Raw genomic sequence first — 72,089 nt, forward strand, 5'->3', positions numbered from 1 at the left:
AAATGTGCATAGCGATTAGCGGCCGATTGGAGTAGCGAGTTGAGGTGAGGATTTAGGCGATGGAGTCCAACGAGCGACCAACCTTCAAATGCCGGAGAGAGATGGAGTTCAGGAGCTCTGGATTATGACTCATACTTTTAATCTTAATGATATGAATTAGTAAATGAATTGAAAATTATTGGTGTGACAACATAAATGAGCTGATAAATAAAAATATGAAAATTACTTTATAAAACTATTTATTTGTAAAATAGAGAGAGATGGAGAAAGAGAAATTAAATCGTCTCAAAATAACGAGTTGATAAAAGAAAAGTATGAAAATGTCTTCATGGCTTGGTGACATAAAAAAAAAAGAAGAAAGTGCAAACTGATAAAAGAAAATATGCAAACATTAAAGTTTAGGGATCACAAATGTTATTTTTAAAGTTTAGGGACCGCATACAAAAAATTTTTTGAAAATAAAAGAGCTTTTTTTGTTTTAATAATTATTTATAGAAAAAATGCATACTCCTTTTTATGTGACTGCATTTTGCAATAAATAAACCAATTATTATGCTCTATCTTAATTTCATCAGTAGACCATGTGAAATTTGGAGTGTGTAATAAGGAGTATTAAATTATGGCGAGTATGTTTTACTACCTCAGTTTATAAAATTAGACTAGTTTTATCATTATGGACTGTCTATCAAAACTAGACTTATTTTGAAAATAGAAATTGTTAAACCAATATTAATTAACCCTACATATCATTCTAAGTGTGGTCTCAAATCACTAACACTACTTTCGTCATATTTTTCCTCCCACTCTCTTGTATTATCAATCTGCACATTAAAACTCGTATCATTTATGACTTTATTTAATTTTTATGGACGGATGAAAGTCATTATTTTTGAAGTAGATGCGACACGTTTGCTTTTTTACCATTGAGTGTTAATTTTTGCCTATTATTATACAATGTATTCTCTTTTAAAAAAATACAAAAAGTTAGTAGAAAAATAATGAAAAATTGGTAATGTTTGTATACATTAATTTTATAAGTAATAAAATATTCATGATATGAATTAATAAAATATAAAATTATTTATAGAAAAAGCATTTTTCAAAATAAAAATACAGTGAAATATTAATAGAGGCGTTGACCAAAACTCCGACTACACGTAAGAGAGTCCATGAATCCGCGTAGCAGGCGATTAATCCCCTATGATCGGTTCTGTTCCGTATAAATTCCAAAGGCTCATAAAACAAGGCAGCAATCAAATTCCCACGCTTCACAGATCTCACCAAGAGCAAGAGCTTCACACCGGAAAATGTGGCATTGATTCACCCTCGCCACAGGGTTTAAGTCGGTGCACGGATTCTGAATTGGTACCGGCGATTCTAGATGGACGTGGAGAGATCGTCGCTCTGCAATTGCGTAGTCAATTTCCTGCTTGAAGAGAATTACTTGCTGTCGGCGTTCGAGCTTCTCCACGAGCTCCTCGAGGATGGACGCGACAATCACGCTATTCGCCTCAAGGAATTCTTCTCCGATCCCGCTCACTTTCCGCCCGATCAGATCTCCCGCTTCAACACTCTACGAGGTTCGCTCAATCATCGCGCTGGCTAATCCTTTTTCTGAATTGCTTTCTGCATTTTGTCTTCGTGAGTTGGTGGAGTTGTGGTAGAGCTTCCGTACCGCAGTTTAAAACTTATGTCGATTGCAATTGCAATTAAGATTGATTGCAACTCTTTCTGTCCTTTTCTTAGTAGTTATTTAGTCTGGTTTAGAATTCTGCACTGAACATTGGGTGTTATTGTGGCATAGTTCGCCTATTTTGTAGCCAACTTATTGTTTAAGGAAATTATCCAACTCATTCCACTTATCAATAATATTAAATTTGGAAAACATTAATCTCATGCTGTTCTGTTAATCATCATGTGTTGGAAATTCAAAGCTTTTTTTATCAGCTGTGCACTTGGAGATATGACAATCCACAGAACATGCAGTGCGGATGATAGTTGAAAAATTACTACTATTTCTTTATTGAAGATTAATATTTTTGTTGAGAACAACGAAGAAAAGTTATTATCTCCCGTACTCTTTGTTACTAACTACTGTTATGTTAAAATTTACTGTTTATGTGTTGTTTTTTCTGTCAATGCTCTGAAGTACATAAGATTAGATGATAGTAAGCTATATTGCCAGTCAAGTTTGGAGGGTTGTTAAAAATGGTAAAACTTTGTTTGCCACTGATATTAGAAAACCTGATATTTGTTCGAGTCTTGAGAATTATCCATATTTCATCATAATGGCACTAAAATAGCTTGACAATGCAAGTACACAACTTTAAGGTGTTAATTGAATGCTTCAAAACACTGAAAGGCGGTTGGTTACACAGTGCATATATTTGGTCAGTATAGCTGGAGAGGAACCAGAGAATTTGTGAGAAGGAGGAATTCAATGGCTTTATGGGCCCAAAGCAAAAATAAAATTATCATCTGATTCCCTTGGGGATTTAAGCTTAAATTTCAGTATATTGCTCTCTTCTTGGAGTGGATGTTTTCCCTGGTGGTTGTACTCAAATTTTTCTTGATTACAGTGTTATGCTTTATTTCATGAAGTTATCTGGGGTATTCTCTGCAGCATGCTAGTGGTTATTATCCTTGTTGTTCTTGGAACCAAGAGCAAATTTCCACGAAAATAGGAATTGAAGAGATGACAACGTAAACGTTTCCATCAAACCTAGTGGAAACTTTCTGAATACTCATTTCTTCAGGTTTCTGTCACTTTTGGATGAATAATATAAACAATTCATATGAATCAATTTTAAAATCCAAGCATACTACTAAAAACTGGAAAAAGGGCCTCCATAGATATAGCTGCTTATTGGTTTAAGATGTGCTGATAGAGCTGGTTCCAAATAATTTGACCTCATCAATTAGATTATTATACATAGTAAGAGGAAACTGTAAAAAATGAAATGGTCTGCAGATCACTTGTTACGACTTCAATGTAATTTATTGATACTGGAACTGTTCATATACGGAGTATAATGTTTCACTTCCTTATTGACTTCACTTTGATGTCTGGTTTTAGTTATAAGTAAAAGGGTCCCTTTAGAGGATGTCAAATAATTCCGTTTTTCTTCTTTTTGTTGTGAAACAGTGGCAGATCCCCAGAGCCTATTTGAAGAGAAGGAATCATTGGAAGAAAAGTTGGCTGTCCGGGAATATGAACCGTCTAGCTCAAGAAGACATTGTTAACCTCAAAACTGAGTTGCTCAAGAAAGCTGAAACAACCTTGGATGAATCAAGAGGTAAAGCTACAACTATACTCTCCACCAGCATAGCTAATGGTTATGTTCACTGTGCATAGAAATTAGAAAGTGATTGCCACCTTACTTGTAAGTTGCGGGAAAATTCACACACATGCATAATGCATCCTTAATTGTGTTTGATAATGTGATAGTAAGGTTCCTTAGTTTTAGCAACTGCTGTATGTGTATCTGTAGTAGTTTTGCTCTCTCAAGATAAGAAAAAGTACTTGTGTGTTATTTTCTTGTTGACCTATGTGTCTAAATGTATTTTCAGATCCGAATGTTAACAATACTACAGCAAATAATGGACCGGTTTCAGAATTCTTGTTGACCTATGTGTCTAAATGTATTTTCAGATCCGAATGTTAACAATACTACAGCAAATAATGGACCGGTTTCCGAACTGATAAAAAGGGACACCTCTTCATCAGATTTGGGTCCTTTGAAGGATAATGAACGATTGGATATCAATTGTGCAGTGAAGGAGTATCTATTATTGGCAGGATACCGTTTAACTGCAATGACATTTTACGAGGAGGTATATCGATCAATGACTTTTTAGTTCCTTATGTGGTTTTTTATCCTTCCTAGATAGCAAACGGCCCTTACATTGTGTGCAATCTACTAATGAATTTCTGAATTAATGTTTAATTTGGTAATTCCTGTTGTTAGGTAAAAGTTTCTTAAAGATATATGAGCTCAATTATAACCAATGTTGTCAATCCTGTATGGTGGCTTATGGCGGTTCGCTGAAAAACCACCACAAAGAAATTGCGTATCAGTATGGCGGGATATGGCAGTCTATAATTAAATGAATAAAATAATACCTATATATTTATATATAATTCAAAAATTAGAAAATAATAAAATATAACATCTAAAACTCTTAAAACAATTAATAAAGCATAAAATACAACTCTAGCCACCATGTTTCTTGCATAATGCCCCATCCCTAAATGCACTACACAATGACTATGTTGTCAAATAGCAGATATGGCGATTCCATCACCGAACGCCACGCCATAGCGCCATGGCGCCGCCATATCCACTATATGACAACATTTATAACTCTGATCTGTAGTATTTGAATCTGGTTATCAAGAAGTAAAAAGGAAAACACGTGTTTGATGGATTTTTATGTTTTGTTATCAAGTATGAGTCTCACTATTATAGAGAAAATTGCTCAGTACTGCTCCTAGTTTCTAGTTGTCACTTTTTAATATAATAGCACCAGCTATTGATTAAATGATGATCATGTAGGTAAGAAAAATGTCCTGGTTCAGTCATAGAATGTGATTAGAAAAAAGTTTACATGAAATATGGTCTAATGTATATTTTTCGTTTGACTGTTGGGTCGTTGTTGTGTATAAACAGGTATTTAATGTTATATGTATTTTATATTTGCAACAGGTCACTGACCAAAATTTGGATGTTTGGCAAAACTCGTCTGCATGCGTACCAGATGCATTGCGACACTATTATTACCAGTATCTTTCTTCAGCTAGAAATGCTGCTGAGGTACATCTTAGAAATGCATGTGTAACCTGAAAAATAGATGAAGTAAATATAAGTTAAGGTCAGCATCTACTAGATCCAAATGATCGAAACCATAAGCCCATCCTCATTTCTTCAATGTATGGTCGACTTACTAGCATGTGATGCGCCAATGCCATCAACATAGCCACATAGGTTTTTGTAAATAATACAGTGAAAAAATCACCTCCATTAGTCACATTTCAGAACCCCCCACCCACACACAGACACACAAAAAAGAATCAATAAAAATAAAAATTATCACTTGAATTCTCTTTGTTTTTCTGTTTATCCTGGAGAAAGAATACTCCCTCACTAAGTGTGGTCCAACTTACTGAATCAAGATCACTTATATTTCAAATGTGTTTGACATATTTTTGTAGGATTATTTTTTTTGTTCAATTTCCCATGCTCGTAGTATTCTTTTTGCTGCAGGAGAAAATGGTGATCCTTCAAGAAAATGAATCGTTGCTCAAAGAAAATGAAAGGCTACAAAGTGATATGCAATCGTTGTTGAAAGAAAAAGAAACGCCAGATGCTCAAGTCATGTCATTGACAAATTCTTTGGAATTGCTCCAAAAAGATATAAAGGAAAAAACAAATACAGTAACTTTCTCAACAGATATCTCTGTGTTATTCATTTTTGGTTTTATTTTATAATGCTTAACAGTTTAAATGCCTGTCAGGTCCAAGCTCTGAAGAAAACTTTGAAAAGTCAGAAAAAAGAACTAGATGATTGTAGAGCTGAAATAACTTCACTGAAAATGCTTATTGAAAGAGCTCGATCTGGAAACATTCTGTTGCAAGCAGACTCTGAACCTGCTCATTCTGCAAGGAGCAATAACGATGATATGAGACCTCTTCCAAATGAAGTAGATATGTCAAAATCCAACACTTCTTTGAATACGGGCCTTGAGTCATTGAGGACAGATGTAGGGATAATGGGGGAAGTGGACATTGTTAAAGAGGCACAAGTCAATGATAAGGAAACATCTGCAGATGGTTCATTGGCTGTTTTAACTGTTGCAGATACTGACATGACAGGGAAACAGAAATCTGATGATGCAATTAGCATAACTGATACAATTCCAGAAGACTTATTAACTCCTCAATGTGAAAGTGGATTTGTTGGAACACCTTCCCTAGGAAAAGATAAACTTGTGATAATGTCTCCCAAACTTGATGCTGAATTACATACTGAAAAGATGGTAAAACTCGTGTAGTATATTCCTTCATTTGATTTTCTTGTTCCAGAGAAATTATCTTCCTTCAGGATGAAATCTAACTTATGTTTACTTGTCAGGGAGTGGGAACCATACAGATATTATCAAATGCTTTGCCTAAAATCGTGCCTTATGTTCTAATCAACCATCGAGAGGTTTGTTGATATATATGCATTTGTTATTCGAAGCATATGTACTAGACTAAAGGTTATTGGAGCAATTATATACAATATGTTCCTTGTCATAATTATTATCGGAGTTCATCCCTTTTAGGAGCTTCTTCCTCTGATTATGTGTGCAATCGAGCGTCATCCGGATAGTGCAACACGAGACTCCTTGACTCACACGTTGTTTAATCTGATAAAGCGCCTGATGAGCAGCAGAGACGGATTATAATGGATGTAAGAATCTGATGGAAAAGCATCTGCAGTTAATTAAGATTATATAATTTGCACTTATGGATTTTATTTTGTGGCATCAGGCTTGTGTTACTCTTGCCAAGAATGTAGGGGAGTTGAGAACCGAAACAGAATTGCTGCCCCAGTGTTGGGAACAAGTATAACTATCTGAATTATATAGTGCTTTCTTTTTCCCATATGATTCAAATGGCCACAAACTTAATGCTGGCTTTGGCACTTGTAGATTAGTCACATGTACGAGAGCGTAGACTGCTTGTTGCTCAATCATGTGGTGAACTTGCAGAATTTGTAAGGCCTGAGATACGTGATTCACTCATCTTGTCCATAGTTCAACAGCTCATGGAGGATTCTGCTACAGTTGTCAGGGAGGCTGCAGCTCTTAACCTGGCTTTGTTGCTGGCACTCTTCCCAAATACAGACAAATATTTCAAGGTCAGCCTCACTAAATATGCTTCAAGGAAATCATGGAGAAGATATCGGACTTCACAGTTTCCTACACTGTAAGCTCCGTGATCTAGGAATGGAGCGTTTCCCCTGGTCATAACATGATGCCTTACAATAAAATTAAAATTTATGGAAACAAACAAAATAAAAAAATATTTTCAAACACTTATATCTTGATTTTGAATAGGTTGAGGAGATGATGTTTCAGTTGGTTTGTGATCCCTCTGGTATAGTTGTTGACACTACAAAAAGGTTTTGGTTCCGGCACTCATAAATTGGGGAAACAAGCTGGACCACATTCTACAAGTTTTGCACTCTCACATGTTGGGATCTGCTCAGGTATTATAATCAGCATAATTCCGTCATTAATCGATGCTAATGCTATTATTCTTATCTGAAATGTTTGCTTTTCAGCGTTGCCCTCCTCTTTCAGGGGTTGAGGGTTCCATTGAGTCACAACTTCATGTTTTAGGTGAAAGAGAACGTTGGCACATTGATGTTCTATTGAGGCTGCTTGCTGAACTACTTCCGTATGTGTACAAGAAAGTTGTTGAGACTTGTCCTTTCTCTTCAGATTCAGATTCTACAGGAATCTCTTTCACGCCATCTTTGCTCGAACAATATGCAGAGTAAGATTGCTACCCTTCTCTTATGTCCTGCTTACCACAAACATTGCACGATACTACTACTTTTTGTGGATCTAGAATGCCGTTTGATGGATTTACTACCCAATGCATTTGTAATTGATCAGGGGACAAGTGGAATGGCCAGCCTTTGATTGGTTGCTTACTGAGTGCTTTCCTAATTTGATTCAGTTGTGCTCATTATTGCCTCAGAAGGAAGATAATTTAAGAATCCATGTTACGAAGGTATGAATTTGAGTTTCATTTATTTTCTTCGAATTTTGATGATTGCTCATCAGGTCTTGTCGCTTTTCTTTTTCTTTTTTATATCCTTACCTTTTGAAGTTGTGGATGACCAAATACAGTTTTTGCGCAAGTGGTTGATCATTTTGGTGAACCTTATTTGACGCACATCCTGCTGCCATTGTTTTTAGTGGCTGTTGGAGATGATGCTGATTTTAAATCGTTCCCACCTAAGGCCAGGTCTAAAATTAGAGGTAATATACTCCATATTTTCCTGTTAGTCATGACTCATGAGAACTCGCTCCCATTTTCTTGGAAATAGATCTCATGATTTTTTTATTATCTAGTAGTACTATTGAAGTAAGAGAAAGGTGCCAAAACAACATCATCTTTTACCTGCAGGAGCAGATCCAATCCTAAACATTGTTTTGACACAAAATACACAAAATTGACTGATAAAAGGTGCAGTAACCCTTCACAATGTTTGAGGTTGGATCTGCTTGGGTATTTTTTTCAGACCTTTGCTTGAAGTAATGGCTCTTATTTGTATTAAAAGTATCAACTTTATTCCTTTCAGGTTTGACACCTAAATCTGCATTTGCTCAGAGACTTGCTACAATGTGCGTCCTACCGCTTCTCCTGGCAGGCATTCTAGGACAACCAAGCAAGCGTGCCAGCCTAACAGTGTACTTAAGGAATCTTCTGATTCAAAGATCTAGGGAGAATAGTCTGCCTGCAAATCACGAGATTATCAATTCAGTTCGTTTTCTTTGGTATGTTTTCCCACTGACTGTTGCATATTATTGAGCTATCTTTTACTGTTACCATGGGTTTTTTACTGGTGCAGTACCTTTGAAGAGAATCACAGTATAGTATTTAACATCTTATGGGAGATGATTGCAAGTTCTGATGAAATGTTGAAAATCAGTGCTGCCAATATTCTGAAAGTCATAGTAAGGGCTTAATTTTCTTTTTAAATTTCAGAAAAGATGCCATTTCATCCTATCTCCTGCAGTGCTTAGTATCATATATCTTTGTTTTTTCCCCTAGGTACCATATATTGACGAAAAGGTTGCCTCAGCTAATGTTTTGCCTGCCCTTGTGACTCTTGGTTCTGACCAAAATCTGAATGTAAAATATGCCAGCATTGATGCATTTGGTGCTGTAGCACAACATTTTAAGAGTGATGTGGTATGCAGATCCTTCCATCCTATGCTTGCTTTTCTGATGAAGATTATCATGCAATTGACTGTCTGGTTTTTCCTTAGATTGTCGACAAGATACGTATTCAGATGGATGCTTTTCTTGAAGATGGATCACATGAGGCTACCATTGCTGTGGTTCGTGCTCTTTTGGTAGCTGTGCCTCACACAACTGCTAGGCTCCGGGATTATATCCTTCACACTTTTTCTTTGGCTATTAAATTTCTTCCCTTCGGCTAATAATGATGTGTACTATATATATCCTGTTCTTTTCCGTATATAAAATCTGATTTAATTGTGTTTCTGTTCTTGTGGTCAATGTGCAAGCTCATTTTCTTTAACCTTTTGTACATCTAGTCTCCAAGATTTTTCAGTTCACATCATCACCATCCCTTTCAAGTGATGTAACGAAGCGCAGAGACAGAGCCAATGCCTGCTGTGAAGCAATTCGTGCTCTTGATGCAACAGGTTTGTGCTCAAGATTTCTTTAAATTACATATCAATATTAGTGTGGCTCTAAATGTGTTCTTGCGTCGGCATTTTCTGAAATTACTTTTGAATTGGTTAAACATCTTCGAGGATTTCAGGCTCAGCTTATACTTCCACTCTGTATAAAAACTCATTAAGTTGACATTACTGATCCATCGTTGACATAGCAAACGAACCTCATGTTCCATTAACACCATTTAAGCCTGCAATGGCGTACATTTTCAAATCCTATTTTAGACTAGTTGAAGACTATTACTTTTATATACTCCCTCAGTTGCATAGAAATAGGTCATTTAGGGTTAATACAAGTTTTAATGCGTAATTGGTAAAGTATGAGAGAAGGAGGAAAAGTAGGTGAAATTGTGAAGTAGATGGTTGGATCCATAAATAATAAAATAAAAGAGGAGAAAAAACTGACATAAATGAATATGGCCTATGTCTATGCCTCTATGGGATGGAGGAGTATACTAGTAATATATTTCAATCTATCAAAATATATAGTACAATTCTGGAAATACATTCTGCTCCCCTCTGGAATTCAGCTTGTTACACTGATCTATGTTCATATCTATTCGTACAGATCTTTCAGCATCGACTGTCAGGGATTTCCTACTCCCTGCAATTCAGAATCTACTGAAAGATATGGATGCGCTCGATCCAGCTCATAAGGAAGCTCTCGAGATCATATTCAAGGAAAGATCAGGTGGAACATTTGATGCTTTTAGCAAGGTGATGGGAGCTCATTTGGGCCTTTCTTCAGTGAGCAGTTTCTTCAGCGACAGTGGGCTACTGGGGAAAAAGGAAACCGGAGATTTGGGGACTCCGGTGCCGGTCACAATTGAGAAATGATGATAGGAAAAGAAGGGTATATGCGTCCATTCATTTGTAATTCTTTATTTTTTACATCACAACATAAAATTTATTAAGGGGGGACTTGTGTCTCTTCCGACTTAAGGTATCAAGAGTCTGCTTAGCAAAACATGATGAAATATCAAAATTCCACCCAATATGATACTTGTGAAACATCAAATTTCCTCCCAATATCAAACATATGGTTAAAACTTAAAAGTAACACACACTACCACCTGTTCTAAAATGGTTAATTAACATTTTAAATATAAGAGAACAAAATAAACATATATTGCTCAAATGCAATCCTTATTTTTTGAGGTACTACGCAGCCCAAAACCACCTCTATCTACGAATTTATTAAATCATACGTTTAAGTTAGTATTATCATAAAGGGGTAATATAACCATGAATATCATGAACTTAGGGAACTTATTGATTTTTCCACTTTGTAGCAAACTTCTAAATTTGTTGCTAAAAATCATAAACTTTGGTGGATCCTGTCATTTCCCCAATCCGACCTGACTCGCATTTTCCAGCGTAAACTTTGATGGATCGCATCTTCTCTAGATTATCGTCCATTTGTGGAAGCTTGCTTTGACACGGGTGAGAAAGATGAAGCACTTAAATGTATACCGAAACTATCAGTTCCAAGAGAGAGCTGAAGTAACTAAACTAACATGAAATTTTCACATAGCTTTGTGTCTTCTCTTTCACTAGCTGAATGTGCTGTAATTGGCAAACAGGCTTATGGTAAAATCGGGATGGCCAACGAAGCTGCAGATGCAGTATCTCAATCTAAGAATGGCAATTTAGACAGTCGTTTTCACAGCTTAGATGATTCATTATTTTATAGCTTGAGGAAATATAGATAGAATGTAAATCCACCATCAGAATGAAACAAGCACCATGTAAGAGAAAACCTAAAACCATCAACACCAGCCAACGAACCATGTAAGAGAAAACCTAAAACCATCAACACCAGCCAACGAACCATGTAAGAGAGAACCTAAAACCATCAACGCCAGCCAACGAATCATGGCAGCTTTCAGCAAGTAATGTAACATAACAAATTGAAGAAATAAGCTCTTCCAGGATGAAATGTTCTCTCTGATTGGCACATCAAAATAAAAAATAAAAAGAAACAGAGGAACAAATATTTGAATAAAATACAAACAAATGAACAAATTGTGTATAGTATTCAGTTAACTTTTACACCTTGAGTAGGTACATATCTCACCAGAAACAAACATTTTAATACAAAGAAAGAACTATTTTGTATGCTCTGTAAACAAAATCTTTGAATATCAACCATCCTCCATACAGGGGAAATTCATCCACAATAATCTTTAACTTCACGCTTAACAGGGTTGACAGAGGCAAAGGAACGAGCACCTGATACAGTATTCCTTTCATTCAGCAGTACTACTGAGGATGCAACACTGCCTATTACTTTGCATGCACCGAAGGCTCGGGAAATGTTGTTGTTCCCTTAGTCATTGTCTGGTAATGAGAGGGCAATATCGGCGCTGAAGGCTGAGTTTTGTATATTTGGTTGTATGCAATTTCTTCATCAAATTCACTGCCCCCAGTAGCAGAGACTACCGGCACAGGTATAGCCGATTCTGAGGGAATCTGGTGCTCTAGAGACCCTACAACTAGTTGGCCTTGATTAGAGGGGATATTAACTAGTTGTGCCGAAGCTGGGATACTGCAGTAAGTGGCTGACTCGGATGTTTGACCTCCAAATACTTCTTTATGGCCCACAGGTTGAGGAATAGCAGCAGTCTTTGGATGCAAGGGTGGTAGGCTCGGAGGAGTAACTGTATTTGCATCAATGGTGCTACATACCATTGGGATATTTTGGTATTGAGGTGGTCTCATGGGCACCAGATATATCGGGTATGGTTGATTTGGATGAGAAGATACATGCTGTGGGTGCATTGGCATTTGATATAAGGGATAGTAAGGAGAAATTGGCACTGGACCTGCATACTGAGGCATATACTGCACCCCTCCTTGAATTAAGGGTGTGTCGTGCTGTTGCTTCATACCCTCCTGCACCTGAGGTAAAGGATATCGAAGAACTTGAACTGGTTTTTGCCCTGCCATATCAATTAAAGGGTCGGAGACGGGAGCTTCTGATGATAATTCCGGACCAACCTGAATCAGCGGCTCTTGGGAGACTCCGGTCTTTTGAGGAGCAGCCGAACTTCCACCACTGTTATCACTGTGAAAACCATATGCTACTAATTCAGCAATAAGTACTTAATTCACAATACAAGAGTTTCTTGAGCTAATCCAGACTACATATGCACTCCTCAATTATACAACAACAGTATCACCTAATCTCTGATGTATTTAGTTCCTAGTCAAATTATAGATTCGATTAAGGTCTTCGCAACTTCAAAGAGATCACAAGAAATTTTCCTAAAACCAAGCATACTTACATATACATCATATCATTAAGCATAGTATGCACGAAAATAATCAAATAATTCTAAATAAACTGAAGTAATATGCAGTCAAAAATCGTATACAATCGCAAATTATCAAATAAATGTAGATAAACTGAAGTAATTTGCAATCAAAAATCGTAGAAGCACAATCGATGTACTCCATAAGAAACTGATATACCTTTCTAAAGAGGCTGAAGACGGCACTCTATTCTTCCGGTCAAGCGAATTCAAACCCTTTTCATCCGCAATCGCAATCGGCGGAGAATTCGATGTGGAAAAGGACGAACAAGTAGAGCCAAACGACGAATTCGTCTCCAAAACCAATGACTCCGCCCCCGCTTTACTCTCCCCTCCGCCGCCGCTATTGCTGAAACTCTCAACCGGAGCTTCCAAATCCGGTCCAACGCCGATCAGAAGGCCACAATCCGCCGATTGCCCCTTCTGCAAAACCCCCGTACTCCTGAGCGCGTCGCTGAACCACGTCTCCGACTTAGGGCCGAGCAGCGCGGAGCCGAGGGACTCCGGCTTGACGGCGAACAGAAACAGCCTGATGCGGGCAGGCGGAGAGATCCGATCGTGCTCCTCGAGCATGTTGGCGAGATCCTCGTCGGAGACGACGGAGATTAGGGAATCGAGGTCCTCGTCGGGGAGCTGGTACTTGAGGAGGAAGGGGCGGTTGCCGAAGAGCGTGCGGGAGAGGTGCGCGGAGAGCAGGGAGAGTGAGGAGGCGGTGGATCGGCGGTCGACGGCGACGATGCGGGTTTCGCCGGCGGCGTAGTGGAGTGATTTGTCGTGGGGGCGCGGGACTATGTGGCCGCCGTAGCTGCACATTAGGCGGATTTTGGGGGGCGAAAGAGGTGGCCGAGGAGAGGTGGCGGAGGAGGAGGGCGGCGGCGGAGGCTGGGGCTCCATCTAGAGAGAGAGAGAGAGAGGATTGTAGGGAGAGAGAGGGAAAGTTGAGATTTAATAATAGTGGAAGGAGCTGGCGCGATAATTACGCTGTGTATCTTTTTGGGGGCAATTATCAATTTTTCCAAACTTTCAAAACTATCGCACCAAAAACAGATACATACTCCTAGTTTATGATAAGTAAATACGAGGGTATAATTGGAAATATATTAAGATAAGTGATTATAAACATGAGGGTATAGTTGGAAAATAATTTATGATAAAGTGATTATCTTCAAGTAAACATGAGGGCATAATTGGAACATTTTCGTGGGGCAATTGATGTTACTTTTGCAAATATAATTATTACTTGTGTTTAGTTAAATGTTACTTCCTCCGTCCCGGATAATTTGTCCCAATTTTCCATTTCGGTTCGTCCCACATAATTTGTCCCATTTCACTTTTACCATTTTTGGTAGTGGGCCCTATATTCCACTAACTCATTTTTACTCACATTTTATTATAAAACTAATATATAAAGGTAGGACCCACATTTCACTAACTTTTTCAACCCATTTTTTATTACAATTCTTAAAACCCGTGCCCGGTCAAAGTGACCCAAATTATCTGGGACGGAGGGAGTATACACTTGCAACGCTGTAATGCACGTACAGGATAATATAAAAATACTAAAGTCATAGAAAAATGTGGTTTTAATTGTATAGTGGGAGTTGTATTTATTTGTATGGCATGTCATGCGAATGTATTCGTGGATAAATGATATTCAAAATCATATATGCGATTTTAGATAAAATTAATAAATTTAGTAGTACTAGAAAGAACAAAGTAATTGGATATTTTATAAGAAGGTAGAAGAGAAAACATTTACTCCTATTTCAAAAATAAAAAAGTGATTCTCTTGATTGAAATAAATCAAAAAAGAAAGGTAAGCAAGTTAATAAGACAAAATAATCATTATTTAATTTATATTTATAATTATCTTTAAAGTGGTTAGGATTTGACTGAATCTAAGTTTTTTGGTATTTATAATACTTTAACTATTTTTTCATATTATATAAGATGATAATTCAGCGTCTACCGATATTGATGTGTAAATTTATTTTTACGATATAGTTGTACATAATTGGTGGTATATTTTTTCTATTTTACTACTAAGTATATGTTAAAATTCAATGTATAAATCTAAGATGATAATTTAGCATATACCCATATTGCATGCGTAAAAATATGTTGACTATGTAGCTGTCCATAATTGCTTGAATATTGACTGGCTAATATCTATTGACTATATACTAAGAAGTTACTACGCCTTACATTATTTAATTTAATTTAGACTTAAAGATTTGTTTGATGGTTATTGTATCAAACTATTCGCTCAAATTAGTGGTACAAGAAGTTGTTAGTTTTTCTTAAATAGTCTATACAGTATATACCATCGATCTAAAAAATTATTGCAAAAATTATACGTTAAAATATTGTAATAATACTAGGAGTACAAGTATTTCCTATATTCATATTCAGATTTGCAAATTATCGGCATACTTCAAATTAGTTGCCTGATTTATACATTCGTCACTTCACTGCCAAATCATCACATTTGAGAAGATGATATTCATTGCAATTTAATTACTGCATTTTTCACTAGTGCTAGCATACATAACGTTAACAACGATAAATTTTGTTTATTATATTATTAAGAGATCATCTAGTGTTTGGGAGAATCAAATTCATTAAAAATGGTGAAAAGTGGGGTTAGTATCACTGGACAACTGTGAGACCAAAAATATTAATTAAAGTATAGTTTGTTTCAATGGTTAATACAATGTACACAATTAATTAATTAATTAACCAAATAACGCGGTAAAGTTGATTGACAGCAGAGCCCACCGTCCACGTAAACATGATGACGTGTCAACCTGATATCTTGGGACAAGAGCAAATCTAGTATACTTTGCTTCTTGGATTTTGGAGTTAGTCATATTGATGACTAATTAACACGCCTAATTGCATTATCTTATTAAACAAATTGTCCTTTTTTGTTTTTAATTTAGTATGGTCCAATGAGAGTTTCAGAGGGGATGCAACCAATAAATAAACGTACAATACAATATTACAGTTGGACTATTTGGTTGGTTTCATTTCATTGGCAAATTTATATATTTGCCCTTAGATTTTAACATTCTTAGTCAAATTGTCATTTTAATTTTATCTTAACAAGTTCTCACCTGGGCTAGAGTGCGTGAAGTAGATGACACTAGTAGATAATCTATACATATATAAAAGGCGAGTTTTGGCCGTAATTTGATATATTTAAAAGTTATGGGGTGAATTTAAATTATTATAAAATATATAACTCTCATGAATATTTATTTAAATATTTTAATGCTTTGACTAATCTTTAAATAGGATAATGAGCATTTAACAAATTTTGTAACCTCTATTCTCTTAATTTTATAATTTATGATGTTTTAATTTCATGATTTTTCATATTCTAATTTTGTGCCTATAAAAAGCATAGAGTTGTAGATGAATTACACATTCACCATTCTCTCTCAAGCTCTCAACATTTTATTGTATATTTTAGAGTATTGCTCAATTTTTGGAACTCCTTCAAGTTTATCGGTGCCAGCGGGTTTGAGAAGTTATACACGTTAGGAGGAAGACGTTTCATCTTTGGGGATAATACGTCAATTCGAAAGTACTAACCGTGATGTACTTTGTCGTGCGGAAAGACGGTTTTTCTCAACTAGACTTATAGTTCGGATTATTTTATAATTTTCGTTGTAATTTCCATTTCATTTTTTTTATTGCAATAGTTAGAGTACTGCGTGTATATGGTTCGAGAATTCTATGCTAATATTTTTTACAATTCTTAGAGATGGAAGAATTGTAACATCCTTAATTCAAACAAGCATAATGTTTATCTTCATCTTTACACAATTTATTATTTTATAGAGTTGATCAAACAATTAGTTGTTCAAACAAAATAAAATAGTTTACAACCAAATTTTGGTTTACTAATAATACTATTGTTGAAATTAGGATTTGGCACTTAATTATTCCGGGATACAACTGATTTTCTATAGAGATTCTAATTATCTTATATATAGAATATATACTTATATTAAATATATTTTACAAAAAGAAAATTTGCAGCTTTGAAAATTGTAAAGTAGCATAAAAAATAATATAGAATTTTCATATTCCAACAAGCCACGTTTAAAAGTACAATAAATAAAGGTAAACGTTCCAACATTCAAAAGGGCTATCATTATTTATTAATATAATAGTGTTAATTCAACCAATTAATGTACTATTTTTTGTATAGTTTATCATTTGAATTTTTTTATGTTCATAGTTTTGACATTTTGAATATTATGAGTTATCGATTTATTATTTTGTTAAAAGTGTGATATACATTAGTTTTAGTTGAGAAATATGAAGGATTGTTTTAGACACAAATGTGTCTAACACTTGATATAGTCTCTTCATCGTTGTCCAAATAATTGTGTTTACCTTGATTCCATTTCAAATATGTTTAATTTTATGTTTTTAAGTGTAAAATGCATCGAGGAGCATATATTTATTGAATTTTTATTATATGTATATTTTTCTATTTTTAAATTTTATATAATTATATTTTCATATTTTAATTAATCAATTAACAATTTTAAAATATGTGATAAAAAAAATATTTTATCGTGCATCGCACGGGGGGTGACACTAGTATACTTTAAAACTCCACTAGAGAACATTTCATCACTTCACCAATTAATGATACATTATTTTAACGTAGTAGTAAGAGTTTGGGATGTCTACAAATCTGTTTGTTTCTTATCAAATATTAACAATCTTTGTTGATGTGATAAGTTGTCAAAATTTAAATAAGAGGTGATATTAAACTTGTAAAATACTCCTAATATTCATGATTAAGAAAATCATGGTGGCATAAATAAATGTTAAACTTCTCTATAGTTATTCAAGTCATACACCAAAATATTTGGAATAAATACTTTTATAGGAACTAAGGGCATGGAGCTTAACTACGGGCAATGGGATGGCATCGCGTGGGGTCAGCTCGAGTGCACCGCCCGTTGCCAATGCAGCGCCTCACCAAGAGGGAGGTGGGAGGTGGGTTTAATTAAAATATCAAAATTACAGAATGAAAAATGAAAAATTATACTATAATTATGTAGATGGCTATTTAATAAATTGTTAGTAGCTTGAATTTAGTTAGTGGTATATATTATTATTTCATACTTACTATTATAATTAAGAAGACATACGCTGAAGTACTATTATTTCATACTACTATAGATGCTGAAATTTGTTGAATACTATTTTTAAATTATTCAAAGTTAAGTATCACAGTAGCCAAGAAGACAAACGCTGAACAATTTCACAGTAACTTTGTAATTTGGGCTGAAAATTTACCTTCATAGTATTAAATATACCTAATTTACAACTTATAATGCAAATAGGCCTTGGCATTGGTCTGGAAATTTGTATTGCTCATAAGTTTAGATCATCATGTGAGTAAAACATTAAAAAATTGGAACAGGAATTGGGATAGGGATAGAAACAGTGAGATCTTACTTTTATTATTATTAAATCAGTATTTTACCTAGGAATTGGGCTACAGATAATAAGTGGAAATAGCTCAAACCAAGGAAATGCACATGATATAACCTTTTTTCAGCGCATAATCAGCATATAAAACACATTTTATCAATCAATTAAATACAATAAAAATGTATAAGAAGCCGCAATAATATAGAAAACTTAAAATCAGATTAATGCAGGGCCAAATAACAAAAGTGTTAATATATGCAACTTATATCAATATAGTATCAAGTAATGGTCAAGATATAACACAAAAACAAAACAGTCTTTCCTTATGACAAACATGAGTAATCATTTAATTCCACTAAAAAGGCCTATATATTAAGATAAAAACTGTAGAGCCCATGAATGGCTGGTCCAATTTATGTTTATTAAGCCCAAATTAGGACTTGTAAGCTTGATTTGTATTTTACCAATATAAATTCTAGGAGTATTTAAACTAATGAGATGAGATTTGCTTTATGAATTGATCTTTTATGTGTAGGGAGGATGGTTAGTCCAATTCATAAATAGTACTCCATCATCCGGTCCAACTAAATTAAACTATATTCCTTTTTAGATATCCTAATCAAGTTGATTTATTTTCTTATTAAAAAAGGCAAAACATATACTATATCTAATCATCGACATTATTCTCTCTTTATTTTTTCTACTTTATTTCTCTCTCTTATTTTTCAACACAATTTTTGAATTTATGCGCTTAAAACTTTTAACTCAATTTAGTTGGGACGGAGAGAATACTTAATTGGTAAGTTCATGAATATAAGAAATACTAGTATTTCTAATCACCAACATTATTCTCTCTTTATTTTTTCTACTTTATTTCCCTCTCTTATTTTTCAATATAATTTTTGAATTTATGCTAAAAGTTTTTAACTCAATTTAGTTGGGACGGAGAGAATACTTAATTGGTAAGTTCATGAATGTAAGAAATACTAGTATTAATAAAATCTATAAGGAAATGGGAATTGGGAGAGAAAAAATTAATGTAAAAGGCCATAAATAGTTGGAAAATAGCAAAAAGGGAAAGAATTGGGATTAGAGCAAGACTATTAATAAAATCGACTGGAATTCTTTAATTGAGTTTTTTTATAAACAGAATTAACTGCGCCCCCGCCACCCACCGGCGCCCCCGAATCCCTCGCCCCGGCCACCATTGAGTGATTATGGTAATTAACTTTATTTCCTCTTGCAAATCAATAATTTTTTGTGTTTTTGCCTCTCCTAGATTGTATTCACCGCAAATTGGTGTTGTTGATAAAATATATACTCAGATTTTGATTCAGTTTACTGTTGGTTGGTGCAATTAGTGCAGATAAGTTAGTGATTGGTATGCTGATGGTTGGATTGGACCATAGAAGTTTCAGTTAGGGTTGGTTGATTCGGTTTGAATTTTTAACCAAGCTTGGAGTTCATATGACTATGCAATTCAATATTTGCTTTTTTTATTTATTTGATATATATTTTTGAAATAGCAAGATGCCCATCAGTGTTATCCCTGGGATTTATTTGATAAATGTTTGCTTGAATGCAGATAAGGTAATTAAGAGTGCTGTAGTCAGAAAAGGCCAACCAAGTAGAGATGGGGGTTTGTGCTGACAGGGACGAAAAGACCCCTAGAGAGTCATCTCGTGGTCAAGAAAAAGAGCACAATGGAGAGTATGGGAGAAAAAGAGGTAGATACGACAGGTCTACGAGAACACCTGGTATGTATTGATCTCTACTTTCACCATTTAATGCATTCATATATATTATAACTATTTGCTGAGACATCTGAATAAAATCTAGTTCACATCTTCAAATCCTTGCATCGAATTTAAAATGAACTATTAAAGACTATGTTTTTTCCAACATAATGTTATGCATATCATTGTAGGCATGTCTGATTGGGATGATGGAAGATGGGAGTGGGAAGAATCCCCACGCAGTGATGGTCACGATTCTAGTAGCAGACGTTGTCGGCCTTCTCCATCCCCAATGCTTGTTGGGGTCTCGCCTGATGTACAGCTTGTTTCTCCATGGTTGGGAGGGCGTACTCCTAATTCTTCAGGTAAGTCACATAAACCTCTCATAACTCATTGCTGAAATTTGGAATTATATTGTATAGTAACTTGAGTTAACCTTTACTGAATGCCCTGCAACAGCTGCGTCTCCTTGGGATAGCTATGCTCCTTCCCATACTCCAATTCGGGCACGTGGGAAGTCTTTTAGGTCTTCAAGCTCCCAATATGGTGGGAGCTCCAATCAGGCTGACTCGACGGTATAAAGGCTCTCCTTCTCTTCGAACTCTTTCCTCCCATCTCTCTGTTTTAGTTCTCCTGAACCCCCTCCTAACAGTTACAAATTATTGTTTGCTGTAACTTCTTATTCTTACATATTTCCATATTCTATGTATCTTTGCTTGTTTTAGAATGGAGAAAATGGTCCAGAAAGCACATCCGCAGACCAAAATCATGAGATAACAGAAAGAATGCGTTTAGAGATGGAATACAATTCTGATCGTGCTTGGTAATTTAATCTGTACATTTTTTTTCACATTTTTAGTCTGTCAATCGCTCTATGGGATTTTGTTGTTTTCAGTTTGCTTCATACATAATCTGAATGTTTCTCATTTCAAATGAATCGTGTCTGCAGGTATGATCGAGAAGAAGGCAGCACTGTTTATGACGCTGATGGCTGCTCCGCTTTTCTCGGTGACGAGGCATCTTTCCAGAAAAAAGAAGCAGAGTTGGCTAAGAGACTGGTATAGTTCCTAAGGCTTTAGCTTAGCATATTTCCTTGTTCAGGGTGGCCCAACTGATCCCACTTTATATTCTGACTATCTGTGACCCTTGACTTTTGTTCTGATCAATGGTGATAGTGGTTAAATCCAGAATTTCAGCTATGGCCTCTGATCCTAAAAATGTGAACAGTTTTTTGGCTTTTGCGGGTGTGTGTGTCTAATGTAATTCAATCCTTTTTGGCCTACGTTTTTGAAGGGCAATGAACTTGAAATCTAATTGCTTAAAATTGTACTATGTGCTCATGTAATGTGGAAAAGTTTAGAACTAGTATAAGTACTAATGCTGTTTTTTCTAATTTCTCATGCTTCTGTTAAATCCAACGGATTCTGCTTTGGATTGTAGGTGAGAAGAGATGGGACTAAGATGACTCTTGCACAGAGCAAAAAACTTTCGCAGCTCACTGCTGATAATGCTCAGTGGGAGGATAGACAACTTTTGAGATCAGGTGCTGTCAGAGGAACTGAGGTGCAGACTGAGTTTGATGAGGAGGAAGAACGAAAGGTTATTCTTCTTGTGCATGGTATGCCTGAGTCTTACACTTGGATGGTCTATGATGTCCTCATTTTTACTTTGAAGCAAAACTGTTTGTTATTAGATTCTAAATATTTTGTTTTACAGATACAAAACCCCCTTTTCTCGATGGGAGGATTGCTTTCACGAAGCAAGCTGAGCCAGTTATGCCATTGAAAGACCCTACGTCAGATATGGCTATAATATCACGGAAGGGCTCCAATCTGGTTAGGGAAATTCGTGAAAAACAAAGCATGAACAAGTCCAGACAACGATTTTGGGAGCTTGCTGGTTCTAATCTTGGCAATATTCTTGGTGTCGAGAAAACTGCAGATCAGGTATGCAACATTCAGAATTTAAATAATTTATTGCTAAGTCTTTTGCCATTAGTCATTGAAGCTCTGAACTCTTTTTGCATTGTTTACTAGATTGACGCAGATACTGCTGAAGTTGGCGATCAAGGTGAAATTGATTTCAAACAGGATGCAAAATTTGCACAACATTTGAAAAAAGGAGAGGGAGTCAGCAATTTTGCTAAATCAAAAACGTTAGCCCAACAGCGACAATATTTGCCCATCTTCTATACGACCTAATTACTGCATGTATGAGTTGTTTATTGAGCTCTTTCTTATACTTAATTGATTGATATAGAAACATTAAAGTATTCCCCTAATACATGAAGCTTTGAATGGAAATAAGATTGGTGTTCTGTTATTTTACTGGATTTTCAGTTTTGGCTCATAAACCATTTGTTCTATTGCAGCGATGGTAAATAGTTTTGACCTAAATTTACCCTAATTTCGTTTTGCTTGTTGTTGGGTCCTTCTATAAGAGTTGTGTATTTTACATTTTCTGGAGAAAATCATGTAACTATCATGCCATAAACATGTACTATATCTTAGGTTATCTTTCATTTGGTCTAATCTGATCTTCCGAGAATCCACATTTTGATAGTTTTTGGAGTATTTGTTATTTAATTTCATATTTTATAAAAACAGGTAATCCGCGAAAATCAAGTGATCGTAGTGGTTGGTGAAACTGGTTCAGGAAAGACAACACAATTAACACAGGTATGTTCAGAGTCGTATTTATAAAAATATTTGTCTGGTTTTTGTCTGTATATCCTGAAACATTGTTTCAACCATAAAAGTATTTCTTCTGCACAGTATCTTCACGAAGATGGGTACACAAACAATGGCATTGCAGCTGGTTGCACACAACCAAGGCGTGTGGCTGCCATGAGTGTTGCAAAAAGAGTGAGCGAAGAGATGGAAACTGAACTTGGTGATAAAGTTGGATATGCCACGTTTTGAAGATGTCACCGGGCCTAACACTGTTATTACAGTGGGACTTCTTGTCCCATCCTCATTTGTACTCAATTTTATACTTTTATTGCTTTTCTTGTCTAGTAGTATTTGTTTGATGTGAGAGCATATTTTCTATGCAGTTCCACTGCTCACTTATGAACATTCATGTGCACTATGCACAAACTGCTGCAACTGGTGGTGCATATGAGTGGATTGTTCACATCTATTGGCTTGATCTGCGAGTACATTTGTCTAGAAACTGAATACTCAGTTCAAGTCTCTAATTCTTCAGTTAACAGTTCTCAAACAAGCTATACATTCTCTTGCAGTACATGACTGATGGTGTGTTGCTGAGGGAGACGAAAAAGATTCAGACCTGAAAATAATATTGTATGCATTTCGTGAATATAAGATTGTTTTGAGCAGTGTTATAAAATAGCTGTGTTAACTCTTTTATCTGCCATGTAGCATCATTGTGATGGATGAAGTACACGAGCTGTCCCCAAGCACAGATGTACTTTTGACCCTCAAGAAAGTCGGCTGTGACGTCGTGATTTCAAGCTCATTGTGACTTCTGCTACTCTTGAATGCTCAAAAGTTTTCAGATTTTTTTGAAACGTATCTATATTTCACATCCCTTGGAGACATTCTGTTCAGACATTGTACAGTAAGACACCTGTGAAGATTACGCGGAAAGTAGCAAAGCAGGCGATGGCGACATTCACATCACTATGCTCCTATTATCCTCATCTTCATGACCGGTCAAGATGAGATTGAGGCGACATGTTATGCTCTTCAAGAACGCATGGAACAACTTGCTTCCAAAGGAAGCTCCAAAGCTGCTAATCCTTCCTAATGTACTCCCAGCTTCCTGCTGACTTGCAAGCAAAGATTTTTCTTGAGAATGCTGAAGACTTGAGCCTCGCAGTAAGTGTATTGTTGCTACAAATAGCTGCTGAGACATCGCTTGACTGTTGATGGGATCTTATATGTCATTGACACGGGTTATGGTAAGATAAAAGTCTATAACCCCCGTATGGGTATGGATGCTCTCCAAGTCTTTCCTGTTAGTCAAGCACTCTGATCAGCTGTGCTGGACGAGCTGGAAGAACTGGGCCGGGGACTTGCTACCGGGGCTTTATACAGAGAGCGCTTATCTCCTGAACGAAATGCTACCCAGTCCAGTCCCAGAAATCCAGAGAAGCAACTCTGGGGAACGTGGTTTTGCTGCTCAAGAGTTTAAAATCGACAACCTATTAGATTTTGACTTCATGGATCCTCCTCCACAAGAAAAACATCCTCAACTCCATGTACCAGCTGTGGGTGTTGGGTGCTCTGAACAACGCTTCGGGATCTGACAGGATATAGGTTGGAAGATGGTTGAGTTTCCCTTTGGATCCTCCATTGGCCAAGATGCTCCCAATGGGTGAGCAGCCCGGATGCATCAACGAGGTTCTAACAATCGTGTCAATGCTTTCGGTGCTCTCGCTTTCTTCTCGACCCAAGGACCGTGGAAGAGAGCGTCGCAAGGGAAAAATTCTCTGTCCCGGAATCCTACCTCCACCTCACACTCCTAACGTGTACAAGCAATGGGAATCTAACCATTGGCTGGGGGATTGGTGCAAACGGCACTACTTCCTGCACGTGAGTGCGTTTGTGCAAGGAGAGGTAAGATCCCAGCTGCCTCATATTCTTCAAGACACTAAGATCCCACTCACGTCGTGTGGGTTCGACTGGGATGTAGTGAGGATGGCCATATGCTCCCGCATAATAACTCGGTTCGCCTCAAGGGTGTCGGGAGTATGTCAACTGCAGAAATGGGATGCAAAAAGTCAAAAAGGGACCCACTTTCAACCAACTGTTTCATTTATTACACACCCCACCTTCACACTTCATTTATTGGCTAATGCATCAACTCTTTCTAAAACCTCGAGCCATAACTATAACCTAATTCCTAATACGACTAGAGATGATCCTGACACTAGTGTTCTTGTGGATGTCCGTACATGCAGCACATCCTAAAGTGATCGCGGATCACAGACGCCATCGGCGAGTATCACATTGACAATGCCAAGGACATCGGATCGATGCTTTATTCCCCATGTTGATCTTCCTCCCTTCAACAAGAGCGTAGGAGGGGCAAACTTGCTCCTATCTCAAGGAGACATTTAGGCCGTAGAGCTACTGTGTCGATGTACTGTACCCGCCCTGTTGTCAACATCGACTTCTTCAGTTGACCACGGCACCAGAGTCATCTTCATTCCGGCCTCTTTGGTCCATTTCTCAACGACGCTGGCTCACGGCTTCTTCTTCTTGCTGCGGCGCCTTTGGCAAAGTAGCCAATTTTGCCACACTTGTAGCACTCGCTCAAATTTCTTGCAAAAGCGCTTTGCCCTTCCGTTCTTCGCATTTCCGTGGGGCGTTTGTTGAGGTCCGCCCGCTCCAACAAGTCAAGCAGATCAAGTCACAAGCCCTAGCCTTTTGATCGATCTTGCGCACATCCGCCTGTAATGCGTAGCTTCACGATCAAGTCTTCAAGACTTATCTTCTTTCGCTTTGTGCTTGAGATAGTGCTTGAAGTCCTTCCAAATGAAGAGGAAGCTTTTCGATGAGTACGCACCGCACAAAGTTGTCGGCAAAATCATCCCTTCAGCCACGAGTCAAGTGGATGATCATTTGGAACTCTGAACTTGTTCCATGACCAGTCTAGAGTCTACCATTTTGTGTCCGTAAATTTGGATACTACAACATGTTCGCATCTCTGCCGCATTATCGATACTGCATTTCTTTTTCAGTTTTCCCACATTGATGTGGTTACAATGCAGAGTATACATTGTACAAACTATCATCTAAAGCACTTAGAATAAAATTTACAAAGATAATCTCCTTTTATGCTTTACAGTTTCATGATCTCGTCAAGATATCGAGCCTCATCTTCGATCACTCGCTGACTACCAAGCATTCACAGAGCTTATGCACGCCTAAAATGTTGTCAAATAGAAATAACATATTTGGTACCACCCTTGAAGTCGATCCTCCAAATTTAGGGCGGTTTCATGGTGGCATCATTCTAAGTGCCAAAGGTGCCGCACTTTCGTCCTGGAAGAACCATTCACGCTTCGCCTCCGGGCGAGCCAACAACATGGTCAGCATTAGGCCTCACCATTCATGCTGGACATAGAGCCCATCATGTCGCACCGGTCCCGATGCTCTGCAATACCCTATTAAACCAAGGTTCCAACACTCGCATTAGACCCAAAGGCCCCGTGTCGATGAGACTCGAACCTAAGATTCGTGCGGCACTCGGCGTCCCAACACTCATCCATTAAAGGATCCGAAGGAAACCATCAAAAGTGAACCAACCGACCCATCAAGGTGGATCTGAACAAGAACCCATGGGTATTAGTATACACCCAAGGGGTTGCTGATGAAGATGGATAGAGACTGAGTCAGCATCATCGCTTGTGGGACATAAGCATAATGATGGCGGGGCGTGGTGGTTTGAGTGGTATAAGAAGCAGTTGTTGGATTCATTGACATCTCCAAGCACAGGTGTTAAGTTTCTCGAAGTTTTAGTTTCAAGATGTCCAAATTCTTCAAAGGCAAGTTATATCTCATTTCACATTGTTGGTTTTAGGAATTACAAGATATAAGCCTGGGCGTAATACAACCCAAAAAAGAAAGGAATATAGATGAACTTCTCAACCTAAATGAAATTACAACGGTACCAACAAATAAACCATGAAAGGGAATAATAACAGAGTCTCTTCGCAAGACGAGAGCATGCTTCCTGGGTAGTGCTCTTGACATGCTTGGCCCCTAAAGATAAACGACTACTGTCGATGAAGAAGACTGCTTATCACAGAGCTCCGACGAACCTGGATGGAGGAGAGGCGCAGCTTCTTCTTGGAAAAAAACAATATGTTAAGAGAGAAATGCATTTACGCAAAGTGCTATGCGACTCTAAGTTTCTTAGATCTCGAATGCTGGGAATGACCGCCATTTATGCCTCATTCCACTCCAGGGTCAACACAGCCTTGATGGCCGCATCATGGTGAGGTCGTAACGGTCGAGCATTGCAGTCACATGAGCAGTACCGCTCGGGCGTTACAAGCTCAGAGCTAGAGAGGCTGAATCTAGACGCTTCTAGATTCGATCATGACGTGGACTATCACTTGTCACCCACGCTGCTTCCATGCACATACCGATGAGGTATCATCCAAATTGCTCACCGACGTAAACGTGGTGGTCTAAAAAGAATTAGACCCACTAGCCTTGGGTCGAGTCCAAGCACCAAGCCCACGACTGTGCCCAAAGACCACCTCCATAGACCAAATGCCAAGATCCGCACCACCCCAAAGACCAATTGCCAATTGCCAAGATCCAAGGACAAGGACAACAGTGACACGGCAACGACTCGAGGTTTGCGTTCGCGCGCGGGCGCGTTGAGTGCGTAGGTGTGCATAACCCATCATAGTCCACTATACTATTTCATGTAATAATCCTTCTTATTAAATACTAGTTTAATAAGGTTATAACTTCCAATCGCCAGGATAATAAACTTTTTTAATTATTACCTAAGCTTCTCTCATAGCTCTTTAAATTTGCAATTTCGCACAATTTTAATCCATTATTTCTCACTCCGAACGTACGTACGCTATATCATTTAATTTCACAGAATTAAATGTCTCGTTGGAAATACAATTGGTCAAAGTCCATTGACCGGTACAGATTCCAACACAGAAAATGCAAGGACGGGCAAGCAGGGTATGGGCGCTTCGGCGCGGGATCATGGCGAGCCATTGCACGCCGGAGAAAGCCACATGGTCAACACAATTCTTATTTTTTATTTTTTAATTTTAAAATTTTTTATCTATGTAAAAATATTTATTCCCAAATCATTTTTCACATTACATTTCATTCTAGCTAATTTTGTCCAATTAATTTTATTATAATCTAATTAAAATATACCAATAATTGATAAAATAATACCCTTCACTCCATAGTTATAGAGTCATTTTACCATTTTGTGATGCTCCATAAGAATAGCCATTTCTCTTTTTAAGAAATAACACATTTTTCCATACCTACTTTACTCTCTTACTCTTTTTCTCTCTGCTCACCTCTCTACCTTTTTTCATTTTCCATTTTATTCTTCTTTTACTTAACTCCACCAACACAATTTTTCTTAATCTCCGTATCGGGAAAGAAACGCCTCCATTATTAACTATAAGTATGATTTATAGCTATAGACAATTTTCTTTTTGAATTTTTTGTGATCGTGCATCGACATGTCCACGCCATACTGTGGACACTCTGAGTACTTCCAAATCAGCCGCTGCTGACTGATACCCCCTAGATCAACATAATTACGTATTAGTGATAAGATAGTTAAAGAAGTTCAAAATTAATTAACCATTAAAATAAATAAACATGTCTAGCGTTTAATTACATTACATATTCATATACAAATAAATACTCTCTCTACCTCCATAAAACATGACTCACTTTCTCTTTTTTAATTTATTTTAATCAAGATAATATATTATTAAAATAAAAATATTTTTATTATTTTTATTTTTAATTAATATAAAAACATAAAATTGTAACCCTTTTCTAGGAGATGTCTATTTTCTTTTTATTTTTGTTCAAAAAAATGTTACATTTCTCTTCAAAAAATTTTTTTTCACGTCAATTATAAAATTATATTTTTATCATTTAATATATAAAATAATATCTCTTAAATTTATGTGGTATCTTCCATGACAACTACTATGTGAGATGGAGATTACTGTAAAATGTTGTGGTAAAATGTGGGGGGAAAAAATAGTTTTTAAAAGACGGACCATTTATATATGGCAAAAAATTATTTCGGGTGTCAGAAGTCTAGTGGCATAAACATGTTGGAAAACATGATGTAGAAAATTTGAAGGCTGAAGTCAGAACCACGGCTGGAAAACATGTTTTAGAAAATTTCTGAAGTTGCGGTGATTGTGGAAAAATACCCCGGTAGGAAACTTTTTTTTTGGGTGTCAGGTTCAATTTTCCTTTCCAGTTTTTCTAAGATAATCACACTTTAGATATAAAAATAAATCTTTTTCTCATATTTTTATTAAAATATTTAATTATATTTTTCTGCTACTTATTCTATTTAACAATTCTTAAAAGAGACTTTCTCCCTTTATAGTCGCATTTAGTTATGACCAAATTTTAAAGAATTGATGGAGTGTATAACAATGAAGTGAGATGGTGGTGTGTGTAATAAATGAAGTGAGATGAAGGAGTGAGGCGGGAGTGTGTAATAAATGAAGTGAGATGATGGAGTGTGTAATAAATGAAGTGAGTTGGTTGAAGATGGGTCACTTTTTACTTTTGATTTTTTATTTTTGTTTTAGTTTATTTTTGTGTTGAAAATGGCATTTGGGTATAATTTTAATGAATAATGGGGTAAAATTTTATGTCCCAAAAATGAAAAATTCTAAATGTGACTATAAAAGTGGGATGGACTTTTATGGCCAAAATGTGACTATAAAGCGAGGCGGAGGAGGAGAATGGAAGGAGTATCGGGATTCCCTTCAACCGCCCGCCATATATGATACTCTCTCCTTTCAATAAATAAAATATATTACTCCCTCCATTCACAATTAATTATTACTATCCCTGTCCACTAAATTTCCCACTTTGATCGGAGGCGGATTTTAAGAAATGTAATGGAAAGTGAGTTGAAAAAGTTAGTGGATTATGGGGCCCACTTTAATATATTAGTTTTATAATAAAATGTGAATAGAAATGAGTTAGTGGAATATGAGGGCCATTAAAAAATGGTAAAAGTGAAATGAGACAAATTTTGAGGGGACAAAACGAAAAAAATATATTCATTTTAGGGAAAAGTTTATTTTTTGTGGGAAATCAAAAAGGAAAAAGTTTCATTTTTAATGGAGAGGAAGGAGTATTAATTTTATACTCCCTTCGTCCTCAAAAGTAGACTAGTTTTTACCATTTTGGGCGTCCTCCAAAATTAGACATAGTCTAAGCATGGAAAGTTTTCAACAAATAAAATCCTACACATTATTTTTAATTTGAATCCCACAATCCACCAACATTCATTCCACTACCTTTTTCCTCTCTCTTACTTTTTCTTATTTCTCTCTTATGTTACCAATTGCGTAAAAATGAGTTTGTCGATTAACAAGTCGCGATTCCACAACACATCATTAAAACTTGTGTCATTAACAAGTTTGTCGATTTTTAAGAGAGAGAGAGAGAGTAATAATTATGCTAAAAATGAGTTAGTAGAATATAGAGCCCACCTCTTTCTCAACATACAAAAATCTCTCCCCTTTTTTTCTACATTTGGCGATTCCACCTTACTTCCGGCAAATTTTACCTCAATCCTCCTATGTACTATAATTCCCTTTATGTGTCACAATTTTTTATTTTGGTTTGTCCTTTGGTAATTATCTACTAATACTCCCTCCTCATAAAATGGAGACTTTTTTTATTTTGCTTTATTCCATAAAAATAATTCATTTTTTATTTTTGGGAACTTTTTTCTTTAATGAGGTGGGCAACATTCTACATTAACATATTCCAATAACTTTTTATTTCTATTTCTCTAAACTATCAATTATGTATTGAAATCTGTGACATCAGAAATATCTATATATTTATGGGATATAGAAAGTATATGAAAGTATACCTTATATTTCACTATTTTATTAAATTCATTTTTCTTTTATATTTTTAAAATACATGGCGAGTCAAGCAGGACACGTATTTGGGGGCAGATGGAGTATGCATCAGTAAAGATTTTTTTACGTTTTCAAGATTAAGGTATTCTTGAATTTATTTGAATAGTATTGAAGAAAGTGTCATAGTTATAGAATTTGTTGTGAATGCTTCATTAAGGTGTATTTTGTTGAACTTAAATATAAATATTATTTTATGTTTATTAAATTTAAAGGAACGAAAATTTTTAAATAATAATTCATCTAAATTTTAAAATCACATAATTTAAACAAAAAATTATATTATCAAAATAAAGTTATGTGTCGATTCTTACATAATTTATCAATTATGTTAAATTATACTTCTTCGTTCACAAGAATATCTTATTCTTTTAGTCAATCCCCCAAGAATATGCAGTTTTTAATTTTGGAAAGTATTTTCTCTCTAATAAGATGAGACTCATTCTACTAAAAATACTTTAATTACTTTTCTCTCTACCCTCTCTTGCTTTATCAATTTTACATTAAAACCAATAAGACACAAAATCGTATTCTTTGGGGACGAAGGGAGTATATAAATTAAACATTAGTTTAGCATATAAAAATAAAAAAAATCATCATCTTAATAATATTGATTAGCTACATTTTACTGGGAAGAGGATAATATGCTAAGTAGTGATGGACCGAGTGTAAGCCAAGCCGCCGGTTCAACTGGGGCTTGGCTAGCATCACACTTGTATTCCGCCATGGTTGCCAGTGAAGTTTAAGTATGTCTGGGTGAATTGAGATGGAAATATAAGCGCACTCATAATAGGGGGATGATCACACGCCCCTCCCACACGCCTGTTTGTCATCTTTGCCGATCACGTTTTTTTTTAAATTCCAAAAATCACACTATAAATACAATTTCTCTCATTTCATTGAAGAAATTTGGACACCAAAAAATGTTTACACTTATTTGTATCTTTTCATGTTTCTGGTTTATTTTGGCATTTTAATATAAAGAAGAGGGCACCGACACCTAATTATTTAACCCCTTTTCTTGACTACATCAAATTAAAATTTCTTGCTAGTATTATTTTCTGTCTAGTTACATTGGTCACTTTAAGATTTATCTCATTTTCTATTACTAATATTCTTACTTACTAGCTATTCAAATAAAAAAAACTAGTACTACTACTTTATCTGGTGATAGTAATTTAAGCTGGATACTTTAGTTATCTATTCAATTTAGAATTGCATTTTAAAAAAAATTATGATAATGAATTGTGAATTTTTTTATTAATTAGGAATTAGATAATTAGAAATTTAGGTAGTAAATTGTTATTTACAAATTGTGTAAATATAAGAATGAAGACTTGCTGAATTTTCGGTCATTACCTAGCATTTCATAAAAATAGTAAAAGACATTATATAAAAAATGAAATATTTTATTATTATTATTATTATTACTATCATTATTATTATAAATTTTAATTTCAGCACCAGCTTTTCAATATTTCTGCTTCCGTCGCTAATGCCATGTATACTCCAATCAGTTTTATTTTGACTATAAGTACTGCTTGTCGGGAGAAAAATAAACATAAAAACTTAAAGTTAATAATTTGCTGTAAAAACTAAAAGTTAAAAAAAAAAATAACCAGAAAAGTTGTAAGTTGTACATGTAGAGGCAAAATTGACCCTTAATATAAGATGATGGTTGACCAAAAATATGAAGAGGTTTTGAGATTAATGAGTCTTCCAATAATGCAGTATAATTGTATAAATAAGGTGCAACAACACCTACGTAAATCATGATCAGAAGCAATGAACACTAAGTCGTTATTCATCTTCTCCATCACATGCTTTTGCATACTTTCTACCTCCAACGGGAGGACAGGTCCCAACGCGGTCTTCCCGTTCGAGCGTGAATCTTGGTGGGTGGCTTGTTACAGAAGGCTGGATTAAACCTTCCCTTTTCGACGCCATCCCCAACAAAGATCTATTGGTTGGTTTCTACATCAATTCATTTTTGTCATCTATTAAACACCATAAATTATACTGAACTAAATTATTTCGTATAGTGAAGTAAATTCGTGTTCTCTATATAATGCATTTATGATTAGTTATACTGTGATCATCTCCCTCATATATTTATTGTATATATACTTGTGTATTAGGATGGAAGTGGTGTGCACTTGAAATCTGTGACTGTGGGGAAGTATTTGTGCGCCGAAACAGGAGGAGGATCAATTATTGTTGCAAACAGAAGCTCTGTCTCTACATGGGAAGCCTTCAGCGTATGATTTTGTAAATGTTTGCTTTAAATTTAATTGATTATTCTTGATTAATAGCTACATATGAAAACAGTTATGGAGGATCAACGAGACGACTTTCAACTTGAGAGTTTTCAACAGACAATTTGTGGGATTAGACAGCCATGGAAATGGAGTTGACATTGTTGCTATAGCAAATGCACCTTCTCAAATTCAGACATTTCATGTTGATAGAAATCCCAATGATTTGAACCGTGTTCGAATTAGAGCCTCCAACGGCTTCTATCTTCAGGTTACCATCTTTCAATCCCATATGTTTTTCTCACATGTACAGTCATCCAAAGTGATGTCAATTCATCCTGAAATAAAATGAAATTAAATTTATGGGCTCACCCGTTTAAACCGTACCAGATTAGAATTAGAATTTAAAATTTCTTACCCAATATGGTTTTAGTTCAATTAGCATGTATCAGAGTAGGGCTGACCGAAATCAATCGACCGACCCACTGGGTAAGCCTAATTGTTGTTTAGTCTTACACCTTGTTTGAAAAGTAATTCGATATTTCAATGGTAACTTTGATAAAAATAAAAATAAACTAGCTATCCAATTTACATGTAAAATATAATATACATACATTATTTTTTAGTATTAATATAATATGATTGTAGATAATAAATTGGAAAATTCAAGCTCTCTCGAAATATGTTTATGCTTTTCATCTCAATTTACGAATCTTAAAGTATATTTTTTAACATGTCAATATTCCTCATAATAGATTAGCCGATTGACATCCCTAATACCACCCACCACCTATATATGCGCACAACCGGCTTTACCACCACCTTTAATTGCACTATTTCTAGTGTAGTGTGTATAATACTACCTCCGTCCCCAAAATTTTATACACTTTGACCCGGCACGGAGTTTTAAGAAATGTAATGGAAAGTGAGTTGAAAAAGTTGGTGGGATGTGGGTCCTACTTTTAAAGTATTAGTTTTATAATAAAATGTGAGTAGAAATGAGTTAGTGGAATATGGGGTCCACTATCAAAAATGGTAAAAGTGAAGTGTATCAAATTTTCGGGACGACCGAAATGGTAATATATATCAAATTTTCAGGACAGATGTAGTATTAATTAATGTTGTTCAAGGCTTCAAGCTCATAGTTATAATTAACTTAATTTATTAATTTGAATACTAATGTCATTTCTAGGTTCAGTTGTTAAACTAACATAACTTTTGATGTAGTGCATAAACACTTACAAGTTCCATCGTTGGGTATAAATTGTAAATATGAATCAATACCTCATTTTTGGGTGAGCACCCATGCATACCGATTTTGTGCTTATGGATTTGATTGCAGGTGAAGAGTGAGGAATTAGTAAGTGCAGATTATGAAGGAAATGATGGATGGGGAGACGATAATCCATCAGTCTTCATATTGTCAACAAATGGAGGATTGCAAGGTGAATATCAAATCACTAATGGCTATGGTCCTCTCCTCGCCCCACTAGTTATGAAGGTAATTCGAATATATATTGATATTTTGGCTATGGTGAAATTAATATTGAAACACATCAGGAACACTGGAACACATATATAGTAGAAGATGATTTCAAATTCATAAAAGAGAATGGATTTAACGGTGAGAATCCCGTGGGATGGTGGATTGCTAGTGACCCCAATCCGCCTAAACCTTACGTCGGTGGATCATTGAAGCTCTTGACAATGCCTTCTCGTGGGCCGAGTAAGCAATACTATTTTGTTAAATTTTAAAAAACCCCTTTTTGATTGTGTGCTGATTTTAAGAAATTGTTTTTTAAAAAAAAAATAATGGTAATTGTGATTGTATAAAGTTTGTGGAATGTGAGGTCCTTTTAAAAGTGGAAAAAAAAATAAATGGTTTATTTTGGGGGGAGTCAAAATGGCAAAATAGCTCTTGAAATATTGTATAAATTGAGTATATATATCTTTTGCATAAATAAACATAGCATTAATATCGAATTGAACCTCAGAAAAAACGAATCAAGGTGATTCGATCTTCATTTCACCGGGCTCCCAATGGTAAAACCGGCCCCTAGAGGAAAATCACTAGAATGGGGACAAACGGATGAGAACATCCCAAAAAACCGTCGATGTCATAGAATTTCTAACCTTTTGGTATATAACATACATCTTTTTTTTCCCTCCCACAAAAAAAAAAATATTAGAATCCGAGTTTTTAAATTAATTGAAAAGAATGAAAAGGGAAAAAAAATAAAGAAAAGTAGTGAGTGGAATGTAGAATTATATTATTAGCAATGTTTAATTGTGTTAGGTAGCCCTGTGGGGTCCTTTTCTTGTTTTTTGGAAATTTTAAAAACAAGTGTATTTTTTTGGGGGAAAGGGGTATTTATTTAAACAGAAAAGTTGAAAAATAATAAAGTTGCCTATCCCGGGGTTTGTTTGAGGGCTATTAAACAATAGAGTGATCTAACATTTTTTCCCTGAATAGGTATGCAAAAAGCCCGGGGCCTATTTGCAATGGAGTTGATCAACGACCTCTTTCACCGGGAGGTCCTGGACAGTCTTACCAAAAGACTGGTCTGGGAAACTGTACGGCGCCATTCGCAGACTGCCCGTCGTGCTGGCCGACAGATTAGGACCTCATGAACCCGAAGCACTGGGTTTGCTAAAAGGGTTTCCAAAGTGGCCATCATTTCATCACTACAATCTCTTCTCCCCATGTTCGACAACCTAAGTGCTCAACAGAACATCGATTATGTAAACATTAATCGGGCCCAACAATTGAGCCACATCACCAAAACGGCCCCTTGTTTTCGTCGGGGGAAAGGACGGGGGGTGGCGAGTTAAGGATGCGAGCAAGGAGGATTCGAGGGGCGGCGGCGCAGCTGAGGGGTTCGGGCAGGCACAGTTTGGGTGGGCTTATTGGACTCTCAAAAATGTGAAAGAGCATTGGAGTTTGGAGTGGGTGAAAGAATGGGATATTAAGCTTTGATATTGAAAAATTAATGAGTTTTCTAAGCTCACTCCTTTTCTATATCTAAGGAATAAAAAGTGATGCATGTCATTGTTGAAATTGTTATTGTAATACTCACTAAAAAAATGGTGCAACAAATCCTTATGTTCAGCATCATATGAGTTTCCTAAAGTTATACGTCTATTTGTTTTATTTTATATATGTAGTTTTTGCATACCAGAACAGAGTAATTCTCAGAGAGATAAACATCCATTTTTCTCAATATGGCTAATAATAAAAAATTACACTGTTTTGGTCAATTTATGTTTTTACAACGAAGTTTATGTATGGTGAAAGAATACAACCACTTTTAACTTGTACTCCTCCGTCCGACTTAAGAGGGGCTTTTTCCCTTTTTTAGTTTTCCAAAAAAGATACACGTTTACTTTCTCTCCCAATTAATACACTCAATTACTTTTCTAACTCCTATTAAAATAAAAAATCTTTCTTTATCTTTCTACTTTAATACTTACATCCACCTTCTCTCTCAAATTAAACACTTTAACCAATAACTCCTAAAATCTCGTCGGATAAGCAATGTAAAAAATCTAGCAGGACGGAGGAGTAGTAAAATTCCCACAAAATTCAATTTCTCACAAATTTAATCCTACGTGGTGCACTGAGATGGCTTAGTCATCTAACTCCCAAATTCCCTTGAGCGACGTACTTCATAGGAAGAACTTATGTTTTAAAAAATCCATAAAGTTTGAAATGCACAAACTTTGATTCGGCAAAAATTTTAATTATGGTAAATTTGCTAACAAGTTAAAATTGATGGAATTTTTTACCATACACAAATGTGTTACTCCTTCCATTACCTCATAGTTAAGTAAACTTTTCAAGACGAGTTTAAGAAAAGTTTAGTGTGCTAAATAGATAGATAAAAAAGGTTATAAAAGAGAAAAAAAATAGAAACAATAGAATAGAAAGTAAATAAAATAAAAAGAGTAAAGTAAAAAAAGCGGAACGGTGTTAATTATTAGTACTACTCCATTTAACACAATAAACATTTTTCCAAAACTCCATGCCTAAAAGAAATTTTTGAACCATAGCGAAACGCATAGAGTACAAAATACTAGAAGAAGTTGGTACAACACGGGAAACATAGCTAAGGTGCGCTGGCATCACCGAAACCCCCACACCCCAAAAAAAGAAGCAACGCCCTTTTCTTAAGGAATTGAAAATCGACCTTACCATCGTGCTAGCCATTGAGAACTTGGAAAACACAACTTAGTTTGATTCAGAGAAGTTCTGTTTTGACTACGACATAAACCGGTCAATATCCTTATCCAAAGTATACAAATATTACTCACTGAGACAACAGAATCATCATATATAACACTAAAATCAAGAGTTTCCGATGTTTCTATAACAATATAGCTGAGATAAATGATCACGATGACAATATCATGATTTAGAGGTCTATGAAGATAAATAAAAGAAAACGAAACAAAGCTTACAACTGGAAATATGACAAGGTTTCAATTCAGAAAATAACATAGAATTTATCTGAAGAATCAACACCACAATATAGGCAGCTTACACTGACCGGCTTCTTCAACTGTACAATCAATCAATCATTTTGGAATTCAATGTCCAACGTTGTATCAAATATACAAACTTGCTTACACAGGTTTCGTGGCTGTGATCATCACGAAGAGCCTATTTCTCGCACGTGAAGTTGATAAGCCCACAAGATGCGCATAGATCTTCGAGTTCCTTCTCGGATAAAACACGTGGCTGCCCGAAAGCTGCGCCACACCCTACATATGATATCCACTAATTAGCATAATATATATCCCACGTCTTTACATCATTCTTCTCCTTCGTTTTATCCATGAAATAATTCGCTTAAATTACAGAACTGTATACCTGTCGCACAGGTCTGCTTAGTGGGAAGTAAGAGAAGAGACCATCCATGATGTAAGTGGTAGCAACGAACATGCCTCCGGGTTTCAGCACACGACTTATTTCTGCTACCTAGTTCACGGTGAACATAAAGTCAAGAAAAACATCTTAACTAAAAGTTGCAAAAATTAGTCAAAATTCAACCCTTGTCTACATATCTATGGGCGGAAACTTTGAATATGGGATTATATAAGTTCAAATATGCTCACTGCTGCAGATGGTGAAGGCCAGCAGTGCAATGCAGCACCAGCATGAACAGCTTCTATACTACCGATGCAAATGGAAGCCTTGAGATATCAGCTCTAACGAGAACTAATTTCCTGTACAAGGAAGATGCACAGAGAGAATTCATATCGGCATACTGTACACATAGGAAATTGAAATTACCCTAAGCAATGTGGAGAGAGAATGAGAACTTCTTTTCGAGAAACGTACTCTTGAGGGAAGTTATCCTCCTGCTTAATGAAGTCATAACACTGACGTAACATTGACTCAGAGTAGTCCAAAGCAACAACAAGGGGAAAACAGTCCACTTTTCACAAAAAGCCGTGAAAACATACCACTTCCACAACTCGCATCAACAATAGTTCCCCTAAGACTGGTTTGAGGTACTCCTTTATCAATTCAAACTGCATCCAGTGCCATCAGGTAATAAGCTCACGATACAATCAGTGTGGATATATTTCTAATCAGTAGTAAAGTAAAATAATTCATTACGAGATTCCACCCGCCAGTATGTTCAACATAACCACGTATAAAGGGTCAAGAAATTCTACTTAAATGTCAGTTAGTTCATGAAAAATGTTACTTTTTGGGGGCGTTTACTTTGAGTGATAGGATAGATTAATAAAACATAGAATTGAGTATTTGAAGGACAAGAAGGTAAAACAAGTTCGAATTATTCAATCCATCAAAGTAAATGGTAGATTAGCTTTGATTGTTTAGAGTTTTCGAGCTCAAATTCTTGCAGCAGCAAATTACAATCACTATCATAGATATGAGGCAACACATTGGCAAAGAATTTCAATATAACCATTGTAGTATCTATTAACTGTTACCTCCTGTTCCGGGCCAGGAAAACCGCCCCACACTGTAAAACTTTGCCTCCAACCTCGTCTCATAGAGGAATGATACCAAAGGAAACCTATATTAAAAAAACCTCTATATCAAGTTAGCAGGCACAAGAACACTTTTGTTGAGAATTTCACATTTATATGCATAGATGACTTATGCTTATTGAAGTACTCACAATAGTATCTTCACTGAACTTAGACAAATGATGGAGAAAAGAGGTCCTTAACAGACATTTTCATTCGAAAAGTATAAAAAGAGATGAATTCGTGAGAGAATCTTACTTTCCAATATATAAGCTAGATACTATCACAATATTCTTGTGAAGATACCAAATTACAATCACCCATAGTCAACCAAATTTTTACTTGAAATTATTTCATCATCTTTCACTCAGTGACGCTAAACAGCAATAACATCAGTAGTTACTTGATTATTTAGCTCATAGATTGGCAGATTGCTACTTTGTTAACTGTGAATGTTTTTTCAATTGGCAAAGCAGTAGAGGCAACACAACGTCGTTTGTCAATATGATCCCTACAAAGATTGTACCTGAAAAGCTCAGTAGACGCAGCCATAGGTTCGCCATACACCTTGTTACCACCTGTTACTGTCAGATCTAGATGAGAATCCTTTCCAGTGTAGGATTTCCTGCAACAGCTGCACTCCAGAGTTGAACGAGCTACAGCCTCCCTGCATAATACATCTACCAAAATGAGTACTTAATTTTTTCAGTATGTAAATAAGGATGTAAAACAACCTTAATAGAGTGAAATCAATCATCAATACAACAAATACTATTATCAAGGATGCCTAAGATATGCAGAGGCTATCAAAGAAATCACTCACAAAGATAGATCAACGCCTCCATTCCAAGAAACCCTCTCATAGCAAATGGGACAAGCTAGAATATCTTTCCGAATATTCAAACTGGACTCATCAATAATAGGTTCCTACAATATACAAAACAAGAGTTGCAACCAAGTTATTGGGAGTAAAAGCATGTTCCATTATTCTCAATAAAGAAAAACAGAAAAAAATAAATTTATCTAAAGCAATTGTATGAGTGCATTCATAGTAATAAGAAGGCCATTAACATTCATTCCCAAACCGACGAATGAATTTCTACTCATCCCCAGCAATAACCAACAGATTACCTATAAAAGCGCCCATGTTATACTCCCTCCGGCCCCCAGTTGATTGACACCAATTTTCGTTTTCGTCCATCATCAATTAATTGGCAACCTTACTTTTTACTACTTTTGGCAATAGAACTTGCATTACAGTATCTATTTCACTCACATTTTATTATAAAATTAATATATAAAAGTAGGATTCACAAAACACTAACTTTTTCCATCCACTTTCCACTATACTCTCTTCGTCTCCAAAAAAAGACTAGTTATACCATTTTGGGTCGCGACGACTCAAAATTAGCAAAGTCTCAAATATGAAAAGTTTTTCAACAAATAGATTCCTATACATCTTTTATACTGTGGACCCCACAATCCACTTACAGCTCATTCAATACATTTTCCTCTCCCTTACTTTTTCTCATCGCTCTTTACTTTACCAACTGCCATAAAACCCTTGTCATTTACAAAGTTTGTCAATTTTGGGACGGAGAGATATTTCTTAAAATCGTGCAATTAAGGAGGGACTACCATTTTCAATTCCTGTACAAAATTTGTTTTCACATGAAAATACTGTTTTTGAAACCAATAATTCCAAAATTCAACGGATTCCTAAATAAGAAATTTTCGAATGCCAAGTCAACGATACAATCATGAATCAGCAAGAATATTTTCATTAAATGAAACTTAATTAAAGCACAAAGCCCAATTGCAAACAGAGAGAGAGAGATGTACGGGCTTTGTAGGGATGGCGGTAGCCGAAGAAGCTCGCACTTTATTGGTGAAAAAGCCGGGAGCGAATTCTGGCGGGGATTAACGGAGACGACTTTACGACCTGAAAGCAGCAGCGAACGAGGTTGAGATTGAGTCGACTCGGCCGCAATGCGGAGAGGAGGTCGCTGCCGGCTGCGTCTCTCGCCATCAATTTCTCCATGGCTCCAACAAAGTGATCAAGAATCGCCGATTCTGCGACTTTACATTAACTCAGTAAATCAATTGCATATCAATGGAGCATAAATATTGGCTGTGACGTGTTTCAATGGTCGCCCAAAATCACTAGTGTTTGTGTGTGCGTATCTTTTGTCGTTTGTTTCAGTTGAATTTTGCAGATTTTAAGGGGGCACAAAAAGAATGGCTCAATATTTGAAGTGATTTTCAGTTATATCAATCTCTAGTGGTAATGACTAAAGCAAAACTTAAAATGCAAAAACAATCCCAATATATATTTTTTTAATTATAATTTATTACAAGTCCAAATCATTTTGAAATCATTTTAAAATGAGTAGAGAGAAAAGAGGAAAAACAAAAATATAAGAAGAAAAATACGGAAAAAACTTATAGAAGAAGAGACATGATAACTATTAAAAAAGTAGAAGATAATAACCTAAATAATTCTATTTATATTAGAGCGAACTACATGTTTAGTCCCTAAGTTTGTGATTCTCACACCACAAACCCCTAACAAAAAAATATATCGTCATTCACCTCTGGCATTTAACTTAATCATGAATGAGGTTTTTTTTTCTAAAACAACCCTAACCCATAGTCTCTATTTTTATTGTTTTAGCTTTTGCTTCTTTCTTTTTTTCTTTTTTTTTTTGCTTAAATACTTCATAAAATTAAATAATTTTTTATTATGATTTCGGTGTTTATCTCCACTAAGTCTTACTCAAGTGACGGTCCATGTAGTACCAGTATATTCCTATACTTCAATTTAAATTCATTATGAAATACTCCTTGCGTCCCAATTTAATTGTCACTCTTAAAATGGGCAAATGTTTTAAGAAATGTAGTTTAAAAGTTAATTGAAAAAGTTAGTGAGAAAGTAATCCACTTTTTCATATTGATTTTATAATAAAATGTGAGTAAAGTGAGTTAGCGGAATGTGAAATCTACTTACCATTTAGCAGTTTGGCTTGGTGGAAAATAAAGTCGTAGAAAAAATGATTCCTAGGAAAATGGATTGCGGGAATATGGTGAGTCTTTACTTCGTGTTTGGAAAATATCAAGATTTTAAATTTTATATTTGATTTAAAACCAAACTAAAAATATACTTATTATTTTTCTATTTACAAAAAAAAAATAATATAAAATTTTTAATAAATTATTGATTACAAATGATAATAATTATACTATTATTTTTATCATTATGATGGATAGTTTAATCATATATAAAATAATATAATTGTAATTAGTTACATGAAGTATTATATTTATAAATGATTATAATAATAAGTATAACAATAATAATAATAATTATTATATTTATATTATTATTATTTACTTATATTATAATTAAATAAATTTTATAATTTAAAATTTCATTATGATTTTATTGTTTAATTATTAATTTATATAATAATAATTATTATTATATATTATTGCATAAATTATATTTTAATAAAAATTATATACAAATATTATAATAATATAGTTATAATTATGATAATTTAAATTATAGTTATTTATTATGTTGAAATTAAGTTTATAATTTTAAATAATTTTTAAAACATTGTAAATAATAATAATAATAATAAATTATATTAAATATGTAAGAATCCTAAAACTGGGAAAAAGAATACCTATGAAAATTTAGGATTCTGAATCATGGAAAGTTGTACTAATTTTCCTTGTTCGGAATTTGATTACTTTCCCAATTTGATTAAAAACTAAAACAAACACTGAATTTAAAATTTAAAGGAATCATTACTTTCCAAACGAATCCTACAACCAAACATGATCTTATAGTAAAAATGAAGTGTGACAATTAAAGGGTGGCGAATCAAAATGGAAAATAGTGACAATTAAGTTGGGACAGAGAGTATATATTTAAGAAATAGAAGATTAGATTCATCAATTAATAATTAGTTGTTTCAATAAAAAGTTAAACCACTTACTTTAATTAATGGTATTATGAGAATAATTATATTTGTCAAATAATAGAAGTCCATATGCCAAAAGTTAGAAGGGTACAAAAAAATTATGCTATTTTTTATTTTTAAAACTCATACTCCTCTTGTCCATTAGGAATGACACAATTTCCTTTTAGTGCTTCATTAAAAATGAAACGTTTCAAAAATGGAAATAATACTTTCTACGTTTCTTCTCTATTACTTTACTCTCTCTTCATTAACTCACAAAACAACACTACATAAAATCTTGTGTGCCAAAAATCAAATGTTGCATATTTAATGGGATGGAGAGAGTACAAATCTATTGAATCTTTTAATTTTTAACCTAAAAAGTTAAAAGAAGCTGCTAACCATTTTGACCTAAAAAGTTAAAAGAAGCTGCTAACCACTTTGTTAATATATCTAAATCTGTTCTAAAAGGAACTCCTACACATCCAACAAACAAAGTAAATAGGACTAATAGAAGTAAGAGAAATAACATTGTATTGTCGATTCATAAGGATAAAAAAGGGCTATGTTACTCTGAAATACGAAAGAACTGAAAATTTAGATTAAAACACTATGTATGGATGGTATGAGCTGCCAAACAAGAATTCTTGAATAGCGAACAATCGGTTCGGATATCACGACCAAATTTTAGAATTGAATATAGTGCATACTTGTATTCTCTACTCCTCGTCCTAAAAAAGTATGAACTATTTTTTTCATCGTCATTAAAAGTATAAACTTTCTAATTTTGAAAGTTAAACAATATATTACCATTACACATCATTTTATTTACAATTTTTATACCATTACCATTAACAAGTTATACAATTATAATAATATGGACCCATCCCCATTAACATTATTTCATTTATTCTTTTTTATCTCTTTCCTACTTTTCCCATTGTTTATTAAAATTTGTGTCGAACCAATTGTTCACACACTTTGGGGATGGAGGAAGTATTATTAAGTTTTGTAAAAAACTAAAATAGCCAATTAATAATTAAATATTATAATTAGAATAATGAGAAAATAAGTTCAAGATATATGTGGAGACAATTAAAAATTAAAAACAAATGTACTAAACTACCCTTCAAGGTCTGGGGGTATTAGGCTTTTTATTGTGTCTTTTTATTTTACTTATGTTCTTAATCATATTTTAATTAAGTCAAAATAAAATAGAGAAAGATTAATAATTAAAATAACAACAACTAATAAAATCTTAATCTAATAATCGGGTAAATTGGAATTAGATTCTCCAATATTGTGAGGTACGAAAAAGTATCATTCAATGAATTTTATTTCTAAATTTTAGTTATTTTATGCGTACGTTGTAATATTTTTATAGTAATTTGTATTTATAAATTTTTAAATTATGTAATCTTTTGATTTAATAAATATAGATGTTCAGGAAATAGTTATATTAAGTAATAGACATTTTAATCCCACCTCATTAAAGAGAAAAATAGTTTCCTGAAGTATAAAATGCATATTCTTGCGGGACGGATGGAGTAATATTTTTTACTGTAATTTTATTTTCTATATTACGCAATTTTATATATAATCAATAATAAATTTATATATAGTCATATTAATTAATAAGTCTTATTATATAATTTAATTTGATTTGATTTAAGTTATTGACAAATTGCTACGGGGCGTTGTGTGTAATTTAGAAAAAGTATATACAGATATGATTGAAAAGTGTAAAAAGTATGTGAGTATAGAATATTCTTTTTGTTCTGATTTTAGTGTAAATTGTCGATTATGTAGAAAGGTGAAAATAGATTCGTATTCATGTACAAGAGAATTGTATAAGAAAAAAAACACTTGTCTTCGTTTTGACAAAGAGAAGCTTACTTTCATTGGAGTAAAAGACTTCATGTTACGAGTTAACATCGGAAAAGAGTAAAAAAGCAGGAGACTTAGACTAAACAAATGCGTTGAGAAAGGGCGGATGATACGACCATGGGTGCCGAGCTTCAAGAGTTACTAGTACGCCGTAAAACGTGGATAGATTGGGGCCCCAAGAAGAGGGCAAAGTCATGCCAAGTAGCTACGTTGCAAGCTGAGTTGGATTCAAACAAATCGGTCTATTGAGATGATGTCCAAACACTCTTCAAATATAAGCTGTTGTCTTCGTCTTCAAAATAGGTTTGCATGAGTATCTTGAATGCCTTAATCGGAGTCCGGTGAAGAGTGTTATGGCTGATTTACTAAAGCCGCATAGAAGAGATGGCGAGTACGGAAAATTCACGCGACCAGCGCTTTTGCATTATTTTGGAAATTTTGGTCAAAGCGTTACCTGGCCGGCGAAATGAGAGTGAAATGCTGGGCATCCGTTACATCATTGTGTGGCGGAATTTACTCATTTTTAGGCTTTTCTTGGGTTTTCAACCCAACTACAAATACTACTCCTCGTCACGTTAAGATGACACTTTTCCTTTTGGTTTGTCCCACCAAAATGTCCATTCTATTTTCGTAACTTTTCTCTCCAATTAATACACTCGACTATTTTTCTCCCTCCAATTAATATCCAACTCTTTTCTAACTCCATTTTAATATTTACACTCACTCATTTTCTCTACAATTATACACTTAACCAACAACTCCTAAAATCCTATCTTGAATAAGAAATGTGTCATCTTAGCGGGACGGAGGAAGTAGTTTGTGAGACTTTATAAAGGAGACTTTGATGAATTAAGATTGTATCTCATTTGTGAGTTTTCCCTTTGAAAGGGTTTATCCAAATCCTACATTGTAGGTTGCTTATTTCTTTCTTTGATTGAATTAAGTAGAGGTATGCGTCAATGGTAGTGTAACCATTGAGTAGTGGAGTCAAGGGTGATTAGGATTAATGAAGGTTGTCTACGGTTGTCTCCATCTTTTTGGTTAAGGTTCTATGGTTTTAATCCTAGTTATTCATCGGTTACACATTCTTCCCTTTCTAATCTTCCATCGACTTGTTAGGGAGAAGAAAAACGGATATCGAAAGTCGTGATAATCACTTTCGAGATCAAATCAATCGGTGGTTCGCCAAACTTATTTGATCGGATAAAATTCAGAGAAATCAGAAAATTCATATGTGTATTCGAGATCTCGAACGGAAGAATTGATCAGATTTTGAAGAAGACGAAGCAGTGCTGTTGATGACAAAACGTGCATCCGTTGGGAATATTAACCGAAAATAACTGATTTTCAAAGGTTTCGAAATTGCATATTACTCCTTTGACTTTCAGAAATTAGATGAACAGACACATCTGTTAATTTCATGAACAGACGCAGCTCGACCCCAGCCAGGGGCTCTGCCCCTTGGACCCCGCTACCAGGGGGCACTGCCCCCGGACCCCGTCCATCTGTTAGAGGCTTCGCCTCTAACATCATAATGAATTCAAATAAATGTGCACTCCGCACCTCCATACTTAAATGATGTATCATTATAACAATAACCGATCAATCAAATTAATCCAATTACACTAAAATATCCAACAATCAAGTTTGGATCTAGTTTTTGTGGCTAGATCCACCCTATCTTTGTTTGTTTTTGTGTTTAATTGATAGATCGACACTTGAGGAATCATCTTGGGTAAGTTACATGGATCAATTGACAAAGATCCTTATCAGCAGATATATAAAACCTTTCAACGAGATAGTTCTTTTATTCCAAACGTTGAAAGTTCTTTTATTCCAAACGTATATGCTATGGTTCCATATTTCGAATGACCAATACCAGGTATATAAGGGTTTAGTGCATATTTCAACGAGATAGTACTTTTTCAACTCTCTCAAAATGGAATATATTCCAAATGTATATGCTATGGTTCCATATTTCGAATGGCTAATACAGTATATAAGGTATATAAGCGGTGATTTAAAATCCTTGGTTAATCATACTACGGCAACTTTACATAAGAAAGAGTTCAATTTTTTGGTGGGTGATAGTTGAAAAGTTGTGAATATTTGTTACTCTACATAACCATATATGTGATTTTCACCTCATATGACTCCTCTTTCAATTCTTTCGAATTCATTGGATCATTTTCACCCTCAAGAAAAAATCCCTTCCCTTCTTCCACTAACCAGACTTCATCTCAAACAATATATGAATTGAAATACTTTAAAATGTGAACCTATAGAATAAAACTAAAAGTAGAATGGGTATGGCACGGGAGTTAAGACAAATTGGTAAAGTAAGAGAGGGGGATAGAATGATATGGTAAAGTAAGAGAGAAGAAGAAAGTAGTGAAAAAGTGTTAGTGGATAATAAGACATACATTATTAAATTAATATAACTATCCAAAAAAGGAATGCACATATTTTTGTAGGACAAGCGAAAATGGAAAGTGCACATATTTTTATGGGACGGATGGAGTACTATGTACTTCTGCCGTCCACAAAAAAAATTGTCATATTTTTCTGTTTTGAATGTCTAAAAAAAGGGATGTAATAAAATGCAAACTATGTATATTGATCAAACTCCAAACTATGATCTGGACCGTAAGAAAATGTCAACAGATTTTGACATCAAAATCTTGAAATTTTACACGATGTTGATATTGTTTTTTGAAGGAAGTAGCGTGTGAGCCAGCGTTTGAATTTCATAATTTAATAATTAAACGAACAAATAAATCACATAATAATCAGATCTATTTAGCAGGTTATTTAGACAAAATCTATTCGCGTGAATTCTCACGTGTATCATGCTCATAACTTGAATTAATCATGCTTTAAGTATAATGAAACCTAAAACATGCCTTTCTATGGAGCAGAAATAATACCTAATTAATTCTCCAAAGAATTGATGATGGTTAGCGACTTCTCCACGTGACGCTTTGAATACTAGACCACTTGAATCTTCTAAACTGGTTCCCGAACTATACTCCAATATCTGTGTGGGTTGATCTCACCGGAATTACTAGGACTTAAATAAAGAAGACAGAAGAAATCCTTCTCCTAATAAGGAGAAAATTTCGATCCCTAGTAAGAGAGGGGGGAAGAAAATTTGAGCAATAATAATTACGTTTTCTGCACTCTTTTATTCTCATTATTTATATTAAAGCTCCTTTTTTTCTGCAGACATGCATGTATATGATCACCTATAATTATGTGCTCATCCAATTTATTTTTTACTAATTAAATTGAACCCACAATTTAATATAAGCTTTAATTGGAATATTACGAGCAACCACTAACGTAAGTAATATTGAACTCTCCCCCATCTAAATTCGAACTTATAAGTAATCCGGGTTTCCGTTTTAACTTTCATTTCCTGCAGCTTAAAATAAAAATGTCCGTTAATTAATTAATGTCTGCTATGGACTTAATTAATTAATTTGTTATTAATTCCTAGAGTGGACTTAACATGAAACACTTATTTATTATTCATAGAGTGATCAAACTCCAGCTAGCTAGTTTTAGAATAATAAAACCTTGTTTCGCGCCCCTCTTGAGGACATTATCAAAGAAGAGACTCACCTCGCGTGTGATTCAATATAATAACAATCCTAGCACCGTTATTTATTAATCACCACTACCCAATATATCAAGATTATTTAGGTTACGAAAAACCCGCACCATTTGATAAATCAAAATTTCATAATCAATACCGTATGCTCAATGCTAACCTACATTGATTAAGAAACAAATATTTATCCAGACCTCTCCTTTCAGTAGATAGCACACGAAACACTGAGTCTTCTGGCACATTAGATCCGTTCAATGCTTTACCACACCAATGTCATCTTATTTCATTAAGGCTTAAAAATATGCGGACTAACATTACACAACCTTTCACGATGGATAGTCTAATTTCATCTAGGTCGTGAAATTCTTCTAACTTTATTTTAGGGTATTTAGTATTCATTTTGCATTAAGAGTGGGCCTTAGCCATAACAGGTCTCTTTAAACAAAGATTTGTAAACTTCTGATTAAGTTAATTTATACATTTAAACATGCAAATAACATCCATTAAATGTAAAACATAACAACATTACTTACATAAATAATCATGTTTTATTCCTTGAGAAAATAAGCTCAAGAGTTTCTAAGTCATTTAACCTTTCAAACGTGATTTTTAGTATTTTAACTCTAACAGTTTTGACGTTGCATTGACACCGTGTTGAAAAGTTCGGAATTTATAAAATATATAGAGTTTACATTTTATAACTATCCTATATATAGTTTCAATCCAAAAATGTAAATTTTCTCTCAAATTTTTCCACATTTTCTCTTTCTCTCTCATATTTTATCCACTTTTCTAGTTTCCTCCCTTACGTTACATTTTTTCTTATTAAAAACTGTATCGCCCATCAAAAAGACTATTTTTGATTGACAGAAATAGAATATTTTATAGTAAAAGCAATATTTATAATGAGTCGTCCAAATCTAACCTAAAATTATCTAATTTATAGTAAATCAACCTAATAAGGACACAAAATCAATAAGCCTCGTACACAACACCAATAAGCCTTGTACCAAGCTCATTAATTTTTTTTGTAAAAAATTGTGCACCCTACTCTTTTATGGTCCATTCATAAACAATTATTAAATTATGATACTTGTATCAAATTGGTTACTAAAATTTAAATTATCAGTAATATGTTTATTTTTATATAATATTCTCTTTTATTTTATTATATCCACTTAACCCATCAATAAAATCACATTAAATACATGCCGCTCAAGGAAGGAATCATCTTTTTTAAATGGAGGGAGTATGTCCTTTTTTACTCAAGTCAAAATATATACTCCTTCCATCCCAATGAAGATGATCCATTTCTTAGATGACATGAGATTTTATGCAGTTTTATTTTGTGTATTAGAGATATGGAATAAATAAGAGAAAGTATTTGAGGATAAACACTAGCTAACTACTAACATTTTCTTTTCTATCCAGTATATTATGGTTCGAGTGATGTAAAATACTCCTCTCATTCCATGTTAATAGAATCATTTTTTTATTTTGGTAACTTTCAAGTTAATTAAGTTATTTCTATTAAGATATTATTCTTAAATTTCATGAAAAAAGAATTCTCTATTAACCAAGAATAGGGGGAATACCTAATAGTAGTAACAAACACAATGATAGACTTGGTCGTCCAGTGAAGTCAATAGAATAATTTGGTTATCGAACCGAACTCGAATAAGGAAAAAAAATTCCTAAAGTGATTCAAATTGTTGATATTGGCATATGGGACTTCCAGGATTTGAAAATCTATTTTGCCAACATCTATAATTTAAAAATCCATTTATTTTCTTTATTTCTAATGTGTGGATTTATATAGTACTAATTTATTCCACTTACGGAGTATAAAATTGAGACTATTAAAATAGAACTCACGTTAGCCCTTTAATGGTTTTCCATGCACTAGCTTCATCCGCCTTTAAATATTCTATTTTTTTTTTCCTCCGTCATTCAATGAATGTCCTATTTTAGATTTACTATTTTTTATGAGTGGACGACCATACACTCCACTAACTCACTTCCAATCATCATGCATTTATTATAAAATTAATATATAATAGGTACTCTATATTTCATTAACATTGTCTAGGCAGGAGTAATGATGCTATTGACTGCTGTAAAACTCGTGTCGGTCAAATATGAGACATTTAATCATGGACAGAGAGTAATTCCTTTACAAACTCAAGTACTACTCTCTTCGTCCCATAAGAACATGTACTATTTTCTTTTTACTCAATCCCACAAGAATATGCACTTTCTAATTTTATAAACTTTTTTCTTTCTAATAGAATGAATCCATTCTCCACTAATAATGTTTTATTTACTTCTTCCGTATCATCGAAGTTAACTCACATAATTTTTTTTTAAATATTGTCTTATCCAAAATGACCCATCATTAAAAATAAAAATTCTTTTATCTCTGCATAAAATTCTATACTGCTTAAAAAATGAGTCATTTTTCTTTATGAAGGGAGCAGGAGTATTCTTTTTTCTTTAACTCTCTCTTATTTTATTAATTTTACATTAAAAACTAATTCAAACTAAATGCTGCGCCAAATCAAAATTAATGGACGAAAGTGAGCAATAAATAATAATTTTATTAAATCCAAATTTTGTTAACAATGTAGAGAATCTAGAGATGTCGGCCGTATTCCTAAAATTGAAATCCCACTTCCCAGTCACATCATCCCTCCTAAGTTAAAATATAAATTAATTAAATAAGTAGGAAATTTGATGAAAACGCGATACTTGGAAACGAAGAAACTCGCAGCTCATACACGTATCATCCGCTTGTTGTGGAGCTGCTTCCCATTTTTAATCATATATGGACTATATATTTGATACATCGATTTTCTCTTCTCCATATCCATACACCGATCATCATTTCGAGCAACCACGATGCTTGATTTTTTCTTTACCAAATCTTTCAATTCCTCCCAATGGTAATATCTCTATTCTTTTCCCCTGCTCTGTTTTTTTTTCGGTGCAGTAAAAAATGTCTCTAGGGCTTTTTAATTGAATTTGTGCGTGAATTGTTGAGAATTCACATCAAAATTTTGCCGGAAATTTTATGATTCCTGCCGCAGGCATTCTGGATTTTGTTCTGGAATTGTAATTAAGTAGAAGTGATCTAGTAAAATTGGTTTTAATGAGTGCAAATTTGCAGTAGAACTCTGTTGAAGCTTACAATCCCTCGGATAAAGTTGTTGAGGAATCGAAGAGAGATTCAGATAAAACAGATGCGTCGAGAAATTGCCAAGCTCCTTGAGACTGGCCAGGAAGCCTCTGCTAGGATTCGGGTTAGCGATATATATACCTCCTTTGTTGATTGTGTTACGTGTTAGTATTTATAATCGATAGCATTAGCAACCTCGTTTCCATGTTTATTTAGGTGGAGAACATTCTACGGGAAGAGAAGATGATGGCTGCTCACGAATTGGTTGAATTGTTCTGTGAGCTTATTACTGCTCGTCTTCCAATTATCGATGCACAAAAGTATGTAGTTCGATCGATTCTTAAGTTTTTTGATCATGTGATAGTGCTAAAGGGATATGATCAGTTGATAACTATATTAAATTTATAACTGACATTTATATGTCAACAACCTATGTTATGGATGTCAACACGAATACAATTGTATGCGAACTAAATGTAGTTGACATGCATGTCTTCTGTTGAAATGTAAATATATATGCCAACAGAAGACATACGTATGTCAACTACATTTAGTTGACATACAAATGTACATCCATAATGTAAGTTGTTGACTTACAAATGTCTTCGTGTTGAAATCCATAACCTAGGTTGTTGACATAGTTGTCGGTTATCAATTTAACTGATAGTTGTCAACCTAACAAGACCCTAGTGCCTAGTGCTCAATGTGTTAAAAATTATGTGCTTGTATCTCAGTTTCATTTCTCATGTCAAGTAATAGTAATAATACCATTTTCTCCTGAAATGTGATGAATGTATATGTGGAAGTCTAAATGTGTTATGAGGTTTAAGCTATTTATGTTGTGTGATTATTAGGGAATGCCCTTTGGACTTGAAAGAAGCCATTTCTAGTGTATGCTTTGCTGCACCGAGGTGTGCTGATCTGCCAGAGTTGCAACAGGTGCAAACGTTGTTTTCTGGTAAATACGGTAAAGAATTTGTGTCTTCTGCAGCTGAGCTTATGCCCGACTGTGGTGTCAATCGGCAGGTTATATATAAAATTGTCATTTTTTAACAGCTTGTGTTAGCTCCTTTTATGAGTTCTTTAACGGCTTGATATTGCAGTTGGTTGACCTTTTATCCGTCCGAGCTCCATCTCCTGATGTTAAACTGAAACTGTTAAAGGAAATTGCCAAAGAACATGAGCTTGATTGGGATCCCAGTGCTTCGGAAAATGACTTACTGAAGACTCGTGATGACTTGCTGGTATGAATCACTTCTGCACCTTCATTGAGATTTTTAGCTTCTTGCGTTACATTTGTGACGTTTCTATCCAGGATGGGCCAATCCAGTTTGTCAGTAATCCCGGACCCCGAGCCCCATTTACCAACACGCATAATGATGAGGCTAACTCTACAACCTCACAATCAGCTGTGGGTGAACACCCTGATTCTGATGATGATTTTGAAATTATAGACTTTCCAGAAGTTCCTATGCAGCAGCCATCACAGTCAAATAAAAGCATGAATGAAGAAGAAGATGCGAAGATTTCAATGCGCCAAGCACAAGACAAACAGTTTGTGCCATTCATACGTCCTCCTCCTTCACAGTTGCCTGAACCATATCCTGTGGAAGAAAATGGTTCATCGCCCTCAGCCACAAAGACAATCGATGATAAAGCTGATTTCCAAGACGTTTTGGCTGCTGCTGAGGCAGCCGCAGAGACAGCAGAGGGTGCAGCAGCAGCTGCTCGATCAGCCTCTAGCCTTGCTGAACTTCGTATAACTGAGCTCATGAAGAAAGAGAATGAAGATTTCTCATATTCTGAATCTGAGAACCCGTTCCACAACGAGAAAACCAAGACAGAACTTAAAGAGGAGGTTGAATTAGATGCAATAAACCCGTTCGCACATTCTAAAACTCCCTTCGCCTCTCCAGGCCGAAACAGCGCCTCAGAACACTCTTCTTATGATGCAAAAGGTGTATTCGATTCCTACTCTGAGAGCGACAATGCTTTCAGCTATAGCAGTTTTAACCGAACTCCGCCATTGTCACCAATGGATGACGATACGGATTTCTCGTACCCGAACTTGTTCACATCGCAAGGCTATAAGTAAGCAATGAGGTCTGGTTTCAAGGATGTCAATTTTGTGGTTAGTCTTTATTGAGTTATGTATCCTTCAGGGGATATCGAGGTTTTGTTTTGTTGTTGTATGCGTTCTGACTAACTGCTGTAAAATTGATACGCAAATTTTGTTTATCGACGTAGAAAGAATATTTCATTTCTTCATGTGTATCTATGGTGGCATGGATTTACTCTCAAGGATGATATAACATAAACTACTAGATTTAACACTTTAACTGAAACTCAAATATTTTAATCAAGATGAACCAGACATCCAATTGTAAACTATCTACCCTCTCGGTGGGGCGGAGGATGCAAAAATCGGTTGATCGTCCACGGAGAATGGGGGGAGCATCCTCCGCCCACATGCAGGATAGGGCGGAGGATATGTTGGACGGGCTATCTTTCGCCCCATTGTGAATGCTCTGCTCTTAAATACTACTCCCTCCGTTCCGCGGTAGTAGATGCGTTTCTTTTCGGCACACGATTCAAGAAACATTTTGTTAAGTGAGATAAATAAAGAAAAAATAAAGTAGGAAATGAAAAAGGTACAGAGATACGAAGATAGAATAAAGTAAGAAAGAGTAAAGTAAGCGAGAAGAAATGTGTTGACTTTTACTAAATGGAAAATGACTCCACAACTAAGGAAACACACCAAAATGCAAAATGACTCCACTACTATGGAACGGGGGGAGTACCTAATAATAACAATTTTCTTTAACGATTATACATCGTAACATCAAATAAAGCATATAATATCATTTTTTACACATACTCATTATTCAAAATCTTACAATATCCTTTCGGCGAAACTCTCCACATTTTTCGATCAATTTATGTTTTAAAATAATCAAATATTTGTGATTTAAAATAATTAGATTTAAAAAATTGAATAGCAATGTATTTATGTTTTAAAATAATTACATACATTCAAAATAAATTAAAAATTGACTAGAATAATAACTAACTACTGTAATTAAAGTATTATAAAAAAACAGAGTAGCTAGAATACTACTATAAATAAAGTACTAAATTAAAAAATAAAGTATAGAATTTAATAAATGATAAAGCTTTCAAAAGTCTATACAAATGCAAATGGTATATATCTAGATTCAAGAATAATTGAAATGATTTCTTTTGAGGAAAAAAAACAGGAACTAAAACGGTATTGCCAAGACTCAAACAACTGAAATCGGGTAGGAAAGGCGAAACATCAAACCAACTCAGCTATTACCAAACATGCTTATACATCTTAGGAATGTATGCAGTCTGTAGTAATAATTTCAATAGTTAGGGCTCCGGTGGCCCCTCATGACCCAATGTGGCTTCGTAGTTAACTCCAACAAGTGGCGAAGCCACGTTAGGGCCTGGGGGGCCCGGTCCCCCATCAATTTAATTATTCTATACATTATATATTTAAGCAACACTATATATGTAATAAGCATAGCTCAATTGGCTGGAGCTGGCGTCTACTGGTCTAAAGGGCGGAGGTGCAAATCCTTTTGTAGCCATGAATTTCATTTTCTTTTGTTTATGCTGTATATTCCACTTTTGTTTATGCTTTCTACTTATACAATATAATGTGTATATTCCACTTCTATCTTTTCTATTTGTTCCTCTTTTCTATATATTTATTCAATATAATGTATATATTTCAATTCTATTAGCTTTTCTATTTGATCTCTTTTACAGTTAATTTTAAATGTTTATGCTGTATATTCCACTTTTGTTTATGCTTTCTACTTATACAATATAATGTGTATATTCCACTTCTATCTTTTCTATTTTATTCCTCTTTTCTATCTATTTATACAATATAATGTGTATATTTCAATTCTATTAGCTTTTCTATTTGTTCTCTTTTACAGCAATAATTAGCTTAATTTTAAATTTTTGTCACTTCATAGTTGAAAATTGTTCCATATGTATTAAACTTAAATAAAATTGAAAATATTAAGTGTAAACTATTTCGAGCCTTTCCAGTGTCACATCAAAATGAACAATATAATTATAATAGCGATCCCTATAATTATTTATAGTGACTTGGGCCCCAATCGGAAATATCCTAGCTTCGCCACTGACTACAACAATACATTATGAATTTATGAATTTGATCTATCCCAAATTTAAAAGAAGTTGGGACAATGGTTATACGTTTAGTACAATAGAGGCCACTAAAGTAGTAAATTAATCATCATACATAACTATAAATGTAGCAACATGAAAAAGAGATTGACGAAGAAAATTCGAAATTTTAAAATAAAAAATAGCATATAGGAATTCAATAATAAAAGAATAATATAGAAGAATGTGTTTTGCTTATATTAGATTACCTTTTGGGGCCCACTTTGGTGGAAATTTGCCACTGATCGATTCAACTCGCACACTTTGTAATTTTATTATTTTATATATGTCCAAAAAAACCCTTACCTCCTTAGATTTTACATCAACAGACAACAAATGTATTGAGCAAGTAAATTTTCCACGTTTTAGCTCAAGCGGTTGTTTCAGTGATCAACTCGATCCACGAAATATGTGGTTTGAGACATCAAGGAATGGTGTGTTAATTATATTCAGTGGCATACAGTTCATTCAAATGTCACAATTATATTTGAAATAATTTTGGTATTTTTAGTGCGTTTGTTGATTCATGATTGTTAGTAGTAGTGCACGTTAATGGTCCATGAGCCCTCTAAAATGGTGTTACCAACCGCACAACTCATCAAATCAAGATTCAAAATCCGAATATGGTGTCACTGGCATCTCTATATAAGCTGGAAAGTTTTTAATTTAAATAACATTAAATCTATAATTTATTACTATTAGTTTAAATTTTAGTACGACATCTTAATTAATTAATTGGTTATGTGGTTTAATTTCTTCAATAAGTCGTGCCATATAATAATTAAAGTCTTTGACCATTTTAGACGAAATCATCTTTGAAATAATTCCAAGAATTCTACGTAATCATAAATTCAATACTTGTCCTATTAATTAAACGACACTGAATAAATCTTAAATATTATTCCTATGTCTATAATTTAAATCATACTTTTGACTCCATGCGAATTTTATGAAATATGAAAGAAAATTTACAGAAAAAATTTGTGAAATATGTATTCGATCTGTTTTTATATAATAATAATAATAATAATAATAGTAATAATAATAATAATAATAATAAAAAAGCAGTATATACATTTTATAAGTTAATAAAATGTGAGATATCTATAAATAATAAACAAGAAATTACGATTCTGAAAATAAAATATGGATCATTGTTTCATGGATAAAAGGAGTTATTCTAGAAGAAAATGAATTGGATGGTGACGCAGCATAACTATTCAAAAACTTATTGGAAGATCTAAAAGACGTGAACATTGGATATAAAAAAATTGAGGCCATTCAACATCGAGCGATCACGATTTATTTCTATATTATATCTTTATGTTTTGAGGCAAAATATCGACTACGTCAACAACACAAAGTTTCATATGATTACAAGAACAACGACGGAAAGTATTTGGCTACGGAAAAGTTAAGTGTGACTAAAACAATCTCCCTCGCCGAATAGAATGATTAAAAATCTATTTTCACTGTAAAATATATCCAAATTACAATATACTATCAAATGGGTCCAGAACATAGCGAATTATAATTTTTTTGAGAGACTTATTAGGTTATACTAGTATTTATGAATACGTCCCAAAAATACAGTAGTAGTACGTAGTACTATATTTTTAGGTGGTAGGGCTAATTTATTTTTTTTCTTAGAAGTGGTAGGTAGAGATTGCTTGTACCTTCATCATATAGCATCTGTGTTTCGTATCTTGAACCAAAACCCTTTATTAATTCAAGTAAAACTTGTAAACTTGAAAAAATAAACTAACACTTCTCATATTGTGAAACTTTCTAGTTAGCCCGCCCGACCGACCACCAACTGCGAAATTCGAATTACAAATTCAAGCTATTTAGTTTATTATACATATAAACATGCATGTTATGTTTGACATATATATATATAATATGGGTCGTGATCGATTGCTAACTACTACTATTTGCTAATTGCTAATTATGTCAACCGTCTATATTATAGATGTCAATAGTCTATAACATAGGTTATTGCATAGTTAGCCGTTAACAATTTAAGACATGTACATGCTTATATTAGATATTTATAACCAATCATTATAGTAAGACATAAGTTACCAACATTCGGATTCACGACAATTATGGTTGGCATATGGAGTAGTAAATAATTTTATTATTATTACGAGGTCAAATGCAATCTAAACCATTATTTAAGAAAACTCTCATTATCAAAAGAGTAGGTGGTATCATGCACATATACTCATAGTCTTGATTTTTATACCTACCAAAATTTTATAAGTGTTTTCAAATCCATGGATCCAAATATTCACAAACACACTAAGATTCACATATACTATAAATAATTGATTGTCCTAAAAGTATTAGTACTTATTAAAAAAAAGTGATGAGAGCATTATCAAACATGTTGGGTTTCCTAGATGAAATCCTGGCCGATTTCATGGTGGAGATCCTTCCCAAGCTGTTCCGATTAATGGTGTTAAGCATTGTCATTCTGTCGAAGCAGTGCAAGCACATAAGCTTGAGCTACAAATACAGCTCCATCATCAACAAGAAGACCTCCAATTTCGCCATCTCGAATCACCCGAATTGGAAGGAATGCAGCGTTTGTTTGTCGGAATTCGAGCAGGGAGACGAGGCGATGGAGGTCGTGGATTGCCGCCACGTGTTCCACCATAGCTGCCTGGAGAAGTGGCTGCGGTGGCACCGGGGCACATGCCCCCTGTGCCGGAGCGTGGTGGTGCCGGACGTCGTTGTGAGGGAGTATCACCGGGCACGGATGGATCGAGAAAGTGATGGAATTCAAAAGGAGTTGGCGATTATCTTGTTCAATGTTTTGCATGGTGGGAGCTGTCGCCATGGATTCTTCTAGTTCAACATTTGTTTTATTTGCCTTTTTAAGTATTTAGTTTATTATTATTATTATTATTATTATTATTATATATTTATATCTTTTGCATCTAAGTACTCCATAAAATTACTTTTTCTTAGCCCATTCCTCTTTTCTCTAATTTTCTTGTAGACTTGTTATTTAATTGGAAGCATCATATAATCTAATTGTGTTGATGTTTTTACGTGGTTGGTGGATATTGTTGGGTGTGTTTTTTTCCTTGGAGATTCTATTTACAAATATTTATTCGTGTATTTGAAGATCGTTTTTTTCTTCAGTTTAAAGCCGACTACTTAATTCCTATCTCTTTCGTGTGCCTTTCAATTTGGGAAATGGTTGAAAGTTTGTTGAAATTGAGTCAACAGCATTAATTCCTATATTGATGATGTTGAAGACTTATAGGGGGTGAAGTCCCAATCGGTCTGCACGGACGCATAAATGGGCTAGATTTGCAAATTAAAAATATATTTTGAAGTGATTTACAAAAATTATAAAGACTTATATAATGAAATCCAAGGGGTCGAGTGGTATGGGACTCGCCACCTTTAACCAAAATGGTCAGGGAATCGATCATGCCTTTGGATATGGGGCAACTTTAAATCTTTGGGCCGGAGCAGCTTTAATTCTGACCCAGTTGTCCCACCCATTGAGGTGCCTACAAATCAATATGGTGAATAGTCACTGGGCCCTGGTGGATACCCTTGGTATTACAAAAAAAAAGACTTATATAATGATATATATACTAAATACTCAATCTGTCCCAAGTTACTCGAGTCATATTCTATTTTGGATTGTCAAAGCTATTTGAGTCATTTCTCTTTTTGACTAAAAATAAAACATCTAATCACAACTACTTTATTCTTTCTTTTGCTTTACTCTCTCTACTTTATTTTCTTATCTACTTTATTTAACTCACTAAACACAACTTTCTTAAATCTCGTGCCGAAAAGAAACGCCTCAAGTAACGTGAGACTAAGGGAGCATAAATATATTTTAAAACTTTATAAAAGAAAAAAAATAATTAATAAAATGAATTTAATAGGGGCTGCAACCCCCGTGCCCATTTGGGAGAGAACTAGGATTTCGAACAAAACCATATAGAGAAAAGAGAGGAAGAGACGACAAAGAGGGGAGAGAAATGACAATAAGGTATTGTATTTCTTAAGGAATAAGTCATACAGATCTGTAATACATTTGGGGGAAAATAAATTGCCGCGAGATTTGCTGTCGCAGGCCAAAATGGGCACTGATCGACCGCCAATCTCGCCACAGATGGCGTATGGGCACGGACGGGAATTCGGCTGTGGGGGGAGGCCGCGGCCGATCGACCACCCTTATTATGACTGCTCTAAGAATGTTATCCTTGGCGGCCCATGAAACTGAATGGGACCCGAAAAAGCCCAAGTATCTATAATGGAGTACGTTTATTAACTACCTTTTCACCCAACAGTATCTACCTTTGCCTTGCCAGAAGTTCATATAGTCCTATGTATCAGCACTTTAAAATCAAAGTGAATGGCAAAATAGTGACTGAAACTTGCTTTTTTATCAAACAAAACTTTAGATGCACAGCCAAATGAATCAAACAGGTGAGAGGCCGGAAACAATCTCCATAATCATGGTCAAATTCTCAATCATTTTCTGATTTGGGAGCAATTTAAGTACTGTTTCAAAAGCAAATTACTTTTATAAACGGTTCATTACAGTGACATAAGTACATATATATATTCATCCTTAATTGTGTTATGAAAAAACTGGAGTTTGTTTTCGATATGGGTTGTACAGCTTATCGGAAACTGAACTCATAACTCTGTAGAACACGTAAAATGCATGTAAATGTAGTTCAGCAACCTGCAATGCAAAACGACGTTGCTTTGGCTCTGCCAAATACGTTACAAGATTGTGCACGAGCATCCAACCTTTTTCTGGGATTCATCCTGCAATTTATCTGAGGCAAATACAGTATATATCAGCAACCAAGCTAGGTTATGGGCTGCTTATCGAGCTACGTGTGTTAAAGCAAACAACGGCATCAATGACTGCAACAAGTGCTGATTTGTACAGGTAGGAAAATCATGTCAAAATTTACTCTATTGAGGTATGCACAAATGACATAGCTCTATTGAACAATAATCAGGCTTATTAGTACAGATAGACACGGTTTATTCACCTAAAACCTCTTAGAGAACAAATTTACCATAGATATTAAAACAAAGTACAGTATGTTTTTCATGCAGAGGTGCCATCCCTTCTATGCTGGCTATAGATTCTTGAACTAGTGCATTTCATAAGTTTACTACGAGCACAACATTCTACAGATGAAGCATGCAATAGACAATGTTAGGACATAAGGTATTAGTTAATTTACCACTGTGTTTGTCCGGAAGCTGAGGACGCACTACCACAAGCATTGTGATGACGCCACCAGGAACTTCACTTAGAGGAGTTCGTGATTCAGCAAGTGTTCTGTTGTTTTCTAGTATCTTTCCAGCATTAATGAGCTTTATATCATTTACGGATTTAGGTCCATTTTCTTTATCTGCAATATCAAAGTGTCTGTATGAGGATGGATGATTGTACAGCAAGAATATTTGCATGACTAACACATAGATAGCACTCTTATTGGCAATATCACATCTTTTCACGGAAGAGTAGATCAGCTAACCACAGAAACAACAAAAGACAAATCAGTCTAGATTGATCATACATTTATTCAGTTGAAGTTAATGTTTCATTTTTTATCAATTGCTACTCATTAGGCTGGAACATAGAGGTGCATCAAGAGCTACGAATGTGCTTTCCGAAATCCTTTCCAAATTATATTCAACAAAGCAGTTCCAATATATGCTTTACGCCACAGAAAGTACAATGGCTTCCTACAACTGATTTTCCATTCCCTTTAAGGAAAGGATTTTGAACAAGAACCTTATGGTTTAAATATCATTGGGACTCTAAAACTGTAACTAAAACTGTCAACCTTCTTGAACAACCGTGAGAGGCACGCGAAACCCTATTAACTAATCAACTTCACAGGGTACGAGTTGCATCTAGATACTAATCACTAGTAAGAATATTTATAGAACACGAAATCTAGTTTCTACTGTGAAGTTAACTGTACGAGTCCAACAGTTTTTAGGCCGTCGTATTTCACTCCAACGTGGTACAGATCCACCCAACATGTAAGTAAAATTAGGGAGATAAGGCGAAAGGGTTGGCATTTTTTTGTTACTGTGATATTCTAATACAGAAATCCATAAATAGCATGAGCATTTCTCCTAAATTAAGCTCCTCACCTGCATTTATATAAGCTAAAGAAACAAAAGGCAAATGCATCTCAATACAAAGGTGTAGTATGTACAACAATTAAACAGAACAAGATGCATTAGACTCAAATAAAATAACACACAATAATTCAGCACTGCCCATAAAGCTCCAACAAAACACAAAACACACAGTTATCAAAAGAGATCAAGGAACCCTAGTTAGACAAAAAAAAACAGCAGAAAAACACAATTACAAGAAGAGAATTGGAATTCATAAACCTTTAGGCCACTGTGAAATAATCCTTTCTTTGAGAGAAGTGACAGTTGTGGTAGAACTATACTTGCTTGGCCCAATATCACTGCCATCAGCCAGCCTAAATTTAAGCTCAACTAATTCCTCCACAGCCATCAAAATAAACCTTCAAACCTATGCACACCCCTCAATTTCAACAATTCCAAATTAAATCGCACAAATATGAACAAAACAAAAGCACGAACTTTATTCGAAAACATACATCTCCTCTAGCTTAACAATAGTAAAACCACATCTAGATCAAAACTCTGCAAAATGTTAAAAAGAAAAATTGGACCACAATTGACCACTTTTCAGCTGTAAAACCTTCAAGAATCACATAAAAAATTACGAATCGTTGTGCAAAACTACTCAGAATTGATTGTGAAGAATCGAAAGATCTACTAGTGAAGGGAGAAGAAAAGATCAAATTTTGGGAGTTTTTGAAGTCAGAAGATTGCGAGAGAAACGGTAGCGCAGATGAATCGATAACTAAGTTTATGGGCTGCAATAAATCAATAACTAAATTTTGGGAGTATTATATTTTAGTCGAAAGAGGATAAAATTCTTTTTGCTTTGAAATCGAAGACTAAAATAGAAGTCTACTATGAATCAATCTGAAAAATTGGTATAGTTTATAGACAGATTTCGTTTTTTTGCAGCGTAAATTAGGTAGGAAATATGTATATTTATATTCAAGACTAAATCCATTTTGGCGATTGGGTTTTAAATTTTTGTGTTTTGTTTGACGCGTTCTTCCATGGTATTTTTGAATAATTGGAGTTGAACAAATTTTATTTGCAAAAATAATGGGTAAATTTCTTAATAATATGAGTAAAGGTCAATTTTGGTTCTAAATATATGGCCGAAATACGAATTTGGTCCAAAATATTCACTTATTGAAAAACGGGTTCATAACAAATGAAAATATTGCCGAAGTGGTCCTTTTTTAATAGTTCCGTCAAAAACTGGCGATCAACTCCTGATTAGTGATATTTTGACTGTATTAGTGAATTTTAATTAGTACAAACCATCTTTCTCTTTCTCATTCATCTCAAGAGCCATAATTTTCTCTGCAATAACATGCTACCTCAACTCCCAGAATTATCTTCCAATTCAATATTGAAAACCCTATGAAGAAATCGCCAAGCAAAACAACCCTTCAAACTTAAACATCAATTTTCTGACTCCCACGAGTCTCGATTGCTGAGTTAACAAATCATTTTCTGACAATAGTGGAAGCAGCCCAATTTGGAGGAGCCGCTCGACGGTGAGCTGTGAATCTTCATGGAGCCGGTTAAATCGTCACAGAGAGAGAGAGAGCACGCCGGCGAAGACGGCGGCGGGCGCTGGAAATCTATTTCCGAAAGGGAGCTTACCCTGGTTATGCCAGCGCTGGTGGAGACAAGTTTTCTGACAAAGAACGTGGCTAGTTTTTTTATTTTTTTTAATTTTATTTTTTTACTTAATTATAGATTAATATTCTAATTAGGTCAAAATGTGGTTAATTAGCATTTTTTGGTTTTAATAAAAGCTTAAAAAAGGACTTTGGCAACTTTTTCTTTTCATGGACCCTTTCTCAAAAAGTGTTTTTTGGGAAAAATTTTTTGGGTATGTTTGCCCAAATTTGCCCTTTTAGAATTGATGGGCGGCAGGGCGGGCAGTTCGTCCATCGCCGTGTTTGTGGCATCGCGGCGAGGGGTTTAAACCATTTCCCCCGTCGTCGTCGGGCGGCGCGGATGATGCTCATCGTCCCCCGGATCGCCCCAAATGGCCCCCGGACGTCCGGCATCCCCCTTTTCGGTTTAAAAAATTTAAATTTTTATTCTTTTTCAAAACCATATATCGAAAAGGGCCGTTTCATGCATCGGTTTAGGGTTAAATTTTGCATTTGGGGCGCAAATTTTTTATGAGTTCGGTGCGTAGTAATTTTTTGGGGCCCAAGGGTTTTTCCGGGTGGGAAAAAAAGATGAAATTGAAGGAAAATGGGAAGTGCTTTTTTGGAGGAATCAAAATTTGGGCGGGAGGAAAGGGGGAGTTATTTTAAAAGTTTTCTAAGGCGGGGGCAAAATAGGGGGGATCCGGGGATGAGCCTAATATAAAGAGTCCCGAAGAACAAGACACCAACCCCCTTTTTTCCTAGCTCTTTTTAGTTCCATACAAATTTTCATTTTTTGTTTGGCACTTGGACATGGAGGTTTGCCCGTGGTTCCATCGTCATCGTTATTTTTTGTGTAAAACACCTTGTGGGGCGAAGAAAACAATCTTATTTGCTTTCGTTTAGAGTACTTTGTTGGTTTTAAGTTTCATAACTCTAGTTCTTAGACCCGGTAGGTAGAGTAAAGTTCTTCTGATCTATTAGACCCGATAGGTAGAGTAAAGTTTTGCTTATCTCTCGGACCCAGTAGTTTTAAGTTCTCGACCCACAAAATTACGTGGCAGCAGCCCAACCCCTTTTCCCAAAACATCCTCAAATGCGGTTTTGTAGCACCTTCGTCCTCGTGGGATCGATCCTTTACTTCCATTGTGCTAGTTGTAGTATAGTGGGTTGAGGTTTTTGAAGGAACAGAGTGCACCCAATGAGCCCTTTCTGATAAGTTTCATGATCTTCTAGCCTGCGAAGTCTAGTCGAATCCTCTGGACCTGTTAGATCGAGTGACACATACCGCACCTGCACTGCACTCAGAGTACCTGTCAATACCTCTCACTTTTCACTTCATTTTCACTCCTTTCACTCTCAAATTCACACTACATTTTCCATATTTCAAATAAAATGAATCCCGGAGATTACCCAAGTCCGAATAGTCCGATGTTCGGTGGTGCACGATGGCCGGGTACAGAACCCGATGAATACCGGCCATTCGACACCAACGCCCAGTACGATCCCGACTTCAGCACGGACTCGTACGGGCTGTCAGACATGGAGCCTTCTCCTAACCACACACACGCCGCCGCTGCACCTCGCGGCCGCCGCCGCCGCCGCCGTGTCGGGCTCCGCCACCAAGAAGAAGCGGACTAAGGCACGAGCCCAGAAGTTGCCGCAAACGGCGGTGTGTGATGAGTTCGCCCCGGGAAGGACGAACTACGCCCCGGAAGAATCCATCGTCTTGACGAGATGTTGGATTGATGTTTCGGAGGATCCGGTGTTCGCCAACAACCAGAAGGTTACTGCGTATTGGGAGCGCATCGCCGAAAAATACAACGCGTCCAAGCCGTCGACCGCCTACAAGCGCCGATGGGAGCAGCTCCGCAAGCAATGAGACCAAATAAAGAAGCAGGTCAATTTGTTCGCGGGAGAGTACGACAAATGCGAGAGGGAGCAGGCCAGCGGCGAGAGTCTCGCGGATGTGCGCGACAAAGCGGTGTAGTTGTAGACATTGATTCATTAATGGACATTTATATCTTAAACGCAAGAAATAAATAATATAAATAACGGAAACCCGGATTACTTGTAATTTCGGATTTGGATGGAGAGTGCAATATTACTTCTATAGTGGCTGCTCGTAATATTCCAATTAAAAACTTATATTAAATTGGGGTTCAATTTAATTAGTAAAAAGATAATTGGAGGAGCCCATATCCAAAACCTTCCATAGATCTCTGACTGAGCCCAATATGAACTTAATATAAATAAGAGAATAAAGGAGACAGAAAATCAGAGAGGGAAAGATTTATTTTTATTGTTCTCCTCCGTGAGGAATTTTCTGTCTTCTTTATTCAAGTCCTAGTATTTGATAAGATCAGCCCACCCTGATACCGAGATATAGTTCGGGAACCAGTCAGAAGATCCGAGGTCTAGTATTGAAGATCTTCACGTGGAGAAGGCACGAGCAATCGGCGATTCTTTGGAGAATCAAATCGGTAACTCTAAACCGTAGAAATCATGTTTTAGGATTTATATTTTCTAAGCATGAATTATTTGCGTTCTACATGCAATTCTCTGTTAACATGTGAATAGATTAATTCCATAATCCGTCAAATACATCCTACGTCTGATTTATTTCTTTTGTACAATTCTTCCGCTGTGCAAGGGACTCCAAACCCCAGCATGAATAGTATATGAAACTTTATTGTAGTACTCAGATTGACTATTAGTCCATGTGTTAGATATCTCTGTTGGGGTTTGTATACTAAAAGATGCTTCGAGCGTACATGCCTTTGAACAGTCAGCTTGTACATGTATACGAGAAACGCCACGTCCACTTGTTTACCTAATTATGAGAATAAATAATATAATATAATGGTTTATTATTGAAATATAATAAACAAGTCTAAGGCTTTTTACTAAGAAGGTCAAGTAGGGAAATTCGATGAATCTCCTCATGAGTTTTCCAGTAGGGGACTTGGCCAGATCTAGTAAGAAGAAAAATGTATTCACAACCTAGATAGGCATTGGCTACCTATTGGTACGGTTGCGGTGTTTGTGATAATTCTCTCTTACCTAAGACGAGATTAGTAACACCGGTGTGGTAAAGCACTGAAAGGATCTAATATGAAATATATTCTTTATTGCTATCTACTGTAAGAATATATTTCAGAAATTTTAGTATTTTCTAGTCTATGATATTAATATCAATATTGTTTATTCAATCAAACGCCACTTTGACTTATCAATGTGAGAGTTTGTACGTAACTCAAGTTCATGATATCTTGGGTGGTAGTAATTGAATAACATGAAAGTATTGGAATATTATTTCATAGAATTCGCGTGCCCAGTGTGGTATGATTAAATCCCTAAGGGGGGATCCCCAAGAGGTGTTTGAAAAAGGAATTTATTATTCAAAAACTGCGCAGTAGGAATTTATTCCACGAATAACAAATAAAGTGTCAAACTAGAAAAACTCTTTGGAGAATTAATTTAATTCTAGTCACATAGCAGACAAAAGAATTAAATTGACGGATCAAGATAATCTTAAACGCGGGAAATATTATAAAATAAAATGGACCCAAATTATTGGTAATTTGGTGATTTAGATGGGAGTGCAATATTATTCTTTAGTGGAATAAAATAATATTCCATTGATAATATATTAAATTATGGGTCATTTGATTTAATTGGAAATTTATCTAATGGGTGAGCCCAACATTTAAGTCATTCCATGGATCCCCATCCTAGCCCAACAAGTCCATTATAAATAGTGATGAGATGTGGAAACCCTAGCACACCACAAGTCACACCTCTCAACCCTAACCCTAGCCGCCACTAGCGTGGCCTCTCTCTCCCTCATTTTGGCTCGATTTTCGAGCCTCCAAGAAATAGGGAGCTAGGGTTTTTGGTTTGATCTTGTCTTGTTCATTCTAATCCATAGAATTGAATCGAGATAGATAGTTTGGTGTAGTGTTCTTCCTAGATCTCATCAAGACTATTTTGGTTGTTCAAGATCCGCCCACACGGATGAATAACCAAGGACAAGGGAATAGGTTGGAAGATTCACGGTCGATAAACCAAGGATCTTCGGGTGGTGCAGCTAGCAACTTCGATCCTATGATGAATCAAGAAGAGGTAACAATCGAATTTACATCAAATTGCATGATTATGTGTTTTTGATGTATTATATCTATAGATCTATATTTATTGCATAAAATTGGAGTCGAATGCATAATCACCTAAATAGATCCGTTAAGGACCTGTTTGTTTTCCGTGTCTTCCGCTGCGGTAGTCCCAACAATCTCGTGCTTACCTTGAGGTATATTATCTCTACATTGTATACTTGCAATTTGTTTTAGAGCAACCCCATCCGTGCTCTTATTTAAGAGAACGGAGGTGGGCCCGGACCCACTTTTACTCCTTGTCCTTAGCTAAGAGCACAACACCCACATCCATGCTCTTAGCTAAGGACAAGCTCAAGGGTCCCACCATTCCACTATTTAATTTAAATAAAAATATTTCCACAATATTAAATTTATTAAAAAAACCCGGAATACTATTACAAATTACAAAAAAAATTTAAAATTACATAATCCAAATCCTAAAAATTAAAAATTACATAATTAAAATCCTAAAAATTAAAAAATACATAATTAAATTCATAAAGTTAAAAAGACCCACTACTCATTGCCGAATTTCGCCCAAATATGATTGATTAGATCTTTTTGTTGCTGTATCGCGCATTGTGTGTCTTCTTTCGATCCTCTCGTTCACCGTCGTATGCACACCTCGGCGTTGGAGAGACCTCGCGGTTGAGCTTCCGGCTTCATCCTTGTCGTAAAAGTTAGCCGCCCTCGGTCCTTCATCAGCTATAATCATGTTGTGCAAGATATACACGTGTACATGATGTCGGCGATATTCTTAACGTACCACAGCCGAGACGGGGCCTTCACAATGTTGAATCGGCCTTGAATGACCCAAAAGCTCTTTCGACGTCTTTCCGAGCAGACTCTTGACGCTCCGCAAAAAGAATTCATCTCGGGTCTTGCGTATTGCTGAACGTCTTCACGAAAGTCGACCACCTAGGGTAGATACCATCGGCGAGATAGTAACCCATGTGGAACGCATTTCCGTTGTCGGTGAAGTCGATCGCCGGTGCTACACCATTCAAAACATCATCGAACAGTGGTGAAGAATAGAGCACGTTCAAGTCGTTGTTGGATCCAGCAACACCGAAATATGCATGCCAATTCCATAGGCGGTAATCGGCGACCGCTTCAAGGATAAGCGTTGGGCCGCTGCCTTTGTGGCCGCTTAAGTATTGCCCCCTCCAAGCAGTCGGGCAATTCTTCTACTGCCAATGCATGCAGTCAATGCTGCCTAGCATACCGGGAAAATTATGGACTGTTACGTGAAGATGAAGCAACCGTTGACAATCTTCGGTGGTGGGTGCTCGAAGGAATTCCTCGCTGAAAGCAGAACGAACGTCGTCGCAAAAATTTTTTAGGCATAGGATTCCAGTTGACTACATACATGCAAAAACTCGTCGAAGAGGTCAGCCGTTTGCCTAGTAGCAAGTTGTCGGATGGCACAAGTACACTTTTGCAATGCTGAGAAACTTTGTCGACCGGTTGCGTCTACACCTGATTGAAAGTATTCAACACGGATGGACAATGTGTTGACAATACGCATAAACAACCGTTTTGACATGCGAAAACGGTGCTGAAAGTAATCTTCTGGATACCGCGGCTGGTCGGAAAAATAGTCGGCAACGAACCTTTCGTGGGCTCCCTCCCGATCACGATGGATGTAGCGACGTTTAAAGTATAACTTCTCCGTCCCAAATAAGATGACATTTTCCTTTTTAGTTTGTCCCAAACAAGGTGACACATTTCTTTTTTTTTTTGGTAACTTTCTCTCTTCAATTAATACACTCCACCACATTTTTCTCTTTAATTATTTATTCTACTCAATTTCTCTCTACATTTAATACTTACACTCACTCTTTCTCTCTTCATAACAACATTGACCAATTACACCCAAAGTCGCGCTCAAGGTCGTGCTCGGAGTCGGGCTCGGGGGCATCGGCGGCAGCGCGGCGGCGGAGGATGTCGCCTTGTCCTTGCCCTTGGCAACCTTGATGCCCGGGGGACGCCGGGTGGACATCGGTGTGCCGGAACTCTCATCCACAAACACCGAATGGTTGAGGTCCTTGGAGATGCGCCACTTTCGCTACTTGTATAATCAATGAAAGTGCGCTTCGATGTCCTCTTCTTCGCCGCCGTCGATTGGGGAAGCACACCACAAACGAACTTCTGCTTCTCCTTCAATAACGCCCAGGACTGGTAGTGCTTGAATTCGCCGTACAATTAAATGTTCATAGAAGAGTAATTATGTAGTAATACATTAATACAATTAGTCATGATGCATTTGTTGTGATTGTAGAATATGTAAAATATCCAATTTTACGCCGCCGCCGCATATTCCATGGATCGTGGCTGACGCCCTCGATTTGTTCAACATATCCCCCCCAACGCTCGTTGTCTCTCCTCTCCAATTTCTAGCAGAAATCCCCGGCTTTCCTCGCCTCGCTGGGGCTTCTCGGAGACGTCAATGTCAGCCCCTCTGTCGACGAATCTAGGGCTTGCAATTTTTGGTACGATACAAAACACGACTCGAACCCGCACGAAATTAATGGATTTTGGTCAAGGCTTAATGGGTTCGTGTCCTTATCGGGTTGACACGTTAAGAATACGAAAATTTCATGTCGTGTCCGTGTTACCCGTTAAGAAATTATATTTTAATATTACAGATTTTTACTACTACCTCCGTCTACGAAAATTTGTCCCACTTTGACCCGACATGGGTTTTAAGAAATGTAATGGAAAGTGAGTTGAAAAAGTTAGTGGATTGTGGGTCCTACTTTTATATATTAGTTTTATAATAAAATGTGAGTAGGAATGAGTTAGTGGAAGATGAGGTCCACTACCAAAAATGGTAAAAGTGAAGTGAGACAAATTTTGGGGGACGGACGAAAATGGAAAAATGGGACAAATTTTGGTGGACGGACGTAGTATTATTTTAAATACCTAAATTTTGTGTCGTGTTTGTGTCGTGTCGTGTTACTGCTGGATTTTGTTGTTATGAAGTATGAATCTATTGATCTTATTATTCATCAAACTAGATTGTGTAATTAGATTTTAAGTTCCTAATCAGATTCAAGGTTTTATGATTTTTAAATCATGAGTACTTGTTATCTTGTTGTTATTATATTCTTACCGTGTTATCAGGTCGTGTAGTTATAGTGTCGTTATCATGCCGTGTCATGTTCATGTCGCTAATGGGTTCGTGTCGGGTTCGAGTTTGAGATTTTCTTAATGGGTCGTGTTCGTGTTTATCATTATTGGGTCATGTCGTTATCGTGTTGACACGATAAAGATCCAACACACACGATTTGCCACCCCTAGACGGATCATCCGCCTCGACCGGCGCCTCTACGACCCTCTCCTACCGCTAAATCTCTCTTCTGAGCCCCATCTCCTGAGAGAGCTCTTCGACTCCTTGCCCCACGTGTTAGAGTTTAGTATACTGAAAGCATCTTTCGAATGCTTGTATATGTAATAACTCTTCTATTTATTTTTACCATTTAATGAGAAAGAATATTTTGTTACAATGTGTTTTGCTTATGGGTTACTTATGTATTTATGAGATGTTGAAATATGTTTTCCATTTAAATACATAGTTTAAGCAAAATGAGTCTAAGTCTTCTGCATAGTAGACAAGTTGTGAGCGACGTTCACATAGGTAACTTGTCGATTCTTGCAGAAGGAAAATTGTTTCACAACCTAGATAGGCTTTGACCACCTATCGCGAAAGGTTGCGACGTCAATCCGAAAGTTTCATCGCCTAAGGAAATGAACGACGTCGGTGTGGTATAGCACTGAAAGGATCAAACAGTGAGATAAGTCTTTCTTGGCTATTTACTGAAAGATGAGGTCTCGGTGATTGTCATTTATTAGTTATTGTTGACATAACATTGAGCATACGATATTAATTGAAAACTACTTTGACTTATCAAATGGTAAGGGTATTCATTGCGCAAGAATCCTGATAGATTGAGTAGTGATCATTAATGTCTAAGTGGTGCTAGTATTGTTATAGCAATGAATCGTGTGCTGGGAGAGGCCAGTCTGAAAATATCCTCAAGAGGTGTTTAGAAAAAGTTTTTATTATTCAGAAAATTGGCCCGTTGGAATTTATTCCATTAATAATAAATAATGTTTCTGAACTAGACCACTCTTGGAAAAAGAAATTAATTAATAAAATTCAGATAGCAGACTTGATATTAATTAAAAGATATTCTTTTACACGGGAAATGATTTAATTAAAGAGGAAGTCCCGGAATACTCGTAATTTCGGTTTGGACGGGCAGTCAATATTATATCTATAGTGGATGATAATAATATTTAAGTTTGGGCTTGAATTAAATTAGTTTTAATTTAA

At 35.5% G+C, this 72,089-nt stretch overlaps 6 protein-coding genes and 3 pseudogenes across 8 annotated transcripts; 6 read left to right on the plus strand and 3 right to left on the minus strand.

Moving 5' to 3' along the window:
- The first annotated feature begins 1,251 nt into the window (after positions 1 to 1,251).
- Positions 1,252 to 8,500, plus strand: LOC125201012 (RAB11-binding protein RELCH-like). Its single transcript, XM_048098878.1, is given in 19 exon segments — positions 1,252 to 1,580; positions 3,146 to 3,215; positions 3,217 to 3,296; positions 3,653 to 3,834; positions 4,707 to 4,814; positions 5,265 to 5,435; positions 5,516 to 6,037; positions 6,133 to 6,207; positions 6,326 to 6,416; positions 6,419 to 6,453; positions 6,534 to 6,608; positions 6,695 to 6,707; positions 6,710 to 6,903; positions 7,103 to 7,160; positions 7,163 to 7,254; positions 7,330 to 7,544; positions 7,667 to 7,784; positions 7,973 to 8,035; positions 8,359 to 8,500. Coding segments are annotated over 19 exon segments (2,367 nt in total). The 5' UTR covers positions 1,252 to 1,381; the 3' UTR covers positions 8,365 to 8,500.
- Positions 8,428 to 10,321, plus strand: LOC125186467 (RAB11-binding protein RELCH homolog). Its single transcript, XM_048082837.1, has 6 exons — positions 8,428 to 8,554; positions 8,640 to 8,734; positions 8,832 to 8,972; positions 9,050 to 9,173; positions 9,335 to 9,451; positions 10,053 to 10,321. Exons 2-6 carry the CDS (start codon positions 8,675 to 8,677, stop codon positions 10,319 to 10,321), a joined length of 711 nt encoding a protein of 236 aa, XP_047938794.1. The 5' UTR covers positions 8,428 to 8,554; positions 8,640 to 8,674.
- A 1,149-nt stretch (positions 10,322 to 11,470) lies between these two features.
- On the minus strand, positions 11,471 to 13,723 carry LOC125201177. 2 transcript variants are annotated; one of them, XM_048099158.1, is made up of 3 exons: positions 12,959 to 13,723; positions 12,485 to 12,551; positions 11,471 to 12,385 (listed from the first exon to the last, which is right to left on the minus strand). In XM_048099158.1, exons 1-3 carry the CDS (start codon positions 13,690 to 13,692, stop codon positions 11,771 to 11,773), a joined length of 1,416 nt encoding a protein of 471 aa, XP_047955115.1. In that variant the 5' UTR covers positions 13,693 to 13,723; the 3' UTR covers positions 11,471 to 11,770. The 2 variants fall into 2 exon arrangements, with proteins under 2 accessions (XP_047955115.1, XP_047955114.1); XM_048099157.1 differs by having other exon boundaries at positions 11,471 to 12,551.
- Positions 13,724 to 19,357: 5,634 nt separating this feature from the next.
- On the plus strand, positions 19,358 to 26,093 carry LOC125186476 (annotated as a pseudogene).
- Positions 26,094 to 26,754: 661 nt separating this feature from the next.
- LOC125186486 lies at positions 26,755 to 35,892 on the plus strand (annotated as a pseudogene).
- Positions 35,893 to 37,369: 1,477 nt separating this feature from the next.
- Positions 37,370 to 41,095, minus strand: LOC125201939 (annotated as a pseudogene).
- A 10,093-nt stretch (positions 41,096 to 51,188) lies between these two features.
- On the plus strand, positions 51,189 to 53,835 carry LOC125213453 (IST1-like protein). Of its 2 annotated transcripts, none has more exons than XM_048114015.1 (6): positions 51,189 to 51,328; positions 51,553 to 51,685; positions 51,778 to 51,881; positions 52,416 to 52,587; positions 52,665 to 52,805; positions 52,877 to 53,835. In XM_048114015.1, exons 1-6 carry the CDS (start codon positions 51,285 to 51,287, stop codon positions 53,654 to 53,656), a joined length of 1,374 nt encoding a protein of 457 aa, XP_047969972.1. In that variant the 5' UTR covers positions 51,189 to 51,284; the 3' UTR covers positions 53,657 to 53,835. The 2 variants fall into 2 exon arrangements, with proteins under 2 accessions (XP_047969972.1, XP_047969980.1); XM_048114023.1 differs by having other exon boundaries at positions 51,237 to 51,328; positions 51,556 to 51,685.
- A 4,342-nt stretch (positions 53,836 to 58,177) lies between these two features.
- LOC125186498 (E3 ubiquitin-protein ligase RHA2B-like) lies at positions 58,178 to 58,645 on the plus strand. Its single transcript, XM_048082868.1, has one exon. It carries the CDS (start codon positions 58,178 to 58,180, stop codon positions 58,643 to 58,645), a length of 468 nt encoding a protein of 155 aa, XP_047938825.1.
- A 1,680-nt stretch (positions 58,646 to 60,325) lies between these two features.
- On the minus strand, positions 60,326 to 62,847 carry LOC125202797 (membrane-anchored ubiquitin-fold protein 6-like). The gene is made up of 3 exons (XM_048101271.1): positions 62,206 to 62,847; positions 61,032 to 61,202; positions 60,326 to 60,611 (listed from the first exon to the last, which is right to left on the minus strand). Exons 1-3 carry the CDS (start codon positions 62,333 to 62,335, stop codon positions 60,556 to 60,558), a joined length of 357 nt encoding a protein of 118 aa, XP_047957228.1. The 5' UTR covers positions 62,336 to 62,847; the 3' UTR covers positions 60,326 to 60,555.
- Between the last annotated feature and the right edge of the window lie 9,242 nt (positions 62,848 to 72,089).

Source organism: Salvia hispanica, chromosome 1 (assembly GCF_023119035.1).
Source record: "Salvia hispanica cultivar TCC Black 2014 chromosome 1, UniMelb_Shisp_WGS_1.0, whole genome shotgun sequence".
Classification (NCBI taxonomy): domain Eukaryota; kingdom Viridiplantae; phylum Streptophyta; class Magnoliopsida; order Lamiales; family Lamiaceae; genus Salvia; species Salvia hispanica.

Bases quoted from the DNA above. Each gene is read 5' to 3' on its own strand.
- LOC125186467 (XM_048082837.1), top strand. From the start codon at position 8,675: ATGATTGCAAGTTCTGATGAAATGTTGAAAATCAGTGCTGCCAATATT. The intron at 8,735-8,831 runs GTAAGGGCTTAA...TTTTTCCCCTAG, and splicing joins CCAATATTCTGAAAGTCATA to GTACCATATATTGACGAAAA. The intron at 9,174-9,334 runs ATATCCTTCACA...AACCTTTTGTAC, and splicing joins AACTGCTAGGCTCCGGGATT to ATCTAGTCTCCAAGATTTTT.
- LOC125201177 (XM_048099157.1), bottom strand. From the start codon at position 13,692: ATGGAGCCCCAGCCTCCGCCGCCGCCCTCCTCCTCCGCCACCTCTCCT. The intron at 12,552-12,958 runs GTATATCAGTTT...TGGTTTTCACAG, and splicing joins TCTTCAGCCTCTTTAGAAAG to TGATAACAGTGGTGGAAGTT.
- LOC125213453 (XM_048114015.1), top strand. From the start codon at position 51,285: ATGCTTGATTTTTTCTTTACCAAATCTTTCAATTCCTCCCAATG. The intron at 51,882-52,415 runs GTATGTAGTTCG...TGTGATTATTAG, and splicing joins CCAATTATCGATGCACAAAA to GGAATGCCCTTTGGACTTGA. The intron at 52,806-52,876 runs GTATGAATCACT...GTTTCTATCCAG, and splicing joins AGACTCGTGATGACTTGCTG to GATGGGCCAATCCAGTTTGT.
- LOC125186498 (XM_048082868.1), top strand. From the start codon at position 58,178: ATGTTGGGTTTCCTAGATGAAATCCTGGCCGATTTCATGGTGGAGATC.
- LOC125202797 (XM_048101271.1), bottom strand. From the start codon at position 62,335: ATGGCTGTGGAGGAATTAGTTGAGCTTAAATTTAGGCTGGCTGATGGC. The intron at 61,203-62,205 runs GTTTATGAATTC...TTGATATTGCAG, and splicing joins TATTTCACAGTGGCCTAAAG to ATAAAGAAAATGGACCTAAA. The intron at 60,612-61,031 runs GTAAATTAACTA...TATTTGCCTCAG, and splicing joins GCTTCCGGACAAACACAGTG to ATAAATTGCAGGATGAATCC.